We start from the raw sequence: 72,089 nt of genomic DNA, 5'->3' as shown, positions 1-72,089 counted from the left end.
CAAAAGACTGCCGGTTTCTGATTTGCTGCAACAGAGAGCAAGAAAGGGACATGGCAATGTATTTTCACATATGTGTGCTTGACTACTCTTCAGGGAGTGTAGTCCTCGATCCTCGTGCCACCAATCGCGCATCTCGATGCATGATGGCCGAGGAGTCGAATTGCGCGACTTAATATGAAATGAATGCACATAAAAACATAACAAGGCCTAAACTCCATCATGGATAATCCGGAGTGTCGGTGACTGGGAATTGAGACACGTTCCGTCACTCGGAGTACGAAACGCCTCTCGTTTCCCGTGCTAGGGCTAACTCCTATCCCAAGCACAATACAATATGCATGACATGCATGAATGCAATCCTAACATGCAACCTAGCATACGCAATGCTATGAGATGGCATACACAATGCACGATGTAGCGAGACATACACAATGCTCTAACATACAACCTAGCATACGCAATGCTATGAATTAGAATGGCATACACAGTGCACAATGGACTTACACCAACATGAGTAGACTACAACCACACTCACATCAGTGGCCATAAGATGAAAAATGAGACACTCGAGATGCGTGCACACATGCACGCAAACCGAGGACCGATCTTAAGGCACAAATGCCACTCTAACAAAGCATGGCAAGGCACAAAATATGTCATACAAACATGCAAATTCCAGCACTAAAATATGATGCTAAACAGCCCCGAAACATGGCAATATGGCACCCGATGCACGAGATGAACCCCGAAACTCAAAACTAGGCATACACAATGACCTATAGCTATACAAAGCATGCATTATTTGATCATGAAGAATGAAGACAGAGTCAAGGCAGTCCCAAAATATGAACTTTCTTAGTTCGAAGCATGGCCAGAAGGTGCTAGCAAGATGGGCTAAAGTAGCATGCAATTTTGACTAGCAAACATGGTTTACATGGCAAGTGTATGAAGCATATGGAATCTCACCAAACCAGAAAAAATTAGTGAATAAAACATGCCAAAACATGACTAAATAATCACTGAAATGCAGCCAACATATGTAAAAATGAGGAGCTCCTTTAGAGGGCCATGCAAGGAGTTATTAGGCACATACAAGATAGACATGAAGCATGACCAAAAAAACTCTGGAAATCAAATATGGTAGTCCCAAAACTCACCCAATTGACCCTGAAATATGACTTCAAAGCATGCAAGATAGGGTCTCTTTGGAAGGCCTAAAAGGCCACCAAACAAGTCAAGGTGAGAGGGGGGTCACCCCCCTCTGATTTGGAGGCTCAAAATAGTGTACTAGCCACTAAAAATCCACTAGATTTCAGTGGCTAGAAGGCCAAACATAGCATGCAACAAGAGCTTAGGTGTAAGGCTCAAAATAAGAGGGAATCAAGCATACAAGGAAGCATGTGACCTCAAATAATAAAATGCCCTTAATAAAACATGAAGATGATATCAAAAGGAGACTTTTTTCAGTTTATAACAAATCTCAGAAGTGAATAAAAATAGGGCCAATCTATCATGCAAAAATGGCCCTAAAAGAAAGATTAGAGACAAGGGACAGAAGCTGGCCCCAAATAGCAAATAGCCCTTCAACAAAGTTGAAGAGGGGCTCAAAAAAAGGCACTTTACAGTTTATATCAAGTCTCGAAAATAAACACAAGTGGGGGTAAAACAACATGCAAGAAAAAGGCCAAAAAGAGGGATAAAGAGACAAGTGGTAGCATCTGGCCTCAAAAAGAAGAGAGTCCTTCAACAAAGTTGAATAGGGGCTCAAAAAAAGATATTTTACAGTTTATGACCAAGTCCAAAACAACTCACAAATAAGACTAAAATACCATGCAAAAATAGGCCTAAAAGAGAGATTAAACACAAAGGGTGAGGAGAAGACCTCAAACAGTAAAAATTCCTTGATCAAACATGAAGAGGAGCTCAAAATATGACCTTTTTTAGTTCACGACAAAGTCCATAAATGCTTGCAAGTATAGCTTATAAATGAAACAAAAAAATGCAAGTTTGAGGGAAATAGACACTTACCCTTGAAGAGCAGCAAATCAGCAACTTTTGAACCAAAATTCTGAACTTTCAACCTCTTCAAATGTCCTCCAAGGTGCTGGAATGAGTGATGGAGGGGGTAGGCTAGGGGTTGCAGTACAAGTGGTGCAAGAAAATAGGTGTTTGGAGCTTGAAAATGGAGAGTAATGGAGGAGGAGGGTTATGAGCCTAAGACAAAAGTGTCTAACCCTTAACAATGGTGGTGGAGTGTGTATTATATAGAGGGAGAGAGGCTAAGAAAAGGGGGGGAAAAAAACAAATTCAAAAATGGAGCCAAAACTTGTCTCTCTTGGAAAATGGGAGATATATCATCATATATAGCAAAAGCAACACTAAAGGTCAAAAATATCTGAGCTAGGGACAGCTGGAGGTTGTGGAATACAGCTGGAGGGAAGACATCTGTCAATTTTGGGCTTTCTGGGCATAAGTGGCCGGCCTACCACCCTTTATGGTCGGCCTGCTACTTTTCAGGACAAAAATGGATCTGCCGGAAAGAAAGGTGGCCGGCCAGTGATTGGGAAGTCCAATGGTGGCCGGCCAGGTGTCCAAATTGAAGCCCCAGAAGTTATATTTCAAATGGTGCAAACCTCGCATTAAAATTCCTCCTATGCAAAAAGTTATGCCTGTTTTGGTGAAGCCGCGCAGATTCGGTCCAACCGGAGTGATGCCCTACTTCAATCAACCATATCTCCCTCGTCCGGAATTGGCTTTAGGAGATTCTTGAGTGAAAAATGAAGCCCCGGAAGTCTTCTTTCCAACGGTGGTAGCCTCATAGCTTGATTCCAAGTATGTAAATGAATAGGCCCGATTCGGCGAGGGTTGCTCGACTCTTTCTTAACAGTTCATGCCCATTTTCTCCCCCAACTGGGTTTCTTCCCTCTTCTCTTCTTTTCTTCAACTTCAGACCCCTAAGTAAGGTGTTTTGAAAGATTTTTCAAAGATTTCATCTCTCTTTCTGTGATACCCCTGTTCTGTATTATGCTAAATTGGTCCTTAATTTGTTTATGGTTATGTGTTTAGCGGGATTTTGTGTGCCATTATGTGATAATATGTGATTTTGAATTCGTATCTGTTCACCGTAGGATTATCTGTTTGGAATAATCCGCTTCGGGAATTAAATTGAGGGCCTTATCGGCCATAGAACCCGAAATTGTTTACGCCACTGTGATTGGCATAATTTTTAGAGCCTACGGTGAAATTTAATTGAAAATTGATCCTGGTCAATTTAAACGGATTAAATTGATAAATTAAGTGCCCAATTGTTATATAATAAAATAATGTGTTGAGTGGGGCTAAATAAGGGCCTCATTATGATCAATTCCTCACCCTTATATCATTTTGGCTGAGGTTTAACTCTCTAGAAAAGAGAGAGAGACGACTTTGAGAGAGAGGGGAGGCACCTTTGGGCATTTTGATTCAAAATTGTGAATTGGGAAGGCTAGGTGCAAGACTTGGCCATAATTGTGAAAATTGAGCCTCTAGGTAAGCATTGATTCTTGAATTCATAAGTTCGAATCTGTGATCTTGTAAGTTCAAGGGTTGTTTGTGATCAAGAGCATGTAATGAGTTGATTTTGTTGAGTTTGAAGTCTTAGAACTCATGCATGTAAGGAATTACTTTGAAATTGCATGTTTGAGCATGAAACACATGATTCATGTAGAGTTTTGGTTAAAGCTCATGTGGTAATCACCATTTGTACCATTTAAGTTGAGAATGATGAGCACCTCCCACATGCATGCACAAATCATGGGAGTATAAGTCTTGAATGTTTGAATTTGAGCATGTTGGTGATGGGTTTGAGATATTTTGAGACATGCATGTAGATAAATTATGAAATTGAGCTTTAATATGTTGTAATTCTATGTTTGTACCATGTTAGTACATGATTATGTGAAGTTTGGACCGAAATCATGCCTTTAGAGCTTTTGAATGTCGAGATGAAGCTCAAGAACTCAATCTGGAAAACCCAGATTTTTTATGTCCGCTCGAGCGGGTGAAGTACCGCTCGAGCGGAGAAAACGAGCTCCCAGCATTTTCTGCAGACATGGTTCCCGCTCGAGTGGGGAAGTTGACGCTCGAGCGGGGAGCTATGTAAACAGGCGCTCGAACGGCCGAGTTCACGCTCGAGCTGGAATTGAAGGCAACCAGTACTTTCGCAGACCTAAGGGTCCGCTCGAGCGGGGACCCTATTTTCTGAAATCCTGTTTTTGCATTTGGTGTTCTGTTTTCCGTTCTCTTTCACTCGCAAGCACTCTTAGGCATATGTTAAGCATTGTAAATGAGTTAATGAGATAATAATTAAGCCTAAAGAGGAATATGTGAATTAAAGAACGGGTTGAACTATTAATGACCCTTTTGTGTTCATGAAATGTGTAGGGTCAAGCTCCAGGGCAAATCCACAAGCCGATCACTGTGAGTAATATCGATATTTGAATGATTGTGAATGACCAATTATTACTCCCTTATATGCTTTGTAAGTTGCTAATTGGGATTGTGGACAAAAGTCTGACAGGAATAAACATAAATGGACCGAAGGTCGTTTTGATAGAAATAAATGGACCTAAGGTCATTTTGACATGAATGAGTGGGCCGAAGGCCGTTTTGATACGAATGTATGGGCCGAAGGCCATTTGACATAAACGAGTAGACCGAAGGTCGTTTCGATATGAATAAATGGACCGAAGGTCGTTTGATGTAAATGAATGGACCAAAGGTCGTTTTGATATAATTGAATGGACCGAAGGTCGTTTTGATGTAAATGAATGGACCAAAGGTCGTTTTGATATAAATGAAGGGACCGAAGGTCGTTTCGATGTAAACGAATGGACCAAAGGTCGTTTTGACATATGTGAGTGGGCCGAAGGCCGTTTTGACATGAACGAGTGGGCCAAAGGCCGTTTGACATAAATGAATGGGCCGAAGGCCATTTTGACATAAATGAATGGGCCAAAGGCCGTTTCGACATAAGTGAATGGGCCGAAGGCCGTTTTGCCATGAATGGAAACCTGAATGGGCCAAGGGCCAGAATGTTTGGAACTACAGTTACTTGATTTGCATTTCGTATAGTTATATATATATCTGTTAAATAGAAGTATGAATTGGGCCCAAGGCCGTTTGGAACATGTTGTTCTACATTGTTATGTAACTTCTGTATTTGATTTGATATTATTCACTGGGCTATCGCTCACGCTCATTCATGTGTTTGTAGGTGAGCCAAGAGAAGTCCAGACCCAGTCTCAGTGAAGTCTGTATGGAACAACTAAGGTTTTGAGAGAGTCAGCCCTTGTGTCTCACGCACGAGACCCGTCTTCGCCCTTTTGTTATGTATTTACATTTTGTCAGGTTGGCGAAGTTTTGTATATGTCTACTTATGGTTTTATGGGTTGACTTAGTTTTGGATGATCCTGTCTGTACAGAACCTATGTCGCTATGTTTCTGTTGTGAGTTATTAACGGACATATGTATGGTTTGTTTTGATGTGCCCTGTAAGCACAGCTCTATGGACAAAGCTTTTAAATTTTGCTTCCCTTTTGGCCCCTTTACTCTGATGTGTTAAGTCTGTTTTGGTTTGAGGCCGTAGGTAATCTTAGGATTACTGGCCGGTTACGTCCTTAACCCATGGGGGCGGGTACGGGTCGTGACAGAGTGGTATCAGAGCACGAGTTAATAACTCACGCACTTGTCCAAAAGAGCAATAAGCGTCTAGAAAAGATCTAGGATGCATTCATGGGATAAGTATGAATTTGAAAGCATCAGAAATACGCTTAAATGTTTAATGTGAACGATTATGTGCTATAAATTTGTGGATTGCTTGCATTGTAAACCATCGAAATATGTATGCTTTCCGGTGTATGCATACTCGTGAATTTTTGTATAAAGTATAATGCAAGTTCAATCGGATGGTGAGTAAGAACTCTATAAAGTTACGTTTAGCCTTAATTATGTTATGATGATATGAAATGAATTAATGATTGTCCAAATTTCCTGGAACGTAATTGTGGTATCCTTAGCAGAGGCCCTCGCCCAGGGGACATAATACTGTGGCTTATGGTCATGAGGCCCTAGCCCGGGGGAAATAATACCGTGGCCTATGTATGTGATATGTTACCTGGTATTAGAGGTTCCATCATGGAACTTGATATGCTTGGCCAACATGATATGTTACGCTCAAGGAAATACCACACATGATTTGAATATGAAATATGAATTGTTACACTAAGGTGTACAACAAGTTTGTTTTGATATAATGCACATACATGAATATATAAATCATGAAAAGTTGTCTATGTGCATTCAATTCTGCCTACGGGTGTCTATTTGAAATATGAACATGATTTGAGTATATGATTACTTAGTAAATGTTCAGCATGCGATATCTGATAAGTATGCAATTATCTGTTACGTATGTGTTTATTTTTGTGTTGGAAATCCTGGTATTTGGCATGATTTAATAAGAGTTCGTGGAGAGGATGGTTAAATTAAGGGCATACGAGCTGGAAGGCTCTTTCACAGCCCGACTTGATAGACAGGAAAGGATGGTACAAGAAATGGCAGAGATCTTAAGACAACAACGTCAGTTGCCGCTACGGCGAGAACCTTTGCCACCACCAGTGTACGAAACATTGAGGAGTTTGTTATCGGATTTATGGGGCTTGTTATAGGTGTGGTAAATGGACCGTATGGTAAAGAACTGTCCCCGAACTGAACAAAATGTGAATAAACGTTCTGCCTCAACTAGATTTGTACCAGTGGTAGGAATTGCTACTCAGGATAGAGTAATTACACTCGTCCTAGAAAGCACTCAGAATACTGCAATTGTTATCCCAGGTATCTATACTGTTTATAAACGAATGCCTATGTGTTGATTGGTTCTGAATTAGTACATGTGTACATTTTTGCTTGGGATATTATTTGATTCGGATCGGCATATTCCCTCATATCTGCTGCATGTGTATCTAGATTGGTTAGACCCATCAGATCGAGACCGTATTCATTGAATGTGTATGCTTCATTTGGGAAAATTGCGAAATAAGTATTGGGATATTGATTAACTCTGCACATGCACCTGTACATCTAAACCTCTGCTCAAGGTGATTTGTTATACTACTGTCGTCAATGACTAAACCACTGGAATTGTGACCTTGTGATTGTATAACTAAGTTGAGCACCCCAATTAATAAACTCTGCAAATTATAGATCATGTATGTGGAACTGGTAGAAAATTGACTGAACTGTGTGACTAAACTGAGCTTGACTCGTAAGCCTATGTTTTGTGACTAATTTGGAACTTTTGCGCGACAATCCTATGTTATGTGTAACTGAGGAACCTTGTTTACCGTGTTACTGTGCACTATGTGCTTGTATATAAGACTTATTTGGGAACTACTGATTTGATTATGATACATACCTTTTGATATGAACAACTGCATGCAAATGCACCTACACCTGGACTTATGTGAACAATGTCGTATTGTACATGACCTGAGTCATTTTGATATAAACAGTTATGATGAATGACCCTGATTTGACTTTGAAAACTGATAGACCCAAAACTTGAATTCATTTGGGATACTTGATTTATTTGAAAGACCTTTTGTGGGCTATCAACAGATTGATCTAACTATGAACACCGTTGAGAACCAATCCCCAACTATTGAGAACATACGTGTTAAAAACGAACCGAATTGTACAAACCCCGTGATTGGGTGTCGTAAGGAGTGTTGTTCCATTTCGTTTGTTTGACGCTACGGGAACCGATGACGGTAGACTGATTTGATTTTGAGCAGTACTGAACATTTTTCTTTGACTGATCAGAACATGTTTTGTAAGGGAGAGTGGTTGTTTTAGTGTTATCAGATTTTGGAGAAATCAGGTTATAGTGAATGGTGTTGTGTTGCTTTGATGACATTCTTAGAGTGTCCTTTTTTGCTAGGGGACGTTAAGCCTATGTAGCACCTTTGATTGAGATACCTTTTGCCACCGACGGTTTCGTACGGGTGGGCTTGACTAATCGATCTGAAATCGGCCACCGACGGTCGCGAACGGGTGTGCTTCGATTCCGAGGCGATTATTCCTTTGTTTTGTTTGGAATGTCATCCTTTGGTATTAGGTAAATGTTTTAACATCCAAGAAACTTTGAAAAACCCTGATTGTCCGAAAAGTGCGTGAATTCGGTACGCCTTGTATATAACCACCCAGTGTCATTATATTCTGTGATTGGAACCCTGAGAATGTGTGAATTGTGTTTGACATGCGATTGACTCCTTTGATAATGCCTGGACATCATGGGGATTTACGTATATGAACTGCCTTATGCTTTTAACGATTACCAGATAAAGTAGAAAGACTTGATGGAACAAAGAATTGAATACTGAACTGAATTGTGAATTGCGAACCGTAAACTGTTGAATGAACTGAGAATACGTGTATTCTATTAGAAGTCGATTGCCTCAGTGTTGTTGTATTTTACAATTGGTACTATGGGGATATACGGACTATATGCGTTGCATGGGTAATTGCCTCGATACTATCTTTGTTGACTCGGGGATCACTGTCGGGATCCACTTTAAATTTCTGCGAACTTTTGGTTGGCGTGGAATAGCTGTGACGAGTCACGGAACTAAATACCAGATCGGATGGTGTATTGTGGAATTATTGAAGAATGAATTGAACTTTTGTGACAGGGGAATAGACCGAACTTCTATGATAAAGCTAGCTGGCATTTGAAATAAATATGTTAGTGACCTGCTTTGAAGAGGGTAATTGGTGAATGTGTGTCTAAGTATTTTTCGGGGCCAACAGGTCGAAGTTGAATTTCAGATAGTGGCGGGACTACTTCAACCTCTCTCCATTTTGGAATGGAAATGGGAATATGTGGCTACGAATTTCGTTGTGGGGCTACCTTGAGCACCCAAGGTATAAGTCCCATTTGGGCTATTGTAAGTAAAATTATTGAAGTTACCCATTCCTCCCTATAAGATTTTGTATGATGCTGGTAGACTAGCCACTGTTTACATCGATAAGATCGCTCGTTTACATGGGATCCCAGTATCTATTGTTTAGACAGAAATTCTAAAATGTGTTTAAATTCTGAAAAGCCTTCAAGAGGCAATGGGGGCTCAGCTTCTGTTCTGTTATGTTACCCGGACCCGGAGGTTCCCTTATGGAACTGGCTATTCGTAACCTCACGTGTATATGTTCTGTTCTGTTCCGTTCTGTTCTGTTCTGTTAATGCTAATGAATGTATCACGTAAACTTAATCATGACTTATGACTCCTGTATATGATCTGGACAAATTATGAATTTGATACGAAACTGAATTATGATTCGGCGCTGTTTTCCATCCGCAAATTGAGGTATGATCAGAAAGAACTTGTTAGATTTTTGGGAGAAATACTCCAAATTTATGCAGTAGATTTTTCAGGGGATTTGAAAGATCTATCCATTGTTGGCAGACTTTGCTTACAACCACAGCCTACACTCTAGATTGGTGTGACACCATACAAGCCTTGTATGGAAGAAAATGTAAGTCCCTAACTGATTGAGAACAGAGTGCTGCTTGATTTTGAGACTAAGTAAATGGCTATCAAAAAAAAAAAAAAAGGGATTGGAACCGTTGAATGAAAGGTGTTCCGAATTGTGTTCGACTAAGGGTAACTTAAGTTGGGAGGACCAAACTTCCTAAAGGGGGGAAGACTGTGATACCCCTGTTCTGTATTATGCTAAATTGGTCCTTAATTTGTTTATGGTTATGTGTTTAGCGGGATTTTGTGTGCCATTATGTGATAATATGTGATTTTGAATTCGTATCTGTTCACCGTAGGATTATCTGTTTGGAATAATCCGCTTCGGGAATTAAATTGAGGGCCTTATCGGCCATAGAACCCGAAATTGTTTACGCCACTGTGATTGGCATAATTTTTAGAGCCTACGGTGAAATTTAATTGAAAATTGATCCTGGTCAATTTAAACGGATTAACTTGATAAATTAAGTGCCCAATTGTTATATAATAAAATAATGTGTTGAGTGGGGCTAAATAAGGGCCTCATTATGATCAATTCCTCACCCTTATATCATTTTGGCTGAAGTTTAACTCTCTAGAAAAGAGAGAGAGACGACTTTGAGAGAGAGAGGAGGCACCTTTGGGCATTTTGATTCAAAATTGTGAATTGGGAAGGCTAGGTGCAAGACTTGGCCATAATTGTGAAGATTGAGCCTCTAGGTAAGCATTGATTCTTGAATTCATAAGTTCGAATCTGTGATCTTGTAAGTTCAAGGGTTGTTTGTGATCAAGAGCATGTAATGAGTTGATTTTGTTGAGTTTGAAGTCTTAGAACTCATGCATGTAAGGAATTACTTTGAAATTGCATGTTTGAGCTTGAAACATATGATTCATGTAGAGTTTTGGTTAAAGCTCATGTGGTAATCACCATTTGTACCATTTAAGTTGAGAATGATGAGCACCTCCCACATGCATGCACAAATCATGGGAGTATAAGTCTTGAATGTTTGAATTTGAGCATGTTGGTGATGGGTTTGAGATATTTTGAGACATGCATGTAGATAAATTATGAAATTGAGCTTTAATATGTTGTAATTCTATGTTTGTACCATGTTAGTACATGATTATGTGAAGTTTGGACCGAAATCATGCCTTTAGAGCTTTTGAATGTCGAGATGAAGCTCAATAACTCAATCTGGAAAATCCAGATTTTTGATGTCCGCTCGAGCGGGTGAAGTGCCGCTCGAGCGGAGAAAACGAGCTCCCAGCATTTTCTGCAGACATGGTTCCCGCTCGAGCGGGGAAGTTGACGCTCGAGCGGGGAGCTATGTAGACAGGCGCTCGAACGGCCGAGTTCACGCTCGAGCTGGAATTGAAGGCAACCAGTACTTTCGCAGACCTAAGGGTCCGCTCGAGCGGGGACCCTATTTTCTGAAATCCTGTTTTTGCATTTGGTGTTCTGTTTTCCATTCTCTTTCACTCGCAAGCGCTCTTAGGCATATGTTAAGCATTGTAAATGAGTTAATGAGATAATAATAAAGCATAAAGAGGAATATGTGAATTAAAGAACGGGTTGAACTATTAATGACCCTTTTGTGTTCATGAAATGTGTAGGGTCAAGCTCCAGGGCAAATCCACAAGCCGATCACTGTGAGTAATGTCGATATTTGAATGATTGTGAATGACCAATTATTACTCCCTTATATGCTTTGTAAGTTGCTAATTGGGATTGTGGACAAAAGTCTGACAGGAATAAACATAAATGGACCGAAGGTCGTTTTGATAGAAATAAATGGACCTAAGGTCATTTTGACATGAATGAGTGGGCCGAAGGCCGTTTTGATACGAATGTATGGGCCGAAGGCCGTTTGACATAAACGAGTAGACCGAAGGTCGTTTCGATATGAATAAATGGACCGAAGGTCGTTTGATGTAAATGAATGGACCAAAGGTCGTTTTGATATAATTGAATGGACCGAAGGTCGTTTTGATGTAAATGAATGGACCAAAGGTCGTTTTGATATAAATGAAGGGACCGAAGATCGTTTCGATGTAAACGAATGGACCAAAGGTCGTTTTGACATATGTGAGTGGGCCGAAGGCCGTTTTGACATGAACGAGTGGGCCAAAGGCCGTTTTGACATAAATGAATGGGCCGAAGGCCGTTTCGACATAAGTGAATGGGCCGAAGGCCGTTTTGCCATGAATGGAAACCCGAATGGGCCAAGGGCCAGAATGTTTGGAACTACAGTTACTTGATTTGCATTTCGTATAGTTATATATATCTGTTAAATAGAAGTATGAATTGGGCCCAAGGCCGTTTGGAACATGTTGTTCTACATTGTTATGTAACTTCTGTATTTGATTTGATATTATTCACTGGGCTATCGCTCACGCTCATTCATGTGTTTGTAGGTGAGCCAAGAGAAGTCCAGACCCAGTCTCAGTGAAGTCTGTATGGAACAACTAAGGTTTTGAGAGAGTCAGCCCTTGTGTCTCACGCACGAGACCCGTCTTCGCCCTTTTGTTATGTATTTACATTTTGTCAGGTTGGCGAAGTTTTGTATATGTCTACTTATGGTTTTATGGGTTGACTTAGTTTTGGATGATCCTGTCTGTACAGAACCTATGTCGCTATGTTTCTGTTGTGAGTTATTAACGGGCATATGTATGGTTTGTTTTGATGTGCCATGTAAGCACAGCTCTATGGACAAAGCTTTTAAATTTTGCTTCCCTTTTGGCCCCTTTACTCTGATGTGTTAAGTCTGTTTTGGTTTGAGGCCGTAGGTAATCTTAGGATTATTGGCCGGCTACGTCCTTAACCCATGGGGGCGGGTACGGGTCGTGACACTTTCATTCATTTTTGCTTTGTCCTTGCTTGGTTTACCGAAAAGCGCAACATTTAACAAAATGCGAGCGTTGGAACATCGTAGAAACTTTATTTCAAAAATGTTTTGAAAGAGAGGGTTTTAAGGTCTAAAATCTTTTGATCAAGATTGTTTTGGTCAAAAAAGGGGTATGAAGTTGAGTTTTGACTCTCTCCTTGCCGAAGAAACTGAATCTTTCCCCTGCACACCTTTCTCCACCATGTAAACCATCAGTCGCGTCCAAGTCTTAAGGGCGGTCAAAAATGGGGTGTCTACAGCTGGAACATCATCATCAAACAAGAGGACTTGCAGAATTTGTAAACCAACCATTCCAAACTCAACCAACCATTCCAAACTTGCAAAATTTGTAAACCAACCATCATCTTAAACAACTTCATCACCTATTAGTAAACCAACCATTCCACACTCAACCAATAAATAACAGAATTTGCAGATCTTTAAATGGCCAATAATAGCATACATATGTAAAGGGGCTACATAAGCTGCAAAATGGAAACCAAGTAACTGAAATTATAATCAACTAAATTTTGACATAGCATGAAACAAAACATTGAAAAAAATAGACAGAAAATGATAGAAAAAACAACATATCCTTTCCAAACATATCATTTCCAAATATTGTTCCTATTGCAAAAATAACATAAAAATTGACCCAAATTCGAACAATATAAAAAAATATACCTAAATCTGAAAATATAATAACATCATCGTTCGTTCAAGGATGTCCATCTACATGATTGTCAGCAGGACTATGCAAGGCTTACGACATTTGGACTGCAAAGTATTGAACACTAGTACATCGAAGCAACTCTTGAAACGATTAGGAGAATGTTCGAGTAGTCAACTAGCAATGGGAAACTTTGCAAGTAACTGGTTGTCCAGGAGGACAACTGGCCGAACAATCGACCGGTTGTCTGGTATACGGTGAAGCGCAACGGCTCTTTCCAAAAATTTGATGAACGCTAAAACCTCCCTTGATTTGATAAAACTTTTGTTTTTCCTCTCATTTGATATAGGTTTGATGTCAATGTTGGTGAAAAAATAGTAAGCATTTTTCATCAAATTTAAATTTAATTCCAAATCTAAGTATTGGAAATGCTCTTACATGATCAAAATATATATATATATATATATATATATATATATATATATATATATATGAAAAATTAACAAACACATGATTAGTTGGACACACAACCTTGTGGTATTCTCAAAACACTTGCCTTGTTTGGGAAGCTAGAGTTTTAGGCATCGTTTGGAAACAGATTAATTTAGTCAAAAAATAACTAAAAAAAAGTCAATTAAATTTTTTTTTACTTATCTTCTTATTATAAAAAAAAAATCAAAAAATCACTTTAAAAAAAACAAACAATTGTGATATCATCAGTGTTAAAAAAAATGGCCATCGTGGCCGTGACTCCGTGGCCAACCACCAAGGATCCTTTAGAGTGAAATTTCCCTAAAGTTTCCTAGAGTGCTATATTGTGTGGTTGAGATTTATTGGCAAGTCACATCAGAAAAATTGATGTGACTTGCCAGTAAATCTCAACCATACACTGTAGCACTTTAGGAAACTTTAGGAAAAAATCACTCTAGAGGATCCTTACTCGTGGCCAACTTCTCCTCAACAAAAACCGTCAAACCCCCCTCCCCCCAACCTACCCAAAGACAAATCCCCCTCTCCTCTCCTCTCCTCTCCTCTCCTCCAAAAATCCAAACTACGCTTTTCTCATCTACTCTCTCTCTCTCTCTCGCATGGTTAATTCAAACCCCACAAAAAAGATCATGAAAACATCTACAACCACCATAGCCAATACAGCTTCATGGTACTGTGCTATTGTTGTTGCCCTCATCATGTTCAGCTGCTCTTTTGAAGTACTAGAAAAGGAGCAAGACTACTACTCTCTCATCACCATGGCTGATGATGATGATGATACTGTTAGTCTCGGAGGGAACCACCAGCTCTTCATGTCGAACCCTCGACGACCTTGCGACGAAATCTACGTTGTCGGAGAGGGAGAAACGCTTCACACGATCAGCGACAAGTGCGGCGACCCTTTTATAGTTGAGAAAAACCCTCATATTCATGACCCTGACGATGTCTTCCCTGGACTTGTTATCAAGATCACTCCTTCATTACTCTAGCTCTAGGGCTTTTTTGTATTTTTCTTTTTCTTTGAATAGCTCAGTACTGTGTTTGGTTAACAAGAAAATGATTATGAGTACTGTGTTTGCTTGTCGGTGTGTATGCAAAACTAACCAAGTGTTCAAATTTCTATTTTCTTAAGTTCAAAAACAATTTCTTTTTTCTTAAACTACGCTTTTTAAGCTTGGTAGGACTTTGAAAAGAGTGTGCGAAAAAATGGATGAGATTTGAGAAGAAAGAGCAAAAAAATTGGGTGAAATTTAATTATATTTTATTTCTTTTTTAAATTTATGATCTAAACATAATCTTAATGTATCAAAAGCTTAATAGTTTGCAATTAGTGGGGAGACTAACTCTCATAAATGCTAATCTAACAATTAATCACTGATTTTTATTAATAAATAAATAAATCAATCAAAAGACTAGCCGATTATGTGTTAAAGTGCACTATCTTGGCCTTTTGTTAGGTAGAGCAATTTTAATGGTCAAAAATGGAAAAAAAAAAATTTGAAAGTTAATTTTCTTGTTTCAATGTAAATTATATATATATATATATATTAGTTATACTATTCCAACGATGATTTGCTATCTAATCTATTGAAGTCTTTCTCTCTCACTAATCTAGTAGTATCAAGTTTTTTATTTTTTGAATTTGTATTTTTTAAAGATGAACAAATTGTGATTATTGATATAAATAAACTTATGTAATTATAACTTTTAATATTTTTGAATTTTTATAATTTATAGAATTTTTTGTAATTTTGGAATATTTAAGTGTGTCCCGATTCTAATAGAAAAAGTGAATTATTCACCACGAAAAAAAAAGGTTCTTCTATAGTTAGTCATCTACATTTATTTTTTGGATAATGTTATATAAACAAAAAATTGATACAAAATAATATGATTCATTTTTTTGAAATTATGTTTTCTTAATTTTTTTTAAAAGAAAATTTTCTCAAATATTGCTTTCACCTAACTTATATAAATAAGAAGGATGAGAGCGATAGATTAGAGCAAAGTTTTCCAAGTAATCAAAACACAACTTGCTAGCTACCGGTGGTTGCCATTTGAACTAGGGCACAACATATACTATATCACTTTCCAAAATTACTAAATAAATCATATTAAGATTATTTTATGGTTAGTATAATTAATGGGTGAAGCAATACAAACACTTGTGGACACATCAACATTGACCCTGTCAAACTGATCATGATGATGGGCTTTAAGCCACCTAAAATTAATTAGGTTCAATTACTGGCCAGTCCATTTAGTGAATTTAAGTTTTATTAACCTTTTAAATACATCAATAAATCCTCTATTACCTATCTTGTCCTCATTAATTTATAAACAATCGAATCTTTTTATATTCCATTTTTATCTCTCTCTCTCTCTTTCTCTCTCTCTCTCTACCATGTTTCTAGAAACTACACACAACACTAGCCGACCACCACCAACTACCACCACTGTCACTGTCGTGAAATCATTGTCCACCATCACCACCACTAATGTATATATGCACCACCGTGACTATCTTAGATCCACCACCACTGTCACATATTCACATCCACCATTGCAGATCTACACTCTGTTGTCGTCTTCCTCTCTCGTTGCCGCTATCACTCAACTCACACCACCACCTTCCTCCTTTGTTGACATCACCGTCAACCATCATTCTTCTCCATCACTGTCAACATCACTCGCCTCAACCACCTTCCTCCTTTGTCGTCGTCAACAACACTCACTTTGTTTATTATGTCGATTAGTTTATCATTGTTATTTTATGAAAGTTATGTCATTTTTGTGAGTTTGTAAGTTATGTTATTTGTTTTGAGATAAAACTTAGTTATAATGATTTTAAATAGTGATAAATTTATTATTTTTGTCACTGGAGATAGGTGAATATGCAATATGGTTAATCTATCAGTGATAAATTTATCATTGGTTTGTTGAATATGTTGTATACTGTTGCTAATTTTTATATTTATATAGTGATGAATTTGTCACTTATTTATCATTGTAGAAATGAATATACTAGATAGGTCAATCTATTAGTGATAAATTTATCACTGTAAAGAGGGCAGAGAATATATGGTAAAGGCATGATTATGTTGATCTATGACATTGAGGACAATTATTTTCTTGTAAGACCTTTCCTTTGCCTTTTCATTCTCTCTCTCTCTCTCTTCTTCTATTCTTTTGTTGCCATTAGATCTAAGAAAGTAGTGATGTGGTGGAGATGGATGTTATTTTTGCTAAAAAATGGTGTCGAGAACTGTCATTGGAAGTAGTTGTCGGATGTGATTGTCGGAGGTCATCACCGACAGTTGAAAGTTATTGTTGATCGCTAGAGGTGGGCGATGGTGGGTCATGGCAATGATTTGATGATTGACTTGTTGAAGGATGTGTATGAAGGGTATTTTGGAGATATTGATAGGTGAAAAAATGGGCAGGATTTACAAGTAAATAAGTCTGATCAATAGGAATGGCCTGTAAGTCTCTCAATTAATTATCTACAAGCTCAAAGATAATCACTCAATTTGGTTTTGGAGTTTTCAAAATTAGTTTTTAAATTTTAAATTTGTACTTTTTTTTAGTATTTTTTTTATTTTTTGATACATTTAATTTATATTTACTTAAAAAGTAAAATATTTGGGAAGAAATGTATAAAAAAATTAATAAATAGAAAAAAAATGCAAAAAAACATACGAATTTTTGCATTTTTAATATTTAGTTAAAAAATTAACAAATTTTATACTTTGTAAGGGTTGTTTTGGGAACCAGATATTTTAGTTGATTTTTTTGTTTTTTTACAAAAGATCTGTAGACAAATAAAGAGAATCGTTGACTTTTTGACTATTTTAATAGGTTGCCAAAGTAACCCTAATTGTATTTAGATTAAGTAGATCTAAAATAATAATAAAAAATTTGATTAAAATAAAAAATAAAGTTGATCAAATATCATTAACCATTTGATTGAATTGAATTTGTATCTACAAAAATGAATAGCAAATTTGATTTGAAGTAAAAAATTAAATATAAATATGATTTGATTAAAGATTATTGATATCGGATTCACTTGATTTTTTGCAGATATTTTTTATTTGATATGCTTTAAAAAGTGAACAGTTTGGATCATTGAAATGGATCCAAATGATAATAAGAAATAGAAGTTAAAAGCATCTTTTTTCTTGTTTTCAAATAATTAATTTTTTTATAATTATTTTTACCTAATAAATTATAAACAAAAGTTGCACCAAACAATATAACTGTGATACCCTAAGTGTTTAATTAAATACCACATAAATATTTATAGCTATATATAATTATGATTGCATGTGATGATATATTATTAAATAAATAAATAATAATAAATATATATATAAATCTAATTTGGCATTGGGTTATCAAATATGAGATTAATTAGAAATTATTATTTAGGGCCAAATTAACAGAAATATGAAATTATAATTAGGCCAACTAAGAGCTAAAGATAGTAAATAAATAAATATAAAAGTAAGAGTAAATAAATAATAATACTAATAGTGGGTGTGGTAGCAAAATAAATAAATAATTTTCTGTTAGTATACGATAAAGTGTAATTTAATTAGGGATTAATTTATTTATATAGTTATGCTAAGAAATTGGGCAAAGGTATAATTACTATAAACATTTACTAAGATAAGTATAAATCTATGAACAAATCCAGGTGAGTTATGAAGCAAATCCAAAGGAGGATTCAAGATCGGCCATGTGTTGGCCTGATAGTGGTCTTGCCTCCCTAGGAAGGAGTTGCTCAAATCTGTGGGAGGAAAAAAAAAAGAAAGGAAAAAAATGAAAGAGAGGCACGTAATTACTGAAAGTAAAAATTTATAGTAGGAAGGTTGTGATAGTGGAGTAAAACTAAGGGTCAATACTAAGGTGCGTTATATTATACCTTGAGTTACCATAATATATTTTACGTATGTTTTAACTTACCATAATTTATTTTATACAAGTTATATTTTATAAGTTATATTAATTCAAGTTATGTTTTAGAAATATTTCAGTTACATGGATTAATTTCTAAACTCTATTTGTTTAAATGAAACCCATGGATATGTTTGTTTAAATTTTAAAGAATATTTGACTATAACCTTATAAACAATTATGTTTTGTAAGTACCACCACGGGAGTCCCACGTCTTGGGAGACTTAAATAACCATTGGCCTCTGTTTGGCCACTTTGTGGTCCTCTGTTTGTCATGGACCCATTGACCTCTGTTCTGATTGTCACTTCTGTGACCTCTGTTCTGTTCTGTTCTGTACCGTGGAAATGGTTCTTTATTTACATAATTTCTGTATTTCAGTTTATGTCACTTAAATGATTTATTTACCAAATTGAGTTATGTAAATATTTTGGCCTAACTAACTATCCATGGTTATTTTGTATTCCCTATACTCTTGGCATAATATTTCTCACTCTGTTGTGTGCTTATAGCTGTTACCATTTCAGGTGACGAGATGTAGGGAAAACCGATAACCTCATGTAATAGAACCCGCACGAGGATTGATGTTGAACCACTATTTTGCCTTTCTTTTTTTTATATATATATTTGCTCCTTTTTGTTTCTACTCGGAGCCGATCACTGAATAATAAAATAATAAAAGCCTTATAAATGTAATTTCTCTTATTAAAATAGTAAAATAGAGTAATTCCAGTTTAATTATTTTTATTTCCGCTTGCGCAGTTTAATTTGCTACAAGTAGAATAAGTTAGTAAGTTGCGATTCTAACCCTAAGCCCTGGGGTTGGGTCGTGACAATAACATAAACTTCCAAATTAAAATAAGCTATAATGAGCTTAAAGCAAAGGGATGAGCTTCTCTTCAGTATATTTTGTGAATTAGACCATACGATTGGGCTCGTGGGACCCACCACGGGTCCCGTTTTGATTATCCAAACAATTCAATATGTAGAACTCGTTGAGTACTTCATCCTTGTAAAAAATCACGTTGATCAGATATCGATAGTCTCTTAAGCGAAATATATTTTTGTCAATGATAAATATGATTTTAAAAATAACCCATTGATTGGAACACATTTTTGTTAATAAAAAATATGATTTTAAAAATAAATTATTAATATAAATATATTCCAATTAAGAATTATCGATATTTGGTCAATATAATTTTTTATAAAAATAAAATATTAAACAAACACTACATATTAAACGATAAACTCTCAAACCATAACGAGGACTGGAGAAATCCTCCTAAAGAAAATGTAACAAACAACCCCAAAGGAAAGTAAAACTTGAGTGCAACTCTGTGACGGCTCGGGTGGTAAGCAAGCACCAACAATTAGGAATGGCAACAGGCTGGGCTGGGATTGGGGATTACACTCCCCGTCTTAGATCCCCAAAGGTTAAAAAATCCCTGCCCTTGCCCCTGCCCCTGCCCTCGATCCCTGGCGAGGAACCTATCACCCCCTACCCTCGCCCCTTAACGGGGATCGGGTTTCTCGACCCCAAAAAATCCCCGATCCTTTTTTTTTTTTTTGAAATTTTGTCCAACACAAGAACAACAAATAAATTTAATCTGTTTTCAATATGTTTCATCATCATCATCATTGTCAACAATCATCAACAACTTAAAAAAAAAAAAAAAGATCTGAAATTGTTATGCGGACACACACGCACACGCACACATATATATGTGTGCGTGTGTGTGTGTAAATCAGAAGATCTCGAATTTTGTTCACAGGAGGTAAACCATATTGTTCACAGAAATTGCCTAATTCATATTTAGCTTTATGTTTATCTTTAGTGGCTTTTTGACTAAGTTTAAGATCAATACACATTTTTAATCCTTCTTTTTGAATAATACTAATTATATCGCCATAGGTTAAATTATCATATTTAATAACACCAGTAGGTTGACTAAGAACATCTCGAATTTTGTGAGCAAATAAACTAGGTAGTCCATTAATAAAATTCTAATTTTAATTTAAAATCATTAATTTGGGAAATAATAACTGGATCAGTTAATTGCTGATCAATTCGTTTGTAGTTAATTTCTTCTTTAAGAAAATTTAAATGTCGAGTTAGACGATTAATTGTGTGAGAAATAGAGCAGTCTTTTAGTTAATTTAATTCTAGCATTTCCGGAGGTGATAAAAATTTAAATGTAACAGGTTGGCCTTATATGTGTATGTGCGTGTGTGTGTGTGTAAATCAGTGGTAGATCTGTTCATCAACAACAACTAAAGATTTGTTCATTATATACACACACACACACATATATATGTATCTATCAGATCTAAGAAAACCCTAACAACAATAAAAATTGAGCAAACCTTAATAAAAAAAAATTGAGTTGGTTGGGGGTAATGAATTAAAATGAAATTGGTATTTCAAAGGGTACTGGTGTTGGTTTTGTATATCAGCAAATGAAAATGATTTTGGATTTTTGAAGTACAAAGGTTTTAGGTTGTTTTGTTTTTCCTTTCCAGATGCTACCTTTAGAGAGATTGCTTGAAACAATTTCTCAGAGCGTAAGATTAATTTAGCAGTTCTTAACTTTTGATGTTGCAAATCACTAGCTAAGATTTGAAAAGAACAAGTTTTGGGTTAGCTTTGCTTCTGTTTGTAAAATGAAGATGCTGCTAAATGCTTGTGTCAACTGAATTTGATCTTACCTTTGGTGTATAATATTATCCTTACTGTAGATGCTGAAACTTTAGATCAGATCTTCAAAATTTCAAATCTTACAGCCGGTGGTGGTGGTGGTGGATTTGGATCTTGTGGCTGAACAACTCCGACGATTAAGGTTCGATTGGTGGTGGAGAGATCATCGGATTCAATGAAGATGAGGTAGGGCGGTTGTACGTGTTCGGTTCAAAGCAAAGAAGATGAGGTCGCGGAAGCGAAGAGGAGATTGTGGCTGCGAAGGTGGTAGTCGTAGCAATTGAGCGACTGCAGGAGTGGTGGTTGGCGAGAAGAAAGATAAAGGACATGAGAAAAGAGAGAGAGAGAGAGAGAGAGAGAGAGAGAGAGAGAGATGAGACTGTCTGAGACTTCTGTGAGGTTGTGTTAGGGTTTGATTTATTTATATATATATATATATAGGGGTATTATAGTACTTTCAGTTTGGGAAAACGGGGACAGGGACGGAAACTGGCCGGGGTTGGGGAATGTATCACCATCCCTAGCTCAAAAATTGTCGAGGATTCATTTTCGAATACCATCCCCAGCCCATCAGGGATATTTTTCGAGAAAAAACCGTTCTAATCGGGGTCGGAGGGCCGGTTCCCCATTGGGCCAGGTTCAAATTGCCATATTTGCCAACACTCAGACAAAATAGCGCGCCAAATTTGGCAAACGTTAGCATCGAGGGGCCATTTGGGAACATCATAAAAAAGTCAAAAGCTAACTTTTAATTTGTTTTGGGTCATATCACATCTCATATAAAAAAGCTAAAAAAACTAAAAAGTTAGGTTTTAACCATCTTCCCAAAACACCCCCGACTTACCATTGGCGTACACCGTATCATCATTTTGCTATAATTCTCTTGCTATTACTGTGCAAAATATCGCTTAATTCTTTAAAACCGCATTTACATTAATTTGTATTGCTCTATTCGTTAATCGCAATTTAAACTTTAAAATTTACAAAAATATTAGAGATTTCAAAAGTTTTAGCAAAATTTCTAGCAAATGTCTCACATGGGTATGAGACTCATATGAAACTCACCTGGTGTGGGTTCTACACCCATATGAGACATTTGGCAAAACTTTTGGGGTCTCTAGCGTTACTCTAAAATTTATAATCTACTTTCAAAACCATTCTGCTCCGCTATAATTAATACATATATATTTTTTAACCTATAATAAAATATCAAAGTAAAAATGAATGTGATAAAAATTTAAGGTGTAAAATTAATTAAAATTTAATAGTTATATATATGTATATAATATTATATAAAATTAATTTGTATTATATATATATAAATATTAAATAAATTAGTATTATATATTAAGAAAAATTGATTTAAGGTCCCTGCCCAACTTTTGATAGGAGGAGAGGTCTACAATAATATTTTTTGATACCTAAGGTCCCTCAATGTTATTTTAGGTTGTAATGGAGATTTTCGTAGAACACGATGATGCAGATCGATCATGCCTTTTACACTTCTCTCTCTCTCTCTCTCTCTCCCTCTGTGTATACTGTGCGTCATTACTAAGCTTCAACGATGGCGGATGAAGAAGAAGAACAACCAACTTTGATATACGAATCAAGAAAAATCAAAGTGGTATCTCCAACAGATGGGGACTTCTCCAAATCCACAATGAGAATCGCTAGGGCTCTGTTTGTTTGAGTTTTGGAACTTTAGTTCTAGTATAATGTTCTCACATAGTGTTTGTTTGCAGCTTTCAAAAATTAATTCCACGTGCACTTTTGAAAACTCAGTCGAAGGCGGGAAAATTTGGATTAACCGGACGTTCGGCCGATTGACCGGAACAGTGTAATTTTTTTTGGCAATTGACAGATGTTAATTTTTATATATTCAACAAAAAATATTTTTTGATTTTTTTAAATTTTTTTATGAGCTTTTTTAAAATTTTGAGTTGCGTGTTTGGTTATGAATTATAAGTTTTTGTATCAAATATCATATGTTACATAAAAAATTCCCCACTTAATTCAAAACTCATTCACCAAACAAAATTTTCACACTCAAATCATAATTCCAAAACTCACAAACTCAAAATACAACTCCTATTCTCAAATCATATTTAGAAAACTCTACCAAACGCTACCTAGGTTTCTCAAACCCTACGCAAAGCAAATCAATCAAGCAATCCCTGTTCCAAACACTCCTCTCATATTTGAAATCTTTCCTCACAGTCTTCAACAATGGCCCTCAAAAGTCCTCTTTAGAGCCTGAAAACAACCCTAGAGAATATGGAAGGAATAGGTCGAAACCTTAACTGAAAAACATGGTGCCATTTGGAACCAAACTGGTACTTGCGATGCTATCATGAGTTCTATATACGAAGTTCGCTGTAACCTTGATTTGGTACTTGGGTTGTGTGAGTTTTGGTGTCTTGAGACTAACTCGTTTGCGTTTCCATGAGGAGAATCCACGATTACCTTTGAAATTTCTCTAGATTTGGTCATTGTGTGAATTTTCTTTGAATTTGGCCACTGTGTGAATTTTCTCTAGATTTGGCCACCATGTGTATTTTCTCTAGATTTGGCCATTGTGTGTATTTTCTCTGAATTTGGCTATGGTGTGAATTTTCTCTAGATTTAGCCACTGTGTGTATTTTCTCTAGATTTGGCCATTGTGTGAATTTTCTCTAGATTTGGCCACTATGTGAATTTTCTATAGATTTTGGCCACTGTGTGAATTTTCTCTAGATTTTTACTGTGTGTATTTTCTTTGGATTTTGGCTACTGTGTGTATTTTTGTTACTCTATGACATTCAGCGATGATTAGCTATGAAGATTTTGTTGTTCCACATTTTGTAGATCAATTGCATTGAATGTATATTGTCTGGATTTTTAAGTTGATAATTATTTATTTTTTTGGACAAATGCAAATCATAGTGACGTTAGATGCTCTGTTCCTTGAACTCTTCATTACTATTTATTGAAGTCAGAGAAATTCTAGCGAAAACCAGAGAAATTCTTTGGAAATCTAGAGAAATTTTCCTTTTAGTGACTCTCTCTCTCTCTCTATATATTGGTTGTTGTTGTTGTTGTTGTTGTTGTTGTTTATTTGGGTGATTGATTTGCGTATTGCACATCATGATTAGGAAGGTACAGAACTCCATGCCCATGGATTTTCTTTCTCACTTTCACTCTTTTTTTCTTGGTAAAGTGAAGAGAAAGAGCATTTTTGTCTCTTGATGTTAATGTGTTTTCGTGTTTTGTGATCTTGAAAGTGAATTTCTTTGAACTTTTATTTGAGTCCACAGAAAATTAAAAGCTTGTTATTATAATTTAGAAAAAATTATAATTATTACAAATTTCTCTAGACTTTTATGTTGTGTTTTTTTATGTATTTTTATATTGAACAAGTTATTTTCCACCTATTTTTCTTGGCAACCAAACAAACTTTATGCTTTATGGTTCGCTTGAAATCCAGAGAAAATCTATAGAAATTCTCTGAAAATCTAGAAAAAATCTTTAGCTTGGAATCTAAAGAATTTCTCTGGCCTTCTTAGAGAAGAAATTCTGTGGGAAGTCTAGAGAATTCTCTAGATATATTATTTCGGTAATCAATTTGTGTATTACACATCGTGATTAGGAAGGTAAAGAAATTTTCTCGTTTGAACCCAAAAAAATTCTTGCAAAAATCAGAGAAATAAATTTCAAGATTAGGATCCAGAGAATTTCTATCGAATTTTCTCTGAATCGATGTTGAGGGACCTTAAACATTATGAAAATATTAGAGGTCCTTTATACTATAAAATCTTAATACCAGAAACATTAAAAAAAATCCTATATATTAAGTAAAAATTTAATAATCAATTAAAGTATTATTCAATCCGTCAATCCATCCAAACCTACTCCAACTATAATTCCCTATAATCCCATTTCGTAGCTCGAAATGGCGTGGGTCAAAAGGCCCGAATTTAGACATTTCTTTGTACACCCACCCCATTCTTTGTACATAGGTCATTCCTTACAAAACAAAGACATTTCGTTTCCCAAAAAAAAAAAGAAAAAAAACAAGAACACAGTATAGAGAGTGAGAGAGAGGATGCTGATCAAGGTTATGTGTGCGAAAGGGTGTCATCGACGAGGCTCCTGCCACTTTTACTAGTACCGACGGGCACTACCGCTGCCGCTGTGTGTGCGAAAGGTGCTGCCGCTGCTGCATATGTGTGCCGAAAAGTGCTTCCGCTGATTCATGCTTCTTATTAACACATTTATTCTTGTTAATGAGATTGTTGTTATGAAATGTCTAATTTTGTTGTTAATCTTGTTAAAGTTTCGTAGCAGATTGAATACATTATTAACACAATCCCATTTCGTAGCTTGAAATGGCGTAGGTCGAAATGTTCTGTTGATCTGTTGATGAAATGTTCTGTTATGTTAATCTTGTTAATGAGATTGTTTTTTGTTAACCTTGATAAAATGTTTTATGAAGATTAACATTTTATCAACATTATTAACACATTTATTCTTGTTAATGAGATTGTTGTTATGAAATGAGATCGTTGATCTTGTTACGAAATGGGTTGTTTTTTGTTGATGAAAAAAAATGTTTTGTTGATGAAATCTGCTGTTATTAAGGAACATTGTTGTTAATGAAAAAAATGTTCTGTTGGTGAAATCTGCTACTGTTAAGGAACATTGTTGTTGATAAAAAAATGTTCTAGAACTTCATGAAAATTTAACAAGATTAACAAAATTAACATTGTTGTTGTTATGAAATCTGTTCATAACAAGGAATTTCATAAATTCCAAATTCAATGTTCTATTCATAACAAGGAATAAATCAATGTTTTGTTTTGTTCTATTCAATGAACTTCATGAATTCAAAATTAATTCAATGAATAATTCAATGCTCATAACAAGGTATTTTCATATAGATTGCCATTTTGGTAGTGATCCACTTACTTGAAAGTTATTTTTCTATAATCAGATTCCATTGAAGGGCACTCCACATCAAGTCATTTACTTTGCTGAGAAGAATCTGTAGCCACTTACAGTTTCAGTTCCAGTAAGTGGATTTTCTTGCTACAACGGATATTGATTCAATAAATAATTCATTCAATGTGAGTGAGGAAGTTGAAGAACAAGATAACAATATTGAATTTAATGAGAGTGGTGAAGTTGAAGAACCGAAGAAGGGGATGTGTTTTATCTCAAAGCAAGAAGTACACATATTTTATGCAAAATATGCGAAACAACTTGGATTTGCTATAGCTTATAGAACACAAAATGTAACAAGGGATGGGAAAGTAAAGTACTTTGGAATTGAATGTACTCGGGCGCGGAATAGAACAAAAAGATCAGAAGTAAATCCCCTCGAACCATCTTTGTCGTCAAAAATATATTGTAAAGCAAGGGTTAAAACCACTCTACAAAAAGATAAAAGATATAAGTTAACCACGGTTGTGCTTGAGCACACTCATGATTTCATTTCGAGTGACTCACAGCATTTTCCAATGAATAAGAGGATTCTTACTCCGGTGAAGAGGAGACTAGAAGTTAACGATGCAGCAGGGATTGGGGTGGCTAGGAATTTTCATTCCATAGTTGTTGAAGCGGGGGGGATATGAGGCATTAACGTTTGATGAACAAAATGCAATGAATTATATTCAGAACGCTAGAAGATTGAGACTTGGGGTAGGCGACGCCGAATCAGTTACATTTTATTTTCATAAAATGCAACAACAAAATTTGACCTTCTATTCAGCAATTGACCTTGATGAAGATGGTCGCATGCGAAACTTGTTTTGGGCGGATGCAAGGAGTAGGGCGGCTTATAAAGCACTTGGGGATGTTGTCTCTTTTGACATAACCTATTTGACAAACAAATATGATATGTCGTTTGCTCCGTTTGTAGGAGTTAATCACCACGGTCAGTCAATTTTGTTTGGTTGTGGGTTGTTAAGTAATGAGAACATAGAGACATTTGTTTGGCTATTCAAAGAATGGTTAAGTTGCATGTCAGATGCTCCTCCAAAAGCAATAATAACTTACTAGTGTAGAGCTATACAAAATGCCATAGAAATTGTCTTTCCACAGGCTCGGCATCGTTGGTGTTTATGGTATATTATGAAGAAAATTCCGGAGAAATTGTGAGGATATTCGCAATATGAGTCCATAAAGGTTGCTTTGAGTAATGTAGTTTATGATTCATTCACAAAAGATGAATTTGAGGAATACTGGGAAGCAATAATTGAAATTTTCAATTTGAATGATAACGAGTGGTTGGGGGTATTATACCGTGAGCGACATAGGTGGATTCCTGCCTATGTTAAAGACATATTTTGGGCTGGCATGTTAACTACATAACGAAGTGAGAGTATGAATGCATTCTTTGATGGATATGTGAACTTCAAGACAACCTTAAAGCAATTTGTTGAGCAGTATGACAATGCGTTGAGAAGTAAGGTAAAGAAGAAGACAAAAGCAGATTTTAAGTCTCATAACAAATTGTATGATTGCTTAACGGTGTATCGTTTTGAAAAGCAATTTCGTGCAGCTTACACTAATTCAAAATTTAAAGAAGTTCAAATAGAAATGAAACATCTAGTGTATTGTCGTGCAAATCTTATCAAAAAGGAGGGCGCAATTTGTACCTATCATGTGAGTGAGGCTGTTGTTGTGGGTGAGGGGATGAAGAAAGTGGAATTTGTTATGTATTTTAATTCAACTGAATGTGAGCTCCAATGTATGTGTTGGTTGTTTGAGTTTAGAGGTATTATGTATGCCCATTCACTTTGTGTGCTCATTGAGAGATCCATATATGAGGTGCCAAATAAATACATTGTTTCGAGATGGAGAAAAAACTTGGAAAGAGGCTACATATGCATTCCAACCACATATACTAACTTTGGCTCTTCTCTGCATCCAAAGTTGCATGATAACTATCACAACACGTTGGATGAGATCCTAGAACTTGCTACCAATGATGATGGTAAACACAAAGTGATTCAACTTGGGTTGATGAAAATCAAGGATGAAGTGAGAACAGTTCAATCAAGTAGTGCGAGTAATGTGCCATGTACTTTACCATCTTCCTATACTTTACCAAAAAGTCCGCCTCGTGTTAATATTACAAACGAAAACATGACTCGTAAGGTACTCAGTCCTTTGGTTACTCGCCGAAGAGGCCGTCCATGTACAAAACGGAAGGTTAGCAAGGTTGATACAATAGTGAATCGATTGAAGGGAAAGAATAAGAAGGCTAATCCGGTACAGGTACATTTTTCATTCCGCACTACATACGTATATTGTAGAATTTGTTAAACTTCAAATATTCATCAATGCATGGTACTATAGGGTCAGAAGGTGCGTCAAGGTGAACCTTGTAAGTTAAGTTTTCTTTGTACAGGAGGCGTGGAACACACTATGTATGAACCGGTACGCGTTAAATATGAAGGTTGTTTTGTGTTTTTTTTTTTGGCTTTTAATTTTATTGCTTGAAATTAGAAATTAACTTGTGTTACTATTTCATTATTAGGTGCTGTCAAATCAACCTTACTATTGTCCTTCTATGGATGTCATGGCAGATAGTATGTATGTATCGGTATGTGTTGAACGGACTTAATATATTGCACTTTGTTTGTTGTCGCTTGATATTGGTGAATATGTTTGTGGAATTTCTTTTTTAATATTTACTTTATTTTTACAGGCACCAGTTAGCACAATTAGGGACGACATTGGAAGCACATCTCATACTCAAGTTGGAATGGTCAACAATATTACCAGTCAAAGTTCGATAATACCATCAAATTTTGTTGACTTGAACATCGACGGGGATCCATTTTTTTTTTAGTTTCGAAGTGCTAATTGTAAACTTCGGATGGTTCACTAGAATGTCCCATTTTTTTGAGTTGAATGAATTTGTATGTTCAGTGAATTTGTTGAATTTCAGCTGTTGAGTGAATTTCAGCTGTTGAACATGGACCATTCATGAGTGAACCTGTGTATGTTGACTTAATATACAATCTCTGTTTCTGTAACTTCAACTGTTGAACATCTCATTCTGTGTGTATGTTAAACCTGTATATGTTGGACCATTCATGAGTGAACCTGTGTATGTTGACTTAATATACAATCTCTGTTTCTGTAACTTCAGCTGTTGAACATCTCATTCTGTGTGTATGTTAAACTTGTGTATGTTGGACCATTCATGAGTGAACCTGTGTATGTTGAACTTGTGTATGTTGACTTAATATACAATCTCTGTTTCTGTAACTTCAGCTGTTGAACATCTCATTCTGTGTGTATGTTGAACTTGTGTATGTTGGACCATTCATGAGTGAACCTGTGTATGTTGACTTAATATACAATCTCTGTTTCTGTAACTTTAGCTGTTGAACATCTCATTCTGTGTGTATGTTGAACCAGTGTATATTGGACCATTCATGAGTGAACCTGTGTATGTTGAACCTGTGTATGTTAACTTAATATTCAATCTCTGTTTCTGTAATTTCAGCTGTTGAACATCTCATTTTGTGTGTATGTTGAACCTGCGTATGTTGGACCATTCATGAGTGAACCTGTGTATGTTGAACCTGTGAATTTCAGCTGTTGAACATCTCTCTGTTTCTGTAACTTCACTGGTGAGAGGGGAAGAGAAGTTCAGGGTAAGAAATGGGTTGTAAAGAATCACACTGGGAAAAAACAAAATCAGAAAAAGAGAGAGTTATGTATAAAAGCTGTCTGCTAATTGTACCAAAAAATGAATGTAAATTAAGACATTCATACCATTCGAACGAACTTATACTTCTCCACACTGAAATTATTTGGTATCCGCTAATACCAAATAAGTAAAAATGAAGAAGAGATCGAGCAATGATCATTAATCAGTCATTTCAGAAATAAAGAAAAACTAATTCATCACCCTCTATCTATGCTGTGTATGTTCACTTAATATACATGTTGTGTATGTTGAACCTATGTATGTTCACTTAATACACATGCTGTTGAACATGTCAAAGAAACCTGTTATACACATTATTCATCTCATAAATACAAGTTCATTCATGCACATTATTCATCTCATAACAGAGCCTACATTCATACACAAATTTTTCTATTAAATAATACACACTGTTAATAACAGAGCCTACACCATCACAGATTTTTCAAACCATCACATATAACACACACTGTTAAGTAACCAACATAGTTCTATTAAATAAGCAACCAACAGATTTTTCACCTATTAATTAAGCAACCAACCAATAGATTTTTAAGCACCACCATTCATAGTAGAAAAGTAGATTACATTCATAGCATGTTCGAAAACCTAACAACTGAGTCATTTATATGATAAAGTACAAAAATACACAAAATACAATGACATAAATTATTGCCTTGAAAATCTTCTCCATCATTTGAAGCCTTCTATCATGCTCATGAATTGCATTGTCCATCTCACCAAGCCTTCTTCTTAGATCATTAATTTCTTCTGTTCTTGAATTTGTCCGAGGTCCAGCATTGGTACGGATTGTGGAGGTAACGTCGTCGTCGTCGTCGTCATCATCTGCCCAACTGAAGTAATTGCAGTTTTCGTTCGCACTCTACAATGCACAAGAATCAGTTAATCAATAAATGACAAATGAAATTTGTAAAAAATAAAAGATTAATTTATATAACAGATACTTACATATTTTGTTGGGCAAACGAAAAAGACATGTCTTTCATTTCAATTCTCATTGGTTCGTACAATATGTATGGAAGCTGTTCGTCCACAATTACACAATCTTGGCTTTAATCTTATGTTCCTATTATTAGTAGAAGATGAAGCCATTTTTTTATCTGCATCTATTAGTAGAAGATGATGTTCTTTCTATTTTTTTTATTATCTCCCAACAGATTTAACAAATGAAACCAAGTTAATCTTAATAACAGAGTTCAATCTTGAATTAATTTGGTTAACAGGTTAATCTTCAATTAACTTTTCACAGAACTCTGCTATGGCATCCTCATATTTTAATCCACAACCTCAAGGTTATTGGGCCTCATTTTAACAATTGAACCATAGGCCTCCATTTTTATTGTATCTTAAAAATGTATTATGATGATCAATTCAATTAAAATATATTTGGGACACAAATCAGTAAAGACTTCTAAGTTCAAGAATTGAATAGTTTTTGTTGGAATTTAGAATGTGTTTGTTCAAATGTGTTATCTTTGAATGAGAGATTTCGTTCCAAATCATGAATGTGTTTGTTCAAAAGTTTTATACTGATGTTAAGTATTTATCTATCTAGTTTTCTCTATGTTGTCTCAGCAAGCAAACAAGTGGTTTTGGTTCATAAAGAGGGGTAGGGGTGCTATGTGCTAATGAAGACCAAAGGGATTTAGTTTCATGTTAGAATAAAATGTAAGGGCAATTATATAGGAGCATGCAACTGAACCAATAACATAGCTAAGAATGATTTCAAATTAATGATCCAAAATCATCATATTATTTGCTTTTGTCTCAATAATGAATGTTTTCTTGCATGGGGCTCACATAAAGGAGGGTCATGCTTCTGAAACTGCAGTTTTGCGGTGGCCTTTTAAGGAGAACTGGATAAGGATAGTGTGTCGTGATGATAATGGATGAGGCAACACATGGCATGGAACCACATGCCTTGAGGTGACCAAAGTTTGAGCCTTGACATATAGGACTGAGACACTATCTACCATCTTAGAAGACCATGTGTTATTTTAGCAGGAAACATTGAGCAATCATATGGATTTATACTTTTAGATGTTAAACTCGGCTTATTGGAAATTTGGAAGTCTTGAATCATCATTCCCAATTCCCAAACCTACTCAGTTTTATATCTATTATAACAGAGTTCATTCTTGATAACATGTATAAAGGCAAATCCCAAACCCTAACACATCACAAATTAAAGCTAAATCCCAAACCCTAACACAAATTGCAACCAAAATCCAACCCCAAACACTTTCAATCGACTAATATCTACAAAAATTGAAGCCAAACATAAAACCCTAACTTTGCGATTTTCCATTTACCTCATATTCGTTGTCGCAGGTTCCTGTTCGTCCTCCGTCGTCGTTCATCATCCTTTGTCCTCCGTCGCCGTTCGTTTACCGTCTTCTCGTCCTTCGTCCCCCGTCTCGTCTTTCTTTGTACTCCTTCAAGAGACAGATGAGAGAGGCGAGAGTGAAGAGATAGAGAGGAGAGAGGGATGAGGCGAGAGTGAGAGAGAGGTGAGAGTGAAGAGATAGAGAGGAGAGATGAATGAGGCAAGAGTAAGAGCGATGTAAGAGTGCTGATTTCTTTCGAGGTACAAAATGGAGTTGATTGCTAAGGCGGAGAGGTAAGAGATCAAGAGGAGAGAGAAATTTGTAATTTCAAGCCATTCGAGCCCAAAATATTCGAGTTACGAACCATTTTTGAATTCTCTATATGTTAGGCAAAAATTTAATAATTGATTAAAATATTATAATTTATCTGACATTCAATTTATAGCGTTACTCTTGAATCCAACCGCGCACGCCCCAACGCAGAGCCACCACTCTCTCAATCGACTTTGATTCCTGACTTTCTTGTGAATCCAGCCAAGTTCTCAACACCTCTCTCTCTCTCTCTCTCTCGCTCTCTCGCCTTTGTTTTTGTTTTCTCTCTCTACGAACTCTCCATTCCAGAGTCAGAGTGAGAGAGGGAGAGGGAGAGGGAGAGAGATGGATTCGGATCAGGAATTGCCGGAGGGGACGGTGCAGAACATACTGGAGCAAGAGAGTCTGAAGTGGGTCTTCGTTGGAGGCAAAGGCGGTGTGGGCAAGACAACCTGTAGCTCAATCCTTTCGATCCTTCTCTCTAGGGTTCGATCCTCTGTTCTCATTATCTCCACCGACCCAGCTCACAATCTCAGCGATGCCTTTCAACAGCGATTCACCAAAAACCCTACTCTCGTTAATGGCTTTACCAATTTGTACGCCATGGTATTCCTCTCATTCTCTCGCTTTTGCACTTTTACTTCTGTTTTTGTTTGTTTTTTGCTTTTGCCTGGATCAAATTATTGGCCTATTTGCCTCTTGTTTTTGATGAATTTTGAGGGTGTTCGAGGCGTTTAATCATTCTTTTTTGGAGCAAATTGTGGGTCTTTGATGAATTTAAGCAATCCCCAGTTCAAGATTATTATTTTTTTTTCATTGTCTTCAGTTTTCGTGGACATTTTTGTTCATTTGTTTGATTTGATTGTTGTTACTTGTGTGTGCGTAACTTGCAGTTTGTTAGTGTATTGATAGCTTAAAACTAATACCGAACTAATGCCTCAATTCAAATAGAATAGCGGTTTAATTTGGGTGTCAAACCTCAGGAACTACGGCCCCATTTGATTGTCCGGATTGGATGTAAGAGTTTGGGGAGGATATGTACTGTGTCGGGATATATGATAGCATAAAATATGTTTAGGATATGAGATGGATTATATATATTTACTTTTACTATGTTTGGTTATGGTAGGATATAATATGGGATAAGAAGAAAATAAAAAAAACCAATTCTCAAGTTAATTGGGAGGAAGAGAGTTGTTTGATTGTATATAACTAAACTTGCAAATTAATTAATGACAGAGTTAAACTACCATTTAATATGAGTGAGAAGACTCAGGGCATCGAGTCCACCACCAGTTGCATAACTAGGGCTTATCATACTAATCTGAGATAAAATTACTTGTTGTGATCATGATTCATTGTAGCTACATACCTCATGTATTTGAGTCGTCGTTATTAATTATCTTTATCTTTGATTAGCACAGATTGGCTAAAAGCACGACTCGTCTTTTCTAGGCATTTTTCATCTAACTACACAAATACATGTACAAGTGAAACCATTGCATTCAAAATCACATAAATTAAATACAATGTGATGTGAAATTTAACAATAGAAATAATTATATTAAAAATAATTTCAAGATTGCACAATCATCTTATACAAATAATCAAATCCCACAATACAATAGGATACGAACCTTAGTTACTTGATTAAGATTTTATGAAAGCTCTGAAGTGAAAGGATTAGTTGCTCATTGTGATGGAGAAAATCACCACTATTTCTGTCGAATCCATCTTCCTAGCCTCAGAATGCCTTCTTCCTTGCCTCTTGAGCTGCTCTCCAACATTCAACCCCTATTTTTGTTGCTAAGTTGCCTTTTTATAGTTCCATGCCAATAAGGGTTAAAAAGAGTCCAATCTGTGTAAAATTTTGAAATTCGCGTCAACCATTACTCAAGAGGCCAACTGCTGAGAAGTGAAATTTGAATTCTGAAATTTTGAGCCTTGCAATATCCCACCGCTTGAGTGGGTTGGGCAGTGGAGAGCTATGATTTCTTCTTTATTCTATTCTCTGCTCGGTTCATTCAGGTTGCATTCTGGTCACTCCTTTGAGCCTTTAAGCATCCAATTTAAATTCAAGTTTCATGGAAACGGCCCTTGTGTCCTGCAATTATGCAAAGAGAGTAAAACAAATCAAATAACAAATGTAAATGCCATAACAAGTGCATGTTAGAGGGCCTAAATGTACACATTTCGGCACTGGTTCATGTATTGTTTGGCTTGCACAGTTAATTTCTTCAGCCACCATTATGGTGTCTGTTTGTTCTCTCTCTCTCTCTCTCATGGGTTGTCATTTGTTGTTGTTCATTTATACTATATATGCATGTGTGAATCAAAATTACCCAAGGTTAATTGATCTGAGTTTCCATTTTCATCTAAAAAATAAAGAATAAGATGCAACAGTCAGGTATTGGAGTTCAGTGATTGTTTAGTTTGTTTTTGAACTTAATTTACATGGCAAATTAACTGGATTTATTCCTTACCCACAGTTGGGGGATCTGTGTTTCTATGTCTTTTAGAAGAAAGATTGGATCACAGGGTTTATATGACCTTTTGACTACGTGCTTCATCTGCAATTACTTGATTATTATCCATTCTTTGGTTTTTGCCTGTGTGACTTAATCTTTATGATTTTTTTTTTTTTTTTTTAAAACTGTGGTTTGTTATTATGTCGCCTCACTTTTTATGGTTTTGTTTGGTTCTTCTAGGAGGTGGATCCAACTGTGGAGAATGAAGAGCCACCTGGTTCAGATGGAATGGATGGGTTTTTGTCGGAGCTAGCTAATGCAATTCCTGGAATTGATGAGGCTATGAGCTTTGCCGAAATGCTTAAGTAAGCACCATGTTTGATATGATTTGATAGCTCTATATACAGCAAATATCTTGATTCACAATCCTTTGATTCATATTGCAAGTTTGATTGAGATGGCCAACGGCAACCAGTTTGTATTCAACAATCTTAGAAGTTTGATGATTATTTTTTTTACTTATGTTAAATGAAACAATCAATTTGTCAAGGAGCAACACCATCTCCATAAAGCAAACTAATTGAAGTAACATTATGGCAAATTAAGATATTACAGAGTAGAAATGATTTGAATTTTTTTAGATTAACTTATCTCATATATGATGTTAGAGAAGTCAAGATGAGATGCCAACTGTCCTGCCACCTGTAAGAAATTGAAAATATAATAATTATGATGTTTGTAAAGATACCCTCAACAATGTGTCACCCTCGGTGGTCGTATAAGTATACGACACTCCTGATTCGTGAATAAACTCTCATCATTGCTGCTGAGGTGTTTGGGATTATTATTGCTATTATTATTCAAATTGTTTTTCTCCCTCATAAGCCCCACCTATGTTTTTAACCATGAGACAAATTTTGATAATTGACAACTCAATTTGCTGGTCAGAAGCTGACTTCATGTAGTGCTTTAATAGTTACAAGTTACAACAGCTAATGGGTAGGCAATGGTGGTAAGGAAAGAGTTTTCAAGTACAGTAGTGATGCTGATGCAACTAGTACCAATTGGGTGTTGATTGCTGGCATAGCAGGTTGCTGAAATTTTTTTGAGGGCTAGTTTGGGAACTAGAATCCATAATTTAATTTGCCAAGGTAAATTCATAATTTTATGCCTGATGATGCAAACATCTGTGTTGTGGAGCCATGATTAAACAAGAATATTCGAAAAGTACGAGGGGTAGATGATAAGGCTGAAGGTTAAGCACATGTTTCAATTGTAAAACCATAACTTTTATACTAATTTGTTATTATCTTTATTAAATTCATAATTTTGAATATTCTTGTTATAATAATATCACTTCAATTGTTTGAAAAGTTTCATTGAGCCGAATTGTTTAAGCCTTTGTTTGGATGAGTATGAAAAAGTAATTCGATTAGTTTCTGGTTGATGTACTTTTATGGGGTGGACCAAAACCTACATCTGTGATATTCAAGATCTTAGTAGTAGGAAACTCCTATGGGGGCCTCATTCCTACCCCCGTTCCCAACCTTAAAATCTTTTATGGGGCCCTTGCTCCTGCTCCCACCCCCGTCCCCGCTCTCGCTTCATGCAACTATGTTCAAGATGACAGCTGGATATAGAAAACCAAGAAATTTAGAAAAATATTGAACTAAATTTGTTCAAATTGGGCAGATTGGAGATTGCAGGTCAGAGCCTCCTTCCCTTTTCTTAGCTTATTAGTTTAGTTACTTGAGAAACCTGTTGCAGTACATTAAAGCTGATTCTTTTGAGCTGACTTTAACTCTTATGTTAGCTGCACTTGTAGTTGTGGCTCTTAAGCTTGTGAAAATTTGCTAGGAACAGTAATTTTGAGCTGCAGCCTGCAGGTGACTCCATGATGTAACTATTGGCTTTTATGTGTTTGTTCTTTGGACATGTGAAGTAACATCCTCTTGCTGCTTTAGTTGTTTAGGCAGCAAACATGCTTTATAAATTATAGTTTACTAGTGGTCCTCTTAGTATTTATGGAATTTTGTGAGGCTCTATTATTATTTTTTTTTTTTTACCTTCAGAATTCATTACATAGTAAGGGGAGTAGGGGCTGGGATTGAATCCCGGATATGAGCAGCCACTGGGCCATCCCAACGCTTCGTGAGGCTTTAGCTTGTTTATGCATGAATGTATGTTAAATATATACAGAAATGCCAAAAGAACTTTATTTTTTGAAAAATATTTATGTGAAATTCTGTGATAGCATTTGTGGTTTTAGTGGATAAACACAAGTATATTACCTTTAAGATGGTCATTTTAAAGTTATTTGTATAAAAAAAATTGCTCACAGTGTGCTCATGCACATTTTGTTGTCTTTTTTCACACCATAAAATGTCATATGCTTCATTTGTTATTGACTAAACTTTTTCTTTCTTTTTTCTTTCAATGCTTTAATTTTGTTTCTGCAGATTGGTTCAAACAATGGATTATTCTGTAATAGTATTTGATACCGCTCCTACTGGCCATACTCTACGGCTATTGCAATTTCCATCAACGTTAGAGAAGGGGCTAGGCAAAATGATGTCCTTAAAGAATAAATTTGGCGGCTTGTTAAGTCAGGTATTATTATGGTTATTAGTTATTAATTATTTTTCATTTAATTTTGTGTGTGAGACTTTTTATTTTTGGAAGTCGCGTTGTGTGTAGTAGTTTTTTTTTAGATAGATGCGTTGTGTGTAGTAGTTTGAAATGTCAAAATATTTTAGTCATCACTTTCCCATAGGATCCTTCTTTGGATACATGTTTAAATACAATCCTATTCCATAAATTTATTCAAATAAGACAGTTTAAATCCAACCAATTCCTATAGCGGCATTCCTTCCATCATTTTTTTACATGTTTGTAATTTATTATTCAAAAATGCCTTTATTAAATTGCATCAACTGGCACATAAATGGGACAAAGAAGTACTATTTATTCTCAGGACCCTGCACTAGCGGGAGACTCATGAATTGGGCTGCCCTTTTATTTTGGTTTACAAATGTTTTCAATTAATACATGTTGGGGATCATATTTACACTTGTCAGTGGATTGGATATGCTATGTCCTAATCCAATCTGATAAGGCATAATATTGATCTGATCCAACCCGATTTGATAATCCTATGGATCTAAGAAATTCTAATCTAAATCTGATTAGGCCTTTTACTTAGATATTTGGTTCGTATATCCAACCGATCAAATCCAAAATTTGATATTGGGTAATTAAAATCTTATGCATATCCTCCTTTTTATTATTGTTTTTTTCTTTTGATAAATAGCTATGCATAACCTATAGATAGTTTCAATATTCTTAATATTTTCCTAATTTGTATTCCACAGTCATGACAAAAGACCTAAAGTTTGATGAAGTTTAATCCTTATTTAACTCTTTGTTTTCCACTGTGTGTTCATTTTTCATCTAAAAGTGGCATACACAGAAAGACTATTGAGATTGGATCAGTGTATATTTATTTCTAATTTGTTAGCGGATAAAAACCTTAAAACTATATCTAAGTAATTGGATTGTATTTGTAGCAATATCCAATCCATTGACAGGCCTAGTGTAGCATATTTGGAGTTCTATTGTTTCTTATCCCATTTTTTCGAATATAGGGATAGATGATATCAATTGTCAATAACCGCCATATATGTTGTATAGTCAATAAACCTTTAGTCCTAGATTGATGGATATGTATTTCTCTTGGCTAATCTATTAATGTTTGTTGGATGAGAGAGAGTGACACATCTAGTCACTTTGAGATGTGTGTTTACTCGCTGTGATATTTCTTGCTGCAGCAAGAACAGGTCCTTTTGAGGGATGGTTCTCTCTCTCTCTCTCTCACTCACACACACACACACACAAACACACAAACAAACAAACAAACAACAAACAAAAAACACAGACATCCCTGCACCCGCACCATCATTGTCATTGTAGTCAATGTCCATAAGCCTTTTTCTTTAGTATGGGTTTTTTCTGTGTGATTTGGCATTTCCTGACATTTATAGATTAAATTTTACTTAAATGCTCTATTGTGTTGTAAACTTCAAACTGTTGTTCGTAAGACTTAATTTTTTATTTTTTTATATTTTTTTGATTACATGATCATGTAACTGACTAGATTTTATAATTTTTAATGGCAGATGACTCGCCTTTTTGGTGTTGATGATGAATTTGGCGAGGATGCAATTCTGGGGAAAATGGAGGGCATGAAAGATATCATTGAACAAGTAAACAGGCAGTTCAAGGATCCAGTAAGACCTTCGATTCAAATAGTTCTTTCATTAGAATGGATAGCGTAAATGTTTGTCGCTTGTTGTTGGATAGAGATTGGTTCTGTTAAACAAATGTATTACGATAAAGTAATTTTCTTTAAAGCTTAGAAACCATTCATCGACCTTTAGGGGTTTTAGGCTTTCTTGGTGCTGAGTTCAAATGTATGTGTATCTCTATTTCCATAGTAAATATATGTCCAAGAAAATACAGAAGGGGAAGTGGAAGGAGGAAACTGGGGTTAAGTTAAAAAAGAAAAATGAATATGATGTTCCCCATATCTTCAAAAGTTCAACTTCTTTCCAGTTGGGAGAGAAGACTAAACTGTACAGTCTGAGTGCTATGGGCTCACTGCAGGGACCACTTCGATGATACAACCCACTCATTTTTAGGCCATTGTGTATGGGTAATTGATGAAAAAAAAATCAGACTAATCTGATAATCATAGTCATAGGCCCATAAGATTTTATTACATTCGTCTTCAAATAAATGGATGACAAGTATGATTTTGAATTTTTTTTTTGAAGACATGTGATGAAACCTTGTGGCTATGATTATTGAACAGTTTGATTTTTTCATGGAATAGTTTAGGTCCTGTGTTGGCACTCACCACCATAGGAACTAAACTGGACAGTCCAGTCCAATTTTACTAGAAAACGTTAATACCCTGGTGACTTACGTATTGGTACAAACGTTATGAAACACGATACACTTCTGTACGGGGAGCAAATATTCCGGCAAACCCGTACTCCTTTCTTCCAAGTTTCGTTTCTGTTCGATCGCCTGAAAGCACAACGGCGGTGAGCTACCCGGCGGTGTGTGGCCGGAAAACTCCTCCGACGACCAAGTCAGCACACACCTTGGGATAGAGGGAGAGAGAGGAGAGAGTTTGAGGGTAAGAGTTTCTTACCAAATGTTCGTCCGTGCGCGTATGGGGGGCGCAAACATGCTCATATACCCTCTGCGCCCCAAATCTACTCCGAGTGATCTCTCGACACGTGGCTTTGCTATCCCATCCGTCAGCACAAATCTTGCTGAGCATCACCTAATCCCAACTGCCAGCCTACTCTGCTGGGAGCTTGGCAGCCGGTCAACATTATCTCAGCTACCAACGGCCATTCCACACTAAACCCAAGTGCTCCATAACCGAGCTACTCCAGGCCATGTTCAATATCGACCGTGCTCGGCTACATTCTGGCAGAGCCGAGCTCGGCTCAGCTCAGCTCATGCTGGTTGGACGTCGGCGCTCCTACGAAGCTAACTCTCGAACCGTGGAGCCCAGTGAGGCAGCGAACAACTCGGCTTAGCCCTCACTTGACCGGTCCTTGTGCCGTGAAGCACCGCCTTATCAGTGCCTAGCTTTGACCGAGCAACACTCTCTAGACAGGCCCAAAACTTCCACGGCCCAATGTGTTCAGCCCAAATCTGTCCGGCCGTTACCACGGCCCAATTTCAGATCATAAATCTCCCTCTCAATTGCCCCTTAATTCCGTTCGCAAAAGCGTGACTGGGATTACATATTCCGACCGGGATAACACTTCCTTGGTCCTCAGAATGCGAATCGGCGACCGGGCTAGTTGACTCCTGTCTGCGAAATTTGTCCGGTTCAACTCCTCGGTTGACGTTCTCTTCTTCCAAAATTGCCCGGTTGTCTTCTCAACTCTTCAACCTGTCCCTTCAGTTCTGACGTCGTCATAAATGGGGACACGTGACAGGCTTCCATTGGACCTCGAGCAGCCAACCCAGCCGTCTGCCAGAATTTGAATTCTTGGCGGTTTCTCCATCTATACATACAAGCCCCTTCTCCCTCATTTCGCTCCTACTGCCTCTCAGCAATCTGACGCTTCAGAGCTCAAGCATCTTCCTTCAAACCTCGTCTGCCATTCTTTGCGTTTGTGCTCGAAGAAGCAGGCTTTCCATTGGTAAGTCCTTCAACCCATGTCATTTTCATTTGATATTTCTTCCTCTCTGGTACCAAATCCGTAGGTTTTAGGGCCTTCCCCACCCACAACCTTCAATGCCCCTTAGTTTCTTCATTTTTCTTCAAACTGTTCTTCATTTTTCCTGAAGAACACTGAGGATCTGGGGCTGACCGGGCTCCAGATCTTCATTTGATCCAAGAAATCAGTTTAACCGAGCAAATAAATTGTTTGCTGTAATCTTAGCAAAAACCGGAATGGCCATAGGACTTGGCCGCTCGACCGGGCTAACAACTGGTCCGCTTGGGCGACCGAGCTCCTGGTTAGACTTTACGACCGTGGTGGTTTGGCACAATCCATGACCGAGCTAAAGTCAAGCTTGTTTTGCGCGACCGCGCTTCCTCTTATGCTTGCCATCCTTTTTCCTGCAGAGTCCAAGGGGACCAAAGACCAATTCTGAGGCTCATAAGGACCGAACTGCCACCCATTCCTAGTATGTGCCAAACCACCTCGGCCGAGCTAGATTAGTCGGCCACATGGGGAAATTCCGCTTCCTGGTGGATACTCCGACTGCGCTAGCTGCGTTCAGGGAGGAGTACGGCATCCCGGCTGACGTCCACCTTGAGCTCGCAGAAGAAGAGACCACGCCTTGGGGCAGATCAGAACAATGCCCCTTCACCGTGCTGTCCATCATCGAAGGAGGCCTTTGTTTCCCGCTCAATCCACTAATCACCATGCTGTCCCTTGGGCACACCGGCGACGGCCTCGCCTACTACCTTAAGATTAGGTCGGGCAAAGAAAAAATTGTGACCGGCACACCAGACAAGGACTTGCATGATGACGATTTCTTCTGGGTGTCAAGCAATTATGAAACAGCCGATGTACCGGGCTGGTTCATAAGTAAGAACTTTGGTTCCACATGTAAGCTGTTCAAACTTGTTCGGTTAGCTTACTTTCTTCATAGTTCTCTACTTAACCATTTTTCTTGTTTCTTTTGCAGCAATCCAGGCCTTGCAAGCCAACTACCAATACCCCAACGTAGAAGCCATCAGGACCGCGCTTCGCTACCGCGACCGAGATTGCAACGAGTTACTCGGTTACACTCCAACCTACAGATACTCTGCTCCCCGCCGGAGTAAAGTTACAGACTTTCTCCGTGCTTCATCACCTCCTCTAGATCCAACTTTGCCAGACGTTCCACTAATCCGGTTGACAGAAGAGCAAGAGATGGCCAAACGAAGCCGAATCAAAAACCTGCTCACCTCAACATCTGCCGAGATACCGAGCGTCGTCATCCGCTCGCCAGCCGCCGGTCAGTCAAGCGGCGCCGTGGTCGCCCTAGCTTCTCCAGTTGTCGGGTAGTCAAGCCAAGAAACACGTCGGGCTGGCAAAAGAGCTCGCGCGGACCCGTCTGTCGAGTTGATTACCGAGCTAACCACCGAGCAACCTACCGTCACAGTTGACCCAACACCAATCTGGCGTCCGCTACTCAAGCACCGGGGTAAAGACATCCCGGCGACAGCTTCGATCAAGGGCGACAAAGAGCACCTGCTCGCCTACGATCTTTCCAAGGCCCTTCTCCTACCGAGCGACGTGGTCGGCAGCGACCACGTCCCTGACACCCGGTTGGTGAAGTCGTCTATCAAGTCCATGGCCAGGGTAAGCTTCAATCTGCCTCTGAAATTTTCACAAGTGTTTGCACGGTTTCTTCTCTGATCAAGTTTCCTTTTTGCAGGCCATCCAAAAACAACACTTAGTCATGGAGCGCATCCACAGACTTCGGCAAAAGGCAGCCGACGCTGCCAGCCAAGTCCAAAGCCTCCAAACCGAGCTTGGCCGAGCAAAATTCTCGCTTGAAATCGCCAACACCGACAACAACCGGTTGCTCGGCCAACTCGACGAAGCCGAGAAAAAGAGGGACGAGCTCCAGGCCGAGCTGGACGCGCTCAAGAAATCCAGGGAGAAGGATTGTGAAGACTCCAATAATGCCGGCTTCAAAGAGGCGGAAGACAACTATAAAAAACAAGTCTTCGCCACCCAGGACATATATTTCAAAGCTGGATGGAAGGCTGCCTGTCAACAGCTCAGTCAAGGTCCTGGCACTGACATGTTTGCCTCTCCACCGGCTGTCTTCTTACCGACCTACCTCATTCCATACGCCAATGACGTCTTCAGCGCGCTGCAGGCTGAGGCCGAGGAAGGACTCGAAGAAGCCGAGGCAGACGCTGAGGGAGATGACCAAACCGAGCGGGGGCAGCTCGGCCAGACTGGAACCGGTGTCCAGGACCAGACAGCAACGGTCAACCTGGAAGCGGATGAGGGATTCCCAGACCTCTCCCTCTTAGCTTAGTTTTTTTTTTTCTTTGTCTGCAAATGTAACCGGGCTAAGTTCCCCACCTTTTGTATTAACTTTTTATCAATGAAAAGCTTTAATTTCATCAAGTGTTTGCACGGTTTTCTCCAACTCTATCTTCAGCAAAACATCTCGGTTTAAACCACCTGGCCTGACCGGAATTTACATCACGGTATAAGTAGCAGAATTGAACTTCTTCAACCGGAATAACCATCTCGGTCGGAACAACAAAGTTGAGCAAGTCATCAACTCTTCCAACCAGAGTGAATCATCTCGGTTGGGAATCCTAAGTTGAGCAAGTCATCAACTCTTCCAACCGGAGTGAATCATCTCGGTTGGGACTCCTAAGTTGAGCAAGTCATCAACTCTTCCAACCGGAGTGAATCATCTCGGTTGGGAAACTCAAAACAGAGCAATAATCAAAATGCCAAAGCAAAGAGGACACCTCTATATATTGACAAAAAGAATTACATTCTGAAGTGTAAGTCAAAAAATTCCTTTGCACAAAAAGAAAGCTAAAGCTAGAAATAATACAGTTTGAGGTTGGCTGCATTCCATGGCCGGGGTATTCCTCTACCATCCAGATCCTCCAAGTGGTATGCCCCCTTGCCCGCCAGACCGGTTATCTTGTAGGGTTCTTCCCAATTTGTCCCTAGTTTGCCTTCACCTGGCACTAGGGTGTTGCCCATAACTTTCCTCAAAACCCAATCACCTAGTTTGAACGGTCTGGGGTGCACCGTTTTGTTGTACTTCCTTGAGAGCTCTTGTTGGTAGGCGGCCATGTGGATGAGGGCCTTCTCCCGACGCTCTTCCACTAGGTCTAGTTCCAGGGCGATGGCCTCGGCATTCAGTTTGGGCTCAAAACTTTCACTTCTTAGGGTGGGCATGCCAATTTCCAAAGGTATGACCGTCTCCATGCCATAAGCCAAAGCAAATGGAGTTTTCCCGGTAGATTGCCGCGGGGTCGTTCGGTATGCCCAAAGACGATGGGTAGCTCCTCAACCCATTTTCCTTTTGCCTTCTCCATTTGTTTCTTTAACCCATCCAGGATGGTCTTGTTTGATGCCTCGGCCTGACCATTGGACTGCGGGTAAGCCGGAGTAGAGTTGTAGAATTCAATCTTTAGATCTTCACAAAATCCTCTGAATAGGCGACCGTCAAACTGGGTGCCATTATCAGAGATCAAAATCTTGGGGACGCCAAACCGCGTGACCACATTCTGCCAGACAAACCGCTTCACGTCTTTCTCCTTGATTGTTGCCAAGGGCTCAGCTTCAACCCATTTGGTGAAGTAATCTGTGGCCGCGATGAAGAACTTCCGGTTTCCTGGTGCTGTTGGTAGCGGCCCGACTATATCTAGCCCCCACATTACAAAGGGCCAAGGACTGGTGAGGGGAAGAAGTTCCCTGGCCGGCTGGTGGATCTGATGGGCGAATTTCTGGCACTTTTCACACTTGCGGACATATTTTTGGGCGTCGGCCTGCATGCACGGCCACCAATAGCCCTGCGAAATAGCCCGATAGGCCAGGGACCTGCCCCCTACATGACTGCCACAGATGCCATCGTGAATTTCGTACAAGAAGGCCTCCACGTTACTCGGGTGCACGCACTTCATATAAGGACCGGTGAAGGACTTTTTATACAACGCTCCAGATGGAGAGAGCCAAAACCGCTCTGACTTCACCCGGACTTTGTGCGCTTCTTTCTTGTCGGCCGGCAGAGTCCGATCTCTGAGAAACAGGGTTATAGGGTCTATGAAGCATGGACACGGCAGATTTCATGCCGTGGCAGTGTCTGACACGGGGACACGCCGGGGACATGGGGACACGTACGGGACACACCGGGTGGCGTGTCCCTTTAATTTAATTATTTTTTTTGCAGGGGACACGGTGGAGACACGGCGGAGACACGCGTGTCCACCAAATCTGGACACACGTGTCCAAATCTGGACACAGAGAGCAAAAAAGAAGAGTAAAGGAGAAGAGTAAAGGTCTTGAAACAAACCTGGACTTCGATCCAGTTCAGTCGACTCGCCGGCGACCTCCATGACTTCGATCCAGTCCAGTCCACTCGCCGGCGACCTCCATCCCCTTCGACTTCAACGATCCAGTCGCCTTTCGACTTCGACGAGCTCTCTCTCTCACCTTCTATCCCTCGCGATCGCGATCGCGATCGATCGCTTCTTCCTCTCTCTCTCTCAGTCGCGTCTTTATCTTCTTTAATCTGCTGGATTCATATATGTATATAATATATAACTATTATTATAATCTGTTGGATTCATATATATATATATATAATATAACTATTATTATTATATTATAATAATAACTGAAAGTATTATTATTATAATAGTTATAAAGGATGCCACCAGTTATTATTATATAACTATTACATTATATATACTTATACATATTAATAAAAATAAATAAACATGTATATAAAATAAAATAAAAAATTAATTAGAACATATTACTTAAAAAATATAATAAATAAATAAAATAATTAATATGTATTAAAATAAAAATATTTATAAAAAAATTAAAAAATCTGCCATGTCCCTTGCCGTGTCCGTGTCCCCATTTTTTAAAAATTGACGTGTCCCGTGTCCGTGTCCGTGTCCGTGTCCGTGCTTCATAGTATAGGGTCCATCCAGGAAGGACCTAGCGCGGCGCAGAGTACATCCGTCTGCCCGGCTTCCTCTATGCTTGGCCGTGGAAGGAATTCAATTAACAGGGGGTTAGGAGATGTACAATCAACCATTGAAGCAAGGTCGGCCAGCACATCTGCTCGGCTATTTTCTTCTCGGCCAATCTGTTGAACTCTGATTGCCTGAAATTGCTTGATGTGTTCCCTGACCAGAGTTTGATACTTTGCCATTCTGTCATCCTTTGTTTCATAAATCCCAGCGACTTGGTTAACCACAAGCTGGGAATCACTGTACACCATTAGCTTGGAAGCCTTCATCTGAAGGGCGCTCTTGAGTCCGGCCAAAAATGCCTCGTACTCAGCCTCGTTGTTGGATGCTGGGAAGCCAAGGGTGATAGAATGTTCAATAGTTAGGCCATCCGGCGAGATAAGAACGATACCTAGCCCGGCACCGTGACGGTTCGACGCTCCATCAACGAAAAGTTTCCACATCTCCTCCACAAAGAGCTTCCAACATTCTGAAAGGTCCTGAGAGTTTCGAAGGTCGATGAGATCACGGTTGTTCGGCTGTTCGGCTGCACGTTCTGTGCCGACTGGTTCCACTTCAGCCCCCCTTGGTGATTCGGCACCGGACTCGGCAAGTTGATCTACAATGCCCAAGTCCGTAGGCGAATCTCCAGGTTGCGGTATTATGCCGGCCGCAGGCGCTGTGCTAAGTGCTTCCATTTCTTCCCCCCTTTGTGTTGCGGTACCGGACAGAGCAGGTTGGACGGTGATTCCCAATTCCATTATCGCATCACTGTGCGGTGGATTTGTACAAACTGAGGATGTGCCGGAGGGGCGCGCAAAATCCGCTTCGCCAACTCTACCAAGTTGTTGTGTCTCGGTCGTGCTTGCGTTCACCTCATCATCTGCCACGGCAATGTCGACCGGGCACACCGGATGAGTTCCAGGTGAGAATTCCGCAACGAAATCGGTCAAGGTCTGGGCTTTTATAGCAGTGCACGGCTGGAACTTAACATCAAATTGACCCAATTCGACCGCCCATTTGAGAATTCGGCCAGAGAAGTCTGCCCGTTCAAACAAGGCCTTAAGGGGGAATTCGGTCAGAACGATGATGGTATAGGCGTGAAAATAGTGCGCCAACTTCCTTGAAGCCATCATCAATGCTAACGCAAGCTTTTCCAACGGCAAGTATCTCGACTTTACTGGTAGCAAGGTCTTACTGACGTAGAAGATTGGGAGGTGCTTAATTCCTTCAGCTCGGACAAGCACCGCACTGACTGCATGCTGTGAGACGGCAAGGTAAAGATAGAGTTCCTCGCCTGGCTTTGGTGTAACCAACAGTGGTGGAGAGGACAGATACTCCTTGAGCTCGGCCAAAGCCCGGTCACAATCTTCGTCCCACGAGAACTTTGATTTCAATGCCTGAAAGAAAGGGCGGCAGCGATCTGATGACCGGCTTATAAATCGATTAAGCGCGGCGGCCATCCCAGCCAGATGCTGCACGTCCTTAGTCGAGCTGGGCTGCTTCAAATCTTGCACGGCACTGATCTGAGTGGGGTCTGCTTCGATGCCTCGGTTCGTGACTAGGAATCCCAAAAATTTTCTGGATCCCACGCCAAAGGCACACTTAGACGCATTCAGGCGCAGCTTGTGTTTTTTGAGAATGGCGAACATTTCGGCCAAGTCGGATAAGTGGTCTCCTGCATGCCAGCTTTTAACCACCATATCATCAATGTAGGCCTCCATTGTCCGCCCAAGCAAAGGAGCAAACATCTTGGTCACTATCCTCTGAAAAGTTGCCCCGGCGTTCTTCAAACCAAAAGGCATGACTCGGTAGCAGAAGAGTCCCCTTGGAGTCGTGAAGGAAGTAATCTCTCGGTCGAGCCCATGCATGGCAATCCGGTGGTAGCCGCGGTAGGCATCCAAGAAGCTGAGCCGATTATGTCCAGCCGTCAAGTCCACAAGCTGGTCAATACGGGGCAAAGGGAAGCTATCCTTCGGACAAGCTCGGTTAACTGTCTTGTAATCGACACAAACTCGCCACTTCCCATTCTTCTTGGGCACCACTACTGTGTTGGAAATCCACCGAGGGTAGTGCACTTCCTGAATTGCTGGTGCCTCAAGCAAGTTTTTTACTTCCTCTGCAACTACCTTGGCGTGATGAAGCGCCGATCTCCTTGTTCGCTGAATGACTGGCTTTGCTCCGGGGAAGACATTGAGGTGATGGCAGATAAAACTTGGATCGAGGCCGGGCATATCGTAAGGCGACCATGCGAAGACTTCGATGTTGGTCATCAAAAACTCAACCATCTCGGTCCTTTCTTGGGCCGTGAGGCTGGAACCAAGCAGGAAGAACTTATCCGGCCGCTCCATATCAACTCGCACCTCCACCAATTCCTCAACAGCTTTGTCCTCTGCCTTGGTGCCCACATCGTCAAGAACTCCCCGGTCTTCCGGTCCTTCTATCATTTGAACGAAGCCTTTGGCAGCCCGGCTGCCGTTCACTGCCACGAAGCATTGTTTGGACATGACTTGATGTCCTCAAATCTCCTCGATTGCCCCCATAGCCGAGGGGAATCTCATCACTTGATGGTAGGTTGACGCTACGGCTTGCATGGCGTGAAGCCATCCCCTTCCAAGGATTAGATTGTAAGTAGAAGGAACTTGTAACACCCAGAACTCCACTTGCTTGACCACGAATCCCACTTTGACCGGCAGGATAATCTTTCCCAAAGGCCACTCCGGTTGTGAGTTGAAACCAACCAGTGGCGAAGTTGCCGGAGCCAAGTCTGTCTCCTGGAGCTTGAGCTGCTTGAACGCGTCGTAATACATGATCTCGACCGAGCTTCCCTGATCGATCAAGATCCGTTTGACATCGAATTCCTTGACGCGGAGTGTTACTACTAAGGCATCGTTGTGCGGCGTCTGAATACGCTCTAGATCCCTTGAGGTGAAACTAATCACATCTTTCTCTACGGTCTTCCCCCTCTTGATGGCAGGCTGTACCGACAAAACCTCCCTCATATGTTCTGCCTTTTTGATCATACCCCGGAGTTTGCAAACACGCTCCGGTTCCACTATGCCGTGGATGACATTAATAACTCCTTGTGGTGGCGCATCTCGGTCATCCTGTCCCCTGGGCTCAACTGGAGCCTGGTTCGCCTTTATGCCCCCATCAATGTAAAGGTCTAGGTGTCCGGCCGCGACTAGCTCTTCCAGGTGTTGCCGCAAAGGCAAACAATCCTCAGTCTGGTGGCCTCGCTCCCGATGAAATGTGCGACGATACCGCGGATTGTAGCCTTTTTGTCCATCGCCCAACTTAGCAGGAAACTGGACATACCCCTCGTCTCGGATTTCACTAAGTATGCGATAGATTGGAATCTTGAAGACCGTGGTTATGCCAGTCCTTGCCTTCAACCTTCTGTTTGCCTCCGCTACGTCATCTCGGGGGTAGTCATCCCGGTCATTCCGACGTCCTCTACCTCGGTTTTTGCGATTCGAGCCACGGTCCGATTCCTCTGCTCGGTCACTTGAGCGGCTGGACTCTTGCCCAACTGTGTGCACTTTGCTTGCTGTCTTCTTGTCTGTTGCTACCGGAGTTGCCTTCACGGTAGATGCTGACGCATCATCCTCGACTCGGATGTGCTCATTGATGCGCTGCATGAGCTGGCCCATGGACGTCGGTTGGTGCATGGTAAGCGAGTCTCGCAGTCTATGTCCGACCGGGAGACCATGCTTGTATTGAGTGATTGCAAGGTTGACCGGGCAATCCAAGATCTCATTGAAGGTCTCCCAATATCTGGAGTTGCACGCCTTCAATGTGTCGCTCGGTTCCATCTTGACACTCAGTAGGTGATCAACTTCTTTTGGTGTTTTGGTGTTGGTTTTGAAGTGCGTGACAAAGGCTTCAGCCAGCTGATGCCACCTCTCAATACTCCCCTCCGGCAGCCTTTCAAACCACTTCAAGCCCAGTTCGCCCAAACTTGATGGAAAGATGAGGCACATAAGAGCATCATTCCGCCTATGTCCGGCCATGACCTGTCGGAAATGACTTACATGCATGTAGGGATTGGTCTTCCCGTCGTACAATGTGAACTTCGGCTGGTGGAAGCCCGACGGGAGAGGTGTTGTTTCTATTTTCAGGAAGAAAGGGGTGGCACTCAACCTTGCCAAATCTGAATCCACTAGGAGTGGCGCTGCTTGGCGGGGTGGAGGCATTCCGACCTCCTCGCTGGCGTGAACCCCATAGGATAACCGCTGGAATGCCGGTATCCTCTGAGCTTCCCGTCTGCGAGCCCGCTCCTTTAAGACCGCCTGCAAATTCTCTGAATGAGCTGAGTAAGAGTACCTCGACGTCGTCACTGGACGTGAGGGCTGGTAAGTGCTATCTTGCGCGCTAGACTTCTCTGCATGGACGTCGGAATCACCAACCTTGTAACTTCTGGTAATGGAAATGGACGGAGTGCGTCGTTGACTCTGACCGCCTGAACGGCGGGGTTGGGTGCGCTCACTGTGGTCTCCCACTCCAGCTACACCCTTCCCCTTAACATGCCGCTTCAGCTCCTCCATCTCTGCCGCCATTCGCCGGATGACGGCGTCCTGGTCTCTTAGCTTGTGTTCCAGACGTCTGGCGTGCGATTCTCTCCGTCGCCGATGACCGTCGGGACTCCGTGAATGACCATGACTCCTACCGCGCTTATCTCGCGCGTCTCCCGACCCTCCTCCTGGGAATGTCTCCAGGTTCGCCATCGGAAGGATGTCGGGATGCCCCTCTCTCCGTCTGCCTGACTCCGGAGTAACTCCGTCGATGGCGAACAACGGAAACTCATCGTTGTTCGCCATGGACGGTGATCAGATGAGCGTGGAAGACAAGGTTTTGTCTGCAAAGTTCCCACAGACGGCGCCAATTGTACGGGGAGCAAATATTCCGGCAAGCCCGTACTCCTTTCTTCCAAGCTTCGTTTCTGTCCGATCGCCTGAAAGCATAACGACGGTGAGCTATCCGGCGGTGTGTGGCTGGAAAACCCCTCCGACGACCAAGTCAGCACACACCTTGGGATAGAGGGAGAGAGAGGAGAGAGTTTGAGGGTAAGAGTTTCTTACCAAATGTTCGTCCGTGTGCGTATGGGGGGCGCAGACATGCTCATATACCCTCTGCGCCCCAAATCTACTCCGAGTGATCTCTCGACACGTGGCTCTGCTATCCCATCCGTCAGCACAAATCTTGTTGAGCATCACCTAATCCCAACTGCCAGCCTACTCTGCTGGGAGCTTGGCAGCCGGTCAACATTATCTCGGCTACCAACGGCCATTCCACACTAAGCCCAAGCGCTCCATAACCGAGCTACTCCAGGCCATGTTCAATATCGACCGTGCTCGGCTACATTCCAGCAGAGCCGAGCTCGGCTCAACTCAGCTCATGCTAGTTGGACGTCGGCGCTCCTACGAAGCTAACTCTCGAACCGTGGAGCCCAGTGAGGCAGCGAACAACTCGGCTTAGCCCTCACTTGACCGGTCCTTGTGCCGTGAAGCACCGCCTTGTCAGTGCCTAGCCTTGACCGAGCAACACTCTCTAGACAGGCCCAAAACTTCCACGGCCCAATGTGTTCAGTCCAAATCTGTCCGGCCGTTACCACGGCCCAATTTCAGATCATAAATCTCCCTCTCAACTTTCATTCCAAAATGGTAAATTTAGTGATCCGAAATTATCCCAAAAGTTTTTTCCAATATATTTCCTTAAATGCTACCTAACGAGAAAAAAAATCAAATATATAAACTAAAATCTAAGGTGAACTAAGTTTTGACAAGAGAAGAAATCAAAAATTGGTCATAATTTTCATAGAAATGATTTACTACATGTAAAAATATATATATATATATATATATTATTGGATCCCTAATAGTTTAAAAAAAATTACTTTAGAAGTACCTTAAATTCTGAAGTGCAATATATATAAGTTTACTCTTACCGTACTATATTTTAAAGCATGTCGTGTATCACCTTCCCGTTCCCGTTCCCATTCTATGTACTGGAATGATCCATGTTCTAGGTAACATAGGTCCAGTCTTCTCTCCCAACTGGAGAGAATATGAACTCTTTGGAATAATGGATAGTAGCCAGGATGATTTGGAGAAGTTTCCTTAAATGTTTTTTGTGAATATATTTTGGAATCATTGCTTTCGGAGTATTATATTCCATTTTGGGCATGTTCATAGGAAAATATTCAATCTTTCTTATTCTTTACAATTTAGCGATTTTTTTTCCCCTTTTTTTAATGCCTCACATATCTGTTGACAGGACTTGACAACGTTTGTCTGTGTTTGCATTCCCGAGTTCCTCTCTTTATACGAAACAGAGAGACTGGTGCAGGAACTCACAAAATTTGAGATAGATACTCACAACATCATTATTAACCAAGTACTTTTTAATGAAGAAGGTACACTTATCTTTTCCAATATACCATGACTGTTTCAATTGAAATTCGTGCTTGAGGGGACATTTTATCTATTTAATTGGCCATTCTTGTTATTGTAGCTGTCGAATCTAAGTTGCTCAAAGCTAGAATGCGGATGCAACAAAAATACCTCGATCAGTTTTACATGCTGTATGATGATTTTAACATTACTAAGCTGCCATTGCTGCCAGAAGAGGTAAACTATGAAGTCAAATTTTTTTAGTTATATGCATATATATCGAAATTGAATAGAGTTGTGATAAAAATCAATGGAGCCGAACCGACCGCTTGAAACAGACGAAATTTTTGGTTGTGGTCGGTTTTGCACGATGCTTTGGTTCTGAAATTTTTTTCACCAATACCAATTGAACTAGCTGAAATATTATATTTAAATACGTTTGTATTCGGATTTTTAAAGCATTAAAAATAAGTGATCAATGTTACAAGTTTTGTAATATATGTTAGCGAGGGAAGCATTTCTAGAGTTGCTTCCATCCTTTCTCTTTATTTATTTCCGAGGTAGAATGCGGTTGGTTTTGGTTTCCCAATCAATACAACCGAATAGTTTGGTTTGATGCTAATTTTCTCTAAACACCGACCGAACTGAACCACCCCCTGAAATTGGAATACATTCTTATCATTTATAATGTTGCTCCATTGCGACTTGGGCGCCACAGGTTCAAACTACGAATCCATAATGGGCAAGGCGCCGGAACTGACCTTATTCTTTGTGATTTTGTCATGAGCACAATTACCATGAATAATTTACAAATTGATTATAATGCTTAATAAATTATAGATTCAATATACTCAAGATCTAAAGTTCACTAATTTTTTCCTCTATACAATTGAAGGAATTTTACTGCTTTTTTGTTAGTCCCTGATAATTAAAAATGATATATATATGTATGGATATGGATCACACAGGTTTGTGGTGTAGATGCTCTGACGTCATTTTCATGCCATTTTACGTCACCGTATCAACCTTCCATTGATGAAGGCACGGTAGAAGAGCTGGAGAAGAGAGTAGCAACTCTGACAGAACAGTTGAAAGATGCCGAAGCAGAGCTAGAACGTCTTAGAAAAGGAAAGCAAAAGGTATGATGATGGAAATGAAAGAAAAGGTCCGACCATTCTCTTGGCGACTATTGTGTTTTTCTTTTCGTCTGTGGCTTTTTTTTTTTTTTACACTGAAGTTATTATGTCCACAAACAGGCAGATACAAGTCTATTATTCATTCGATGCTCCAATTATGTTTGGAGAACCATAATCTCATTCTTTTTTCTTTTCTTTTATATTTTTGGTGCCTTTTAGGTGGATGGGGTAATTTGCTATTATTATGTATGTCATAATCAAGTGATGTAAGCTGTCTAATAAATGAAAATGAAAAATTGTGATATTACAAACACAAAACTATTTCAGATTGCTATTTAGCAGGATATCATTGGCATAGAGATAACTTGGGGCATTTGGTAGAAGTATGATATAACAACTATTTAGATTGTTATTAACCTTTTGATTAATTTATATTCTTCTTCATGTTCAACAATCAAAGATTCAAGGTTGGTTATTGTTTCTGTTAAAATTTTGCTCAAGTGCCTGCAAGTGATTCTTTTTAAGTTACTTTGAGCTATGAATTAGATAGTCAAATTTACGTACTACTTTTTATGAACATTCATTCATTTAACATTTAGCTACTATGCATCCCAATATTCATCATTCATCAAAATATATGAACAGGTTAATACAAGAAATTTATTGTGCAATTTTCTGGAGGATTCATGCTAAACGGTTACACTTTACAATAGTGTTGTTTCTAAACTACCACACAACCTCTTGTACAATCACAAATAGGTTGGTTTCTAGGCTCACTAACTAACCCCGCAATACCAAGCACTTATTTTGTTAAACTCAACAAGGGCTCCAGTGGTCTCTATAAATGAGGTGATAATGTCTTGACAATGCCTCTCCATTTTGTTTCAGCAAAAAAATATTTTTCCTACTAAATTTTTTATTCAGATAATGTCAAGTCTGTAGAAATGTTCACTTATGTTTGGTTGCATTCTTAATATTAAATTAATGTACTAATTGTTGCATTAGTGATGGTGATAATGGCGCAATGGGGTTGGGGTGGTGGTAGTGAAGGGGTGGAGGTGTGGTGGTGGTGGTGATGGTAGTGGTAGTAAGTGGTGGGCATTGGTAAATTTTAATTTGGAAAACATTTTTCACTTAAAAAATACTTTTTGATCAAATAAGTTTAATTTTTTATTGATTAGGAAAAATATTCCTTTTTTGTTTTTTTTTGTTTTTTTTTTTGTACCAAACATTAAAAATTATAAAAAAAAATAAACACACAATGCGTGAATGAAAGTAAAGAGCTATTCACCTCAACTCCAAATGAAGAGGAAGATGCACTTTGGCGACTTTAAAACTCCATCAAATGTTGAGATTGTAAAGTTTCTCAAGGTGTAGAGTGGTTGTAGGATCATTCAAAAGGTAAAAAGAAAGAATAAGCTAGTTTTTTCTTTTCTTTTCAAGGAACACAGGTATTCCGTACATAACCAAGTCCTCAAACATCTAGCATCAGTTATAATTTTAAGGGTTAAAATTTTTTTAACGTGTGCTCTTAGTGTACAAGTTAAGACACTTACAAGAAACTCTAAATTCGTATGAAATGAATGCAATAAAAAAAATGTATAAATTAGCCACATAACCAGCTGAACATTACAGTATTATATCCCATAAATGCAGAGACACCAAGCATCAACCCATATCATTCATATATTTTGTTATTCTAAAATACAAAATCCATACTAGGCCGAAAAGCAGTCTAGCTCTACCTTTCTCAAATATTTTAATACAATATTTTGCAAACAGGGCTTGTGTGAAACAATGACAATCTGTTGTCAACAAGTGCAATATCAATGAAGACACAACATGTGAACTATCCACCATGCAAAGTTGAAATGAAAACCACTACATCCTTCTCTTCCAGTGTTGTATCAAGCTGCCCGCTTAGTTCCCAATCACAATCATTCACAAGGACTAGAACTCCAGGTCTCCTGCACATAGAACATTGGTTAACCAAAGTAAACCCATCATGGTTTAATTGAAGGACAACACATTGTTTCATCAATTAAAGATGGCATTTTTCGTGTTTGCCCCAACATGCCAAACACATATGGGCCCAAACCATCCAACCCTTGTGTGGGGACATGGGCCTTGAAAACAAAGCTGAAGCCCTTTCCAACACCACACACCAATTGGTTTTAGAAGAGACGATTAAGGGAGAGGGACCAAAGATCCTAACAATTGGTATCAGAGCACATATCGTAGGTTCAAGACTAGGGTTGTGTGAAAAACTGCCCAATCCGCCGAACTGCCTCGACCCTATCGATCTACCCAGCCATCTGCAGTTTGAGAGGGTTGGGTTGGCCGGGTTAAGTTGATTTTTTTCCACCTAAATCCACTATGTATTGACCCATGCACAGACCTATTAAAGACACCCATGGGCTCAAGTTTAAGTCCCTGATAATACCAATTCATTGTAGGAGAAGATAGTGGAAGCAAGGGGCACAAAGATCCTAACACTAGACATTATGAAACAGTTGCTTCTTTTATTCTAAAAATGTCTACACACACACACAGATATATGTACACACTTGGGCAAGACAAAACCTTCAAATTTAAGGATCGCGAGTATTGTCCTACTTACACGGAATCTCCTTTCATAAACATTTCAGGCCTCTCCTTTATCAAATTGGTACGAACCCAAGCAAGAAGATCCTTCATGTTCAACTGTGAAGAATATGCAATAGAATCAAAATGATATTCTAATCAAATGATTAGAAAAGAAAATAAAACTCAATTTTGTGCTGCACCTGGTACACTGCTACTTGAGAAAAACATTTACCTTATCTTCTCCATCTTGTGGATTAACATTGACCTTATGGATCTTGACAGAATCGCAGAGCAGTTCCAGCCCTCCACTTCATGAGAAAATTAACAACGCAATAGATTAAGAGAAAGTAAAATAGTAACCAATCTAGAACACAAGTAGGGAACAGAAATTAAGAATAACACTACTGCAAAAGACTGCTGATTAGATAGATACTAATTTAAATTATATAAGTCGTCACTATTATTAAACATACTACTGCCTCTCCTTATCCCTATGTCAGAGGTTGGCAACAGAATCCCTATTCTGCCCATTCCAATCCATCAAGATTCAAAAGCCATGTTGCATGTGTTTGTTCTGTTAAATCTTAAATACTAAATGGCTACATTTTTCAGGACTACCATGATATGACACTTGAATTGTAAATTAATTATATCAGACCATAAGGCATAATTCTGAAAAAAATAAAATAACAAAATCAAAAGTTATCTTGCTTTAGTATTTGTCTCAAGGTTGCACCAATTTATCATCAAACCTCACCAATTTCTAAACACTTCAATAAGTCAAAGCTTGATGAAACTCCAAATTTAATTACCACTGAAGCGAGGCATCTCCAATCAACACCACTCTAGCTTCATTTAGCTATTGTGTCTCTATAACACCACTCCCATGAGTTTGTCCTTCTCATGCTTTCAAATATTAAAGAGCATTAACAACCATATATGTTGTTTTCACTCACATATATTAGAAATCATTACAGAAACTGTTCAATCTCCATCATGCTTTCTCCAGTTGTACTCTTGGAAAGTGAAAACATTATTAAGAACTCTCCATGGAGGATGGCAAATGATCTGACTATTTTCACAGGAGATTAATTTCTCAATTAAATATGACGAAATCAAGTTTTTTCCTTGTGAGGGAAGTTCCAATATTAGAGGTTGTAGAAGTGAAAATAGAGGAAAGACGGTGATTTAGGTAGAATAGACTCCGTAGAGGAAGAAGAATGGCATGGTAAATACAACTCTTCCAGACTGCCCAGAAACAGGATCAAGTTTCTGATGAATCTGATCAATCACATCCTATGTTACACGGACTCTTCAAAATAAATCAAATATCCGTGTCGGACACCGGACACTCGGACAAGAGTATGGGATATGTGTCGGATACTTTTCAACGGACACTTCTTATGTATATAACACAATTATTATATGTACATATTGTTGTATAATAGCTAGAAATGTCTTTTTGATACTGTAAGTTCCATATAGCATCATTTTATCTCACATACTTGATTAAAAATATAAAAATATGATATTTTTTTGCCGAGTTCGTGTACCCTTAAATTTATGATTTGAGGAGTCCAATCTCTTGATACATACTTGTACTTGACACCCATACCCGAGTCCACGTAACATAGATCACGTCTTATTCTTGGGATTCTCTATTTCGGGCACATGTTTCAACTTTAACCATCTTTAACCAGATATCGGACTTCACTAGCTCAAACCATCTCAGATTACTATCCCCCATGCTCCTTCCATACGGACAATTGCTTATCCTTCAACTAACATCTTTGAAATCTAAAGCTTTTAAGTATTTCTTGTTCACAATTATCCTTTACTGTAATTTCTAAAGCTTCCAATCTGTTTTTAGTCAAAAATCTAGTGCATACAAAACCATCCATAATTTTTTGCCTCCGAACTCAGAACAGTTAGTATAATCAAGACACTCCCACTAACAAAATTTCATCTCCTTGAAATACTAGTTTTCAATAGGGATTGAAACTTTTGTTACATGGACTCTTCTAAATATGTGAAATAGAAATGTCATCCCCAAGGAGTTGGCCGAGCGGATCTAAGGTCTCAAGTTCAAGTCACCCCAAGGAAACACTGGAGGTTTGCCCGGTCATTACCTTAATGGTTTCGGAATAAGTCGAGATACACGCAAGTTGATCAGACATCCATTTATAAAAAAAATAGCCATAGGCACTTGACATTTGAGTAAAGGTATAAAATATGCATCTTGACATGTGTAGTTGGACACTCACCAAACAAACATATTTAGCAATTTGAGTTACCTACAAAACTATACAAGATAAACCACCCATATTATGGTAACTTGTGAACACCATTTAACCTAGAAAATAAAAGATGTATATCAAGAAATATGGATATTTTGTAGTGTCCTAAGGGGATTAGAAGAATCATACGCTTGGACACATACCCGCACCAGACACCGGAACCCGAGTCTATGTAACACAGAGGTTGAAACCAAGTCCTAATTAAACCAAATTTCAACACCACCGACATGCAAACTTATAAAGCTCCATTAAAGATATATGCTATGCTAACGAACATAAAAAATTCCTCTTGTCTAAACCCAAATTGGTAAAGGAAGAGACACATAAGCTTCCATTAAATTCAAAAGCTTTACACATAGTTTGGTAATTCTAGTTTTTAGTTGGGTTGAAGTAACAAGGTTACAAATTACATGTATATATATAATTCTTAATTGGTATGGGGCTAGTATAAGAGCTTCAAAATCAAACAAGTGAAGAGCAATATATATATATATATATATAATCAAAACAAATTACCCGAATTCAAGGGTCAATTGCATCTTTACTGATCCGAGGACTTCGCAGCTATTCGAATTTCGAACCCTAAACACAGACGCGGAGAGAGAGAGAGAGAGAGCGCATGAGTAAACTTATGCTGGGCTTATTATCTCCTGGGTTGTAAACGATGTCGTTTTTCTTTTTTACATGGTATTTAACTTTTTTTTTTTTTGGATGCTTTAATTAAGATTCTGATGTTAAATTTGTTAGAACAATCTTCTGTGTAAATAAAATAAATCAAAACAACTTCAAACAAAATAAAATAAAACTTACAGAATTTATTTTGTCGAACTAAATAAAATCAAAAGACTAAGTCACACTCTATCCTTAAGACAGATTCGCACAGTTACGGTGCTTACGGTTGAGTGGCGTCTATCTCCCAGGATACAATGATCTTCACAAAATTGTTGTAGCACACCAAACAAATTTGTACGGCGAACCAAACCTTGTGTTCTAATACTCTCTTTAAAATATCTCTAAAAAAACTAGAATGAGGAATAAATGCAAAAGAGAAAAAATCTGGACAGCAGTATATAGGATACAGACTCAATTTTTTCGGATCCTAACACATTGCTAGTATGTTGGTATATATAGGCAACAAGCTCTGACCCGAACAGATGCAATCCCGAAGTGAACAGGTGCAAAGCTATTCACAATTTGAATATAAGATTTGACCGTAGGAAAGAACAAAATTTCAACCAAATTTGAAAAGTTGTCCGTTGGTCAAACAAAGAACTGCCTGGAACTTTATTATTAATAACTATTAGGAATATATATATATATATATTAAACTAATTGAATATATATATATATATATATATTAAACTATTTGAATAGTATAATAAATAAAGGAAGAGATACAAATTTTAGGAAACCACTTAAGAATCCAAAATTTGAATTTAGAATTAAGTTAAATTCCCACAATTACAAACTTTAGGAAACCACTTAGGAACCCAAAATTTGAATTTAGAATTAAATTAAATTCCCACAATAATTTTTTTATTGAAAAAATTCAAATGAATTTTATCTAAAAAATTAATATTAGACCCAAAAACGACGTCAACTTCCCATTCACTCATAAATGGTTTTGACGTTCCGTCTTCACCGTGTGACTTGTCATGCGGCAATGAACACTACACCTTTTCGAACCCATCCCAAAAGATGTTTTGAGGTCCACTCAATTTTGGGCTAAAAAATATGTCTATATTAAACCATTTTACCAACAATCCCCCACATGAAAGGAATTTGACGGAGAGAAAATGCAACAAGATGATCAAATTTCAGAGAGTACAGAAATTGAAAATATTTTGCAAATGATAGGTAGCTTTTGGCTTTAAACCTTCCCTTGTGAGACACTATCGGATTTACTAGCTAACCCGTGAACATGATGTCTTGAACTATTCAGCCGTTTGTGTAAACCAAGACAATAGAACTCACACAGTATATCCCCAGACACAGTTTAGTTCTCACTATTGTATTCATTTTGGCCCTGAACAACCTGATCTTTCATGAGTGCTCTAGAGAATTGTAGCCCTTCACAAAACTCATAGAACCAGCCCAGTTCACACTTACATAGGTGATTCTTATGAAGAGTATCCTGCCATACTCTACTAAGTTTACCTAGATATAAGAATCATTAAAATTTTATTTAACCTCAAACGCTGTAGACATCACTATTTCATCAAAGAAATGGGTAGGAGTTAGACTCCCCAGTGATCCTTCTGAGTCATTCACAACTCGGTTGTCCCTTTGAACCTAGATCTTGGGATCTCTAGTCAACTAGGTTGGGTTGCCGTTGTGGTAACTCTTATTTAATCGGCTTAAGTCCCATTCCCCTCGATGAATTCTCAACTAACTCTCTTGCTAACCCTTTGGTTAGTGGATCCGCTATGTTGTCTTTAGACTTAACATATTCTATGAAAATAATTCCATTAGAGAGTAGTTGTCTTACGGTTTTATGTCGACGATGAATGTGTCGTGACTTACCGTTATACATATGACTCTGTGCTCTACCTATAGCTGATTGACTATTGCAATGTGTGCATATAGCAGGCACTGGTTTTGACCAAATTGGAATATCTTCAAGGAAGTGGCGAAGCCATTCTGCCTCTTCCCCTGCTTTGTCTAAGGCTATGAATTATGATTCCATAGTAGACCTAGCAATGCAAGTCTGTTTGGAAGATTTCCAAGATACAGCCGCCCCACCAAGAGTAAAGACATACCCACTGGTGAACTTCGAGTCTCTAGTATCTGATATCCAATTTGCATCACAGTATCCTTCAAGTACTGCTGGATATCTAGTATAATTAAGCCCGATGTTACGAGTAAATTGGAGATATCTTAGAGCCCTTATAATTGCTTTCCAGTGTTCTACTCCCGGATTACTCGTATATCTACTTAATTTACTTACTGCATAACCTATATCTGGGCGAGTGCAGTTCATCAAGTACATTAAGCTTCCAATAATTTGGGCATACTCTAATTGAGAAATACTTTCCTCTACATTCTTAGAAATATGCAAATTAACATCTACAGGTGTTCTAGCAAGATGATCATCATTTTTGCTGAATTTGTCAAGTATTTTCTCAATGTAATCAGATTGTGACAAAGCATAACCTTCTGATGTTTTGGTAATTTTCATACCAAGAATTACATCAGCAATGCCCATGTCCTTCATGTCAAAATGTTTATTCAACATTTTCTTTGTAGTTTTAATCATGTCATTATTACTACCAATGATGAGCATATCATCTACATAAAGACATACAATGACATAACCTTTATCTGTGTTTTTAATATAAACACATTTGTCACAGTCATTAATTTTAAATCCATTTGACATCATTGCCTTGTCAAATTTCTCATGCCATTGCTTTGGCGCTTGTTTTAAACCATATAATGATTTAACCAATTTACATACTTTCTTTTCTTTTCCTAGAACAGAAAAACCTTTTGGTTGTTCCATGTAAATTTCTTCATTTAACTCACAATTTAAGAAAGCGATTTTGACATCCATTTGATGAATTTCTAGGAATAGCCACTTTAGCCAAACACTCCTACACTTTTAAGTATTTGTAGGATGGCATTCTACTATGCCACATTTCATAAGGTGTTTGATTCACTTTCTTTCGGGGTACTTTATTAAGTATATAATTAGCAGAAAGTATTGCTTCCCCCCGCAAGTTCTGAGGTAATCCAGAACTTATTAACATGGCATTCATCATTTCTTTTAAAGTCCTATTTTTCTTTTCAACAATTCTATTTTGCTGAGGTGAGTAAGGAGCGGTGGTTTGATGAATTGTTCCATGTTCTTTACAAAATTCACCAAAAGGTGATTCATATTCACTACCTCTATCACTTCTAAGTTTCTTGATTTTCTTACCAAGTTGATTTTCAATTTCATTCTTATATTGAATGAAAATTTCCAAAGCTTCATCCTTGGTTCGAATTAAATAAACATAACTATATCTAGTATAGTCATCTATAAAAGTGATAAAATACTTTTTCCCACCTCTAGTTTGAATTGATTTAAAATCACAAATGTCACTATTAATTAATTCAAGTGGTTCCGTATTTCTTTTAATTGAATGAAAAGGAGTTTTTGATAATTTTGCCTCAACACAAATTTCACATTTATGATTTGAATCAATTGCAAATTTAGGTAAACATTCCATATTAATTAATCTATGCAAAGATCCATAGATCCATAATTAACATATCCTAATCTACCATGCCATAAATTTGAAGACTCAAGCAAGTAAGAAGAAGATGTATTATTATTAGTAACTGAGGGTACAACGGTCATTACATTTAACTTGAAAAGGCCATCAGACATGTAATCTTTTCCTACATACATCCCATTCTTAGTAAGTACAAATTTATCACTCTTAAATACCGGCCTAAATCCATTATTACTCAACAGAGATCCAAAAACAAGATTCTTACGAATGTCTGGTACATGCAGCACATTGTTGAGAGTGAGTTCCTTTCCTGATGTCATCTTGAGAACAATCTTTCATTGTCCTTCAACTTTGGAAGTTGAGGAGTTGCCCATAAAAAGTTGTTCATCATTGTCCATTGAAGAATAAGATGTGAACATGTTTTTGTCGGCACAAATATGGCGAGTAGCACCAATGTCCACCCACCATTCTTTAGGATTTCCGACAAGATTTGCCTCGGAAACAACTGCAGAAAGATTGATATCATCTATACCATTGAAAATATTGTCCACTTCGGTCATATGGGCTTGAGCAGGCTTCTTGCTTGTTCTTCTTTTGCTTTTGCCTTTGTTACGGCAATCTTTGGCCCGATGTCCCTCTTTGTCACAAATGTAACATTTACCATTGAACTTGTACTTTTTATTTTCCCCCCCTTTAGAGCCTTGTGATGAACTTTCTCCAGAAGACTTTCGTTTCTTGGTTTTTGAAGCATGTTCCACCACATTTGCCTTAGACTCCATAGGATGCTTACCAGCCCGCTTTTCAGAATTCCGGTTATCCTCCTCAATCCTCAAATGCACAATTAATTCTTCCATAGAAATTTCTTTGCGCTTGTGTTTGAGGTAGTTCTTGAATTCCTTCCAGCCTTTTGGTAATTTTTCAATTAATGCTGCAACTTAGAAGGATTCACTGAGAAACATGCCTTCTGCGTGAATGTCATGGAGAATGAATTGGAAATCTTGAACTTGGCTGATCACAGTTTTTGAATCAACCATTACGAAATCCAGGAATCTGCCAACCACAAATTTCTTTGAGCCGGCATCTTTCGTTTTGTATTTTTTCTCCAAAGACTCCCAAAGTTCCTTTGCTGTCTTGATAGGACTGTAGACGTTGTATAATGTGTTGTCAAGTCCGTTCAAGATGTAGTTCTGATAAAGGAAATCAGCATGTTTCCAGGCATCAACCGCAGCAACCACTTGCCGGTCGGTTTCATCCTCTTTCAAGATAGGAGCATCTTCACGGAGGAAACGAGCCAGGTTCAGAGTTGTAAGATAGAACAACATTTTCTGTTGCCATCTTTTAAAGTCAGTTCCTGAGAACTTCTCTGACTTTTCACCGTGATTTACCGGTACTGTTACAACAGGAGAGAGGGTTGGCGTCATTGCAGCCACCACAGTTGTACTTGTTTGGACATTAGTTTCAGTAGCCATCAATTCTAATTTATAAAACAAAATTATAATTAGAATTTACACTACACAGAAAATTAAACCAAATTCACAGAATTAAATTCTGTAAAAAATTAAAAAAAAACAAGAATGTAACTTTTATTTCCAATTAATTTGAAAATAAAATAAAATTTTATTTAAACAAATTAATTCCACACAGAAAATTAAATTCTGTAAAATAAAAGAAATAAAAAATGTAATTTTTATTTTTCAATTAATTTGGAAATAAAATAAAATTTTATTTAACCAAAATAATTCCACACAGAAAATTAAATTCTGTAAAATAAAAGAAATAAGAATATAACTTTTATTATTCAATTAATTTGGAAATAAAATAAAATTTTATTTAACCAAATTAATTCCACACAAGAAATTAAATTCTGTAAAATAAAAGAAATAAGAATATAACTTTTATTTTTCAATTAATTTGGAAATAAAATAAAATTTTATTTAACAAAATTAATTTCACACAGAAACGTAAATCTCTTGTAAAACTCCAATAATTAAAATACTGAAACAGAATTTTAATTAATGAAAACTCAGAAAATAAATTCTAAAAATCAAAATTAATTTTCTAACAAAATTTCACAAAAAATATATTCTGAATTGTTAATGACACCAGTATCGTACTACTAATTGTCAAAGAAAATAGACAGTATATTACTACTATCTGTCAAATAGCATATAATCACTATTTATTTTTCCAACCAGAATATTATTTTGTAATTCCACAGAAAATAATTTTCTATAAACGAAGAATGGAAAAAGGAAACAAACGAAAAATTCTGTAAACAAAATAATTCGAATCTGTCTTAAGATTGTTGAAACAATAATAAAATAAATCGAAACAACCTCAAACAAAATAAAATAAAACTTACAGAATTTATTTTGTCGAACTAAATAAAATCAAAAGACCAAGTCGAGTGTGTGACACTCTGTCCTTAAGACAGATTCGTCCTGCTACGGTGCTTACGGTTGAGTGGCGTCTATCTCCCAAGATACAATGATCTTCACAAAATTGTTGTAGCACACCAAACAAATTTGTACGGCGAACTAAACCTTGTGTTCTAATACTCTCTTTAAAATATCTCTAAAAAAACTAGAATGAGGAATAAAATGCAAAAGAGAAAAAATCTGGACAGCAGTATATAGGATGCAGACTCAATTTTTTCGGATCCTAACACATTGCTAGTATGTTGGTATATATAGGCAACAAGCTCTGACCCGAACAGAGGCAATCCCGAAGTGAACAGGTGCAAAGCTATTCACAATTTGAATATAAGATTTGACCGTAGGAAATAACAAAATTTCAAACAAATTTGAAAAGTTGTCCGTTGGTCAAACAAAGAACTGTCTGGAACTTTATTATTAATAACTATTAGGAATATATATATATATTAAACTATTTGAATAGTATAATAAATAAAAGGAAGGTACAAATTTTAGGAAACCACTTAGGAATCCAAAATTTGAATTTAGAATTAAGTTAAATTCCCACAATTACAAACTTTAGGAAACCACTTAGAAACCCAAAATTTGAATTTAGAATTAAATTAAATTCCCACAATAATTTTTTTATTGAAAAAATTCAAATGAATTTTATCTAAAAAATTAATGTTAGACCCGAAAATGACGTTAACTTCCCATTCACTCATAAATGGTTTTGACGTTCCATCTTCATCGTGTGACTTGTCATGCGGCAAGGAACACTTCACCTCTTTGAACCCACCCCAAAAGACGTTTTGGGGTCCACTCAATTTTGGGCTAAAAAATAAGCCTATATTAAACCATTTTACCAACAAAATTCAGGGAGGAAATGAGCATAAAACTCAAAAAAAATAAGGGAAGACAAATCAGTTTGGTTCATATTTTCAAAATTTACCTTTTAGAAAATTATTATTTTTTTATTTTTTGTATTTTTTTATTTTTATTGAATTTTTTTAAGGGCAAACTTCACTCTCCACTTTACCCCCCTTATGGTTTGGATCGTGCGTGGTTTACCTCCTGACGTTTGAAAATCACCACATAACCCCTGTGATTAGGGGTGTTCGCGGTTCGGATTTCGACGGTTTGCGGATCGGTTTGGACCCGCTCGCATCTATGCGGTTAAGGGAAAAGACAACCTGCAACCGCCCGCAGTGCGGTTTGCGGTTTGTGCGGATAGAGTTCGCGGATGTGCGAGCGGTTGCGGGCAGTTTGCGAATTGGACTTTTTTCTTCAAAAAATTATTTTTGAGCCTTATTTTTTTTTCCATTTTGTAAATATTTATTTTGGGCAATTTTCTCCCTATTTTCTAAAATGCTCCAACACTAATAATTAATGAATTAAAACTTATAAAATAAAAAATACAACAAAATCAATTCGTAACACAAACAAATCATTCAAAATTTTAAATCAAATCATAAACTAACATAAGCATATATTTCAAAATCATAAACTATAACTCCATATTCATTAAGGAATTTAAACTTCCAAATCACACTTCATCCAGGACAAGTTCAGTTATGTAACAATAATAATATGATTAGTATTTCTTCAGTTTCAGTTGATATAATACTATTAGCAAATGTAATGCTAGAGTAAGTTCAAAAAATAAAGGATGTTTTGTTTTGGACAAAAATATCTTGGTGGGATATAGAAATGAAATCAATAGTTAAGATAAATAAATAAATAAATAAATAAAGTGCGGGCGGTTTCTTGCGGGTGCGGGTTAAACCCGCAACCCGCAAAGATGTTATATTTCAAACTGCATCCGCCCGCCTTGTATTTGCGAAACCGCCCATTTGTATGTGGATTGGGCGGGTTGGGCGGTTTTTGCGAATCGGATAAACCGTTGCCCACCCCTACCTGTGATTACTGGATCGAATTGCACAATTAACATTAGAAGTAAAAAGACTATTTTGCCCTTATATATATAACTTTTGTTTAGCACTTCTCATTCAACAGTTGTGCATTTAAGAAGAGTAAGGGAGAGAACTTAAGGTTTTGATATACAAAATTAGGGTTTTGATTTAACAAATTAATTTAAACAATATAATTTCTATCAAAAAATAATTTAATTAATGCTTAATTTGCCTTTAAGTTTAAAGTTCAAACCAATTATTCACTTTTTTCTTTGTTGGAATTTAGCGAGCATTACACAATAAATTGTGAAGATTGTTTCTGCCAATATATATATATATATATATGTGTGTGTGTGTGTGGTGTATGTAAAATGAAGATTCTTTTGTGTTGTACGAAAAATGAAGATTGTAATATATATATTACGCAATATATATATGTAGTGGTGTGCATATATATATATATATATATATATGTTTTGCCAAGATTGTTTTGTGTTTTGAAAAATGAAGAAAATAGGCTATTTTGTTGACATTGTGTACAACTACGGCGGCACCACCGGCTACTCCAAGCGCCTGACTCTCTGAGCTACGACGCAAACGACCTATTAGACTTATTTATTTTGATAATTTATTTAATTATGTTTTAATTTATTTGGAAGAGAATAATATAATCACAATTTATTTTGATGATTTATTTAATTATGTTTTAATTTATTTTGGAAGAGAAAAATAGAATCACAATTTATTTTGATGATTTATTTAATTATGTTTTAATTTATTTAAAAAAGAAAAATAGAATCACAATTTATTTTACCCCATTATTTATTTCCTAAACCTTTATCCTACATGTTGTTAGAATGTATTTAATATTTGATTAAATCAGGAGTTTAAACAGCCCAAAACAGAGGTTTAAACAGCCAAACACAAAGGTTCAAATAGCCCAGCACAGCAGCAATTCAAAAGGTTCAAAGCTCCGGACGTCCGGGTGGACATCCGGCAGAATGACCGGTCAGGTCATTTTTGCCCAGTTCTGCTTCGTTTCGAATTCTGCTCTCAACGGGACTGAACTACAACGGCTTGTATTCCAATTGAAGCTATTCCAGACCAAGCCTTGTCTCCCACAAGTTCAAATTAGCAATGATGGAATGATTTATATTCAAAATCAATGCAACTGCTCTATAAGCCTCTTGATCTATATATACCAGAGAGCATTAGTGAAAACAACACAGAAACTATATATACAAGAGATACAACACAGCAAAAATTCCTTGATAAAAAATCATTCTCATATTTTCTCTAAAAATTCTCTGAGAAGTGTTACTTAATTTTGTTTACATCTTTATCTCAGAAATTATACACTGAGCCTTATAGCATTAAGCTCATCTTTCCTGTGTGAAGTTTACAGAAAATCCAGAGCTTCATTTCTATATCTATCTTTGAGAGATAATTCTTGTAGCTTTCTATGAAAGCAAAAACACCTTCTTTTCAACCTTGTAAGAGTGTAGTACACTCAGTGTTCTTGACTTTTGCTAGCACCCTGTGAAACTAGAGTATAGTGAAAAATCTCAAGTGAAGCTTGAGGAGTGTACGTAGGCTGAGTCGAAGCCGAACCACTATAAATTTGTTTGCCTCTCTCTCCCTTATCTCTTTATTTTATTTAAATTGCCATAGCTATATTTCACATTTTTATTGTGCTAAAATCATTAACTGTTCACATTTTCGTTGTGTAAAATCATTAACTGACATAGTTGTTAGAACACTTGCTTTAATTATTTTTATTTCATTAAATCATTAACTGTTCACATTTTCATTGTGTTAAAATCATTAACTGACATAGTTGTTAGAACACTTGTTTTAATTATTTTTATTTCATTAATTATATTTATCTATTGAGCTAGTCATAAATTTTATTAGGGTATTATTATTTATAATTGTAAAATCCTAATTCACCCCCTCTTAGGTTGTCTTTTGGGTAGCAATTGGTATCAGAGGCATGACTTTTGCTTTAGATTTAACCATCTGAGAGTTTCGATCCATGGCAACCTTAGCTAGCACTAGCACTGCTGAAGGACAAGCCACCAATAGGCCACCATTGTTTGATGGAAACAACTATAGTCATTGGAAAGATAAGATGGCCCTTTACCTACAAGCCACTAATTATGCCATGTAAATTATTGTCACCAAAGGTACAAAAATTCCTACCAAATTAGTAGACAATATTAGTGTACCTAAAACTGAAGATGAATGTGATGAGAGGGATCATAAATTATTGCAAGCCAATGCTAAAGCCAAACTCACCATTGTTTGTGGATTAGACTCTAAGGAGTATAATAGAATTTCAAGTTATGATTCGGCAAAAGAAATTTGGGACAAATCTGAGGTAACGTATGAAGGTACAAACCAAGTGAAGGAATCTCGTATTGATATGCTTGTTCACAGTTATGAATTGTTTAAAATGAACTCTGATGAATCTATTTCAAGTATTTTTACTAGATTTACTGAAATTGTAAACTCTTTGAAATCTCTTAGCAAAATTTATACTAACAGTGAGTTGGTGAGAAAAATTCTTAGATGTTTACCAAAGAATTGGGAAGCAAAGGTCACCGCCATTATAGACGTCAAAGTTCTCTCCACACTTGGATTGGATGAGCTTATAGATTCCCTTATGACTCATGAGATCACCATGAAAGAACATGAGGATGTTGAAAACAAAAAGAAAAGTGGAGTTGCATTCAAAGCCTCATCAAATGAAGAAGAACATGAAAACTCCAGTGAGGATGAAAGCTATGTCATGTTTAGTAGATATCTCAAAAAACACTTCAAGAAAAACAATTATAGAGGAAGAAGACCTTTCAAAAATGAGTACAACAAAGATAACAAGAAAGAACCTATTATTTTCTATGAGTGTAAAAATCCTGGACATATGAAGATGGATTGTCCAAAATTGAAAAATCATGGAAAAGACTACAAGAGAAACAAGAAGGCCATGGTAGCAGCTTGGGAAGAAAGTGAAGACGAAAGCTCAAGTGATGAAATTGAAAATGAAGTAGCCAACTTGTGTCTCATGGCTCTTGAAGATGAAGACTCTACTCAAGATGAGGTAACTACTCTTTATGAAGAACTTGAAAGTGCATTCCATGAACTACCAGATGAATTTAGAAAAGTTTGTGTAACAAATAATGTGTTAAAAAAATCTTGCATCTTTATCTAGTAATGTAAAAGAATTAAAGAAAGAAAAAATTACTTTGAAAAACGATTTTGATACCATCTCTAATGAGAAAACTATTTAAAAAATAATATTGATGATTTAACAAAAACACTTGAAAATTTTGTAAAAGATAGAGATAATCTCAACATGCTTCTTGGAAATCAAAGATGTGTTTTTAATAAAGCGGGCATTGGATATGACCCTATTAAGAAACAAAAGAATCTCAATACAATTTTTGAAAAAGCACCTCTCATGACACACCCTCATATTACTTGTCATTATTGCAAAAAGAAAGGCCATTATATATCTTCTTAACCATTCAAAAAGAATATGAACACTAGAATTAAAAAGATTTGGATTATTAAGGGATCTAACAAAACTAACCAAGAAGAACCCAAGAAATTATGGGTACCAAAAACCAACATTTGATTGTCATCTTATAGATTTGCTTTAAGTCCAAAGCTAAAGAAGGGAAGTGGTACCTTGATAGTGGATGTTCCAAACACATGACTCCTTCTTTACTAAACTATCATCGAAAGATGGAGGATTTGTTACTTTTGGAGACAACAAGAAATGAAAAATCATCGGTATGGGTAACATCGGTATTTCTCCTAACTCTTCTATTGAAAATGTTTTACTTGTTGATGGACTTAAGTATAACCTACTTAGTATTAGTCAATTATGTGATAAAGGTAATCGTGTTATTTTTGATAAATCACATTGCATAATTGAAAGCACAAATGATCATAAATCTTTATTCGTTGGTAATCGTCATGATAATGTTTATGCTTTTTATCTCAATGATCTTTATGCTAGTGATATTAAATGTTTATATGTTAATAATGAAAATAGTTGGTCATGGCATAGAAGACTTGGTCATGATCATATGGAATTAATTGCTAAACTTTTGAGAAAGGATTTGGTCATTGGACTTCGAAAAATTAAATTTGAAAAAGATCATCTTTGTAGTGCTTGTCAACAAGGAAAACAAACTAAAATATCGTTTAAATCAAAATCTCACATTTTCACAACTAGACCTTTACAACTACTGCATATGGATTTATTTGGTCCCTTAAGGACATCTAGTCTATGTGGTAAACATTATTGTCTTGTTATTATTGATGATTATTTAAGATTTACATGGGTTATGTTTTTAGCACACAAAGATGAAACTTTTTTTTCTTTCACAAAACTTTGTCGTAGAATTCAAAATGAAAAATGCTTTCTTATTACTAATATTCGAACCGACCATGGTAGAGAACTTGAAAATGAGAAATTTGAATTGTTTTGTGATGAGCATGGTATTGGACATAATTTTTCAGCACCTAGAACTCCTTAACAAAATGGTGTAGTAGAAAGGAAGAATAGAACTTTAGAAGAGATGAGTAGAACAATACTTTGCGAAAATAATCTTCCTAAATATTTTTGGGCCGAAGCCGTTCACACCGCATGATATATTTTTAAATCGTGCATTGATTAAACCTATTCTCAAAAAGACTCCTTATGAACTTTGGCATGATAGAAAGCCCAACATTAGTCACTTGCATGTTTTTAGTTGTAAATGTTTTGTGCATAATAATGGTAATGATAACTTGA

General features: G+C 37.6%; 2 protein-coding genes and 1 pseudogene across 2 annotated transcripts; 2 read left to right on the top strand and 1 right to left on the bottom strand.

The window, feature by feature from the left end:
• The first annotated feature begins 22,811 nt into the window (after positions 1–22,811).
• LOC145791637 (protein FAR1-RELATED SEQUENCE 8 pseudogene) lies at positions 22,812–27,283 on the top strand (annotated as a pseudogene).
• A 5,280-nt stretch (positions 27,284–32,563) lies between these two features.
• Positions 32,564–54,176, top strand: LOC114271220 (ATPase GET3A). The gene is made up of 7 exons (XM_028212832.2): positions 32,564–33,217; positions 35,320–35,444; positions 37,539–37,689; positions 39,255–39,365; positions 52,607–52,745; positions 52,844–52,959; positions 53,691–54,176. Exons 1-7 carry the CDS (start codon positions 32,957–32,959, stop codon positions 53,865–53,867), a joined length of 1,080 nt encoding a protein of 359 aa, XP_028068633.1. The 5' UTR covers positions 32,564–32,956; the 3' UTR covers positions 53,868–54,176.
• A 1,266-nt stretch (positions 54,177–55,442) lies between these two features.
• Positions 55,443–59,404, bottom strand: LOC114271219 (ubiquitin-related modifier 1 homolog 2). Its single transcript, XM_028212830.2, has 4 exons — positions 59,258–59,404; positions 56,677–56,752; positions 56,479–56,561; positions 55,443–55,825 (listed from the first exon to the last, which is right to left on the bottom strand). Exons 1-4 carry the CDS (start codon positions 59,278–59,280, stop codon positions 55,708–55,710), a joined length of 300 nt encoding a protein of 99 aa, XP_028068631.1. The 5' UTR covers positions 59,281–59,404; the 3' UTR covers positions 55,443–55,707.
• Positions 59,405–72,089: the final 12,685 nt, after the last annotated feature.

The sequence above is a fragment of the Camellia sinensis genome, chromosome 5 (assembly GCF_055761805.1).
Source record: "Camellia sinensis isolate YWXY chromosome 5, ASM5576180v1, whole genome shotgun sequence".
NCBI lineage: Eukaryota > Viridiplantae > Streptophyta > Magnoliopsida > Ericales > Theaceae > Camellia > Camellia sinensis.
Note: the sequence above shows the minus strand (reverse complement) of the source record. Positions and strands in the feature narration are given on the sequence as shown.

Coding starts and splice junctions, on each gene's coding strand:
- LOC114271219 (XM_028212830.2), bottom strand. CDS start 59,280: ATGCAATTGACCCTTGAATTCGG. Junction 56,753..59,257: donor CAATTGACCCTTGAATTCGG/GTAATTTGTTTT, acceptor TTTCTCATGAAG/TGGAGGGCTGGAACTGCTCT. Junction 56,562..56,676: donor CACAAGATGGAGAAGATAAG/GTAAATGTTTTT, acceptor TATTCTTCACAG/TTGAACATGAAGGATCTTCT.
- LOC114271220 (XM_028212832.2), top strand. CDS start 32,957: ATGGATTCGGATCAGGAATTGCCGGAGGGGACGGTGCAGAACATACTG. Junction 35,445..37,538: donor AGCTTTGCCGAAATGCTTAA/GTAAGCACCATG, acceptor TTGTTTCTGCAG/ATTGGTTCAAACAATGGATT. Junction 39,366..52,606: donor ACAGGCAGTTCAAGGATCCA/GTAAGACCTTCG, acceptor ATCTGTTGACAG/GACTTGACAACGTTTGTCTG.